This window comes from Tasmannia lanceolata, unplaced genomic scaffold (assembly GCF_043159265.1).
Source record: "Tasmannia lanceolata isolate RefF3 unplaced genomic scaffold, GAP_Taslan_0.1 ptg000029l, whole genome shotgun sequence".
NCBI lineage: Eukaryota > Viridiplantae > Streptophyta > Magnoliopsida > Canellales > Winteraceae > Tasmannia > Tasmannia lanceolata.
Window position 1 is genome coordinate 6,929,821 of NW_027518706.1, and position 63,156 is coordinate 6,992,976.

General features: G+C 37.5%; 1 protein-coding gene and 1 long non-coding RNA gene across 3 annotated transcripts; both read right to left on the minus strand.

The window, feature by feature from the left end:
- Positions 1–21,970: 21,970 nt before the first annotated feature.
- LOC143859194 (receptor kinase-like protein Xa21) lies at positions 21,971–27,225 on the minus strand. Its single transcript, XM_077369886.1, has 2 exons — positions 24,392–27,225; positions 21,971–22,554 (listed from the first exon to the last, which is right to left on the minus strand). Exons 1-2 carry the CDS (start codon positions 26,178–26,180, stop codon positions 22,418–22,420), a joined length of 1,926 nt encoding a protein of 641 aa, XP_077226001.1. The 5' UTR covers positions 26,181–27,225; the 3' UTR covers positions 21,971–22,417.
- Positions 27,226–32,662: 5,437 nt separating this feature from the next.
- On the minus strand, positions 32,663–49,744 carry LOC143859095 (uncharacterized). Of its 2 annotated transcripts, XR_013239148.1 has the most exons (6): positions 49,704–49,744; positions 44,289–44,547; positions 40,358–40,568; positions 34,632–34,837; positions 34,338–34,541; positions 32,663–32,935 (listed from the first exon to the last, which is right to left on the minus strand). It is a non-coding gene; the product is annotated as an uncharacterized LOC143859095 (long non-coding RNA). The 2 variants fall into 2 exon arrangements; XR_013239147.1 differs by lacking the exons at positions 32,663–32,935; positions 34,338–34,541; positions 34,632–34,837; positions 40,358–40,568 and adding an exon at positions 40,595–40,966.
- Positions 49,745–63,156: the final 13,412 nt, after the last annotated feature.

Below are 63,156 nucleotides of genomic sequence, written 5' to 3' on the forward strand. Positions count from 1 at the left end.
GGAATTGTATCCCTTGAAAATTACACTAAGTATACAAAACAATGAAAATTGTACAAATTTTTATGTAATTCCTCTCTCTTTGATTTCTATTGATGGTGAAGAGGTCAGCCGTTAGAGTGAGCGATGTGAAGTTCGTTGGAATCCATGGGACTGCAACCTTATCTCAGCCCATCAAGCTCAAATGCAGCAATATTGTTCCCTGCACTGATATTGTTCTTAGTGATATTATACTAAAAAAAGTTGATCCAAAAATACCAATATCCTCCAACTGCACCAACACCCTTGGACCTCCTTGCCACGGATGCATCCCCTCGATACCCAGTCTCGGAAAATGATTCCAACCTTTTTATTTGTATTATTGACCTTATATAGATAAGTAGAGAACTGAAGTTGTACTTAATCAATCTGTTGTCAATCGAATAACGAGAATAATTTTCTTAGGGTTTCAGGGCCATTTACATGCAACCAAACAACACTTTTATTACTAACAAGTTACTCTCCAAGATAAGGCCTTACAACCAAAGAGCTTCTGTCCTTATTGATTGTCTTGACAAAATTTGGTTTCTCAAACGAATGTACAAGCTTTGAGAGTACTTCGATCTCCTTTTGATTGAAATTTGCATTAATATGTCTGATGTGTTCTTATAATCAAATCAATCACAGATGTGCCCTTTGTGCTTTGTCTTACCTATTGCCTTTGTGCAGGATAATTATCTAGCTGATTATAGCCTTGAGATACTTGAAAAACATTGTGCAACCACAATTTTGTTAAAGGTCATCTTTATACACCCCTCATCTTAATGCTGCAGAATGGATGTTTGGGAATGGGATTACTCGTGTTCTCTGTCAATGTCTTCTGGGTCATCAAACACTGCTGTAGAGCAGAGACAATGTGTGGAGGCCTTATATTCAGGAATAAGTAATGGGGGTAGATTATGTAACTAAGAACTTTGCAAAACATGCTAGAAAAATGAGGGACAATATGTTGAACTGTTGATGTGATTCACAAAATTGACTGATTATAGGACCATCCCCTTACATATTATGGAAAGCATTCCTGATTCTTATCAGAGTATGGATTGATTTTCGTCCTATAACTGAAACTAATAGAGGGTTTGCTTCGTTTGTAGGTCGCAGAGGAGGAATTTTTAAGCCCTGATATCTCTCTTTGTAGAAGACCCAAGATTTTATAGGCCGGGTTATTGTTCTACATCATTCTCCCAATTCCAACACTGATTTGCATATTTTTTGCTACCCTGAGTCCCATTTTTATAAAATTTTGTTCATTGTTAAAATGTGTATTGTTGTAGGATGGACAGAGGTGCTGCGGGCTTAACCGCCACGGGCCTAAGGTGCCGCGGTCCGTTTTTATATGTAGATTCCCTAAATTTCCTTAAAGTTCTGAACCTTATTTTATTGATGACATTGGATTGTGCATCTTAAATGTTCCCATTCTTTGCTTGATTTCGATACTTCTGTTTTTGTTTAATCTGATTTGCTTAACAATTTCCATTGAAGTTGTTAGATGCATATTAACTCCATAAGAACTGTAATTCTGTATGCATATGGTTTGTTTGAATCTTGAATTGAACTGTAAGTCTCTAGATCGTTGAAGCGACTTCACTTAATGGGCAGTCCTTTCGTATAAGAATTCCTTCACGTGATTAATTGTGTTGAGTTGTGTCCGTACACTTATTAAAGTTGAAACTAGATGACTTTCTTTTTTCACTTCTTGAACTCAATTAAGTAGAGACTAGTTATGGGAGGGTGTGGCAAGTCAAACAATTCTGTCCACACTAGATTCAGACCGAAAATTCTTGGGTCCAGACAAAAACCCAAAATTCATTCAACTCTTAATTAGGGTAGTTTGGCTTTCTTAAGCATGTGTCTCTCTAAGAGAAAGCCGATCTTGGTGGCACATTTTTCATGGCTCCAATCAAAATACCCAAAAATTCCTTGATTTCATTCAGCTATTAATGTTGTTCTTTTGTTTGATTTCAATGAATGTTTCAACTGTGCAAGCTAGTTTTATGGGATGTATTGTCATTTTTTATGTTAGCCAAATGGAACAGAACAAACCCATTTAGAGTACAGAAATAGTAACGAATTTATCAGTGTTGAGTTGCCAATTCTAAAATAATTGACCCCGGAAATTGGGTTTTGGTTGTTTTCTCTCTTTGTGTACAGTTCATTTAATAAAAGAATCTTGACATATGTTAGGCTCAAGGAGGTGCGACTTCATCATAGCCTTAGACCCCCTCATCCTCTTCGAGTCATGCCGTTTCATCCTTCCCTGAGGTAAAAACATTATTAACTTTTGCATCTAAACAATGTCACTATTTGACTTTATATTTCATTATGTTAATTAAGAACCTATGCATGTAAGGTTGTCCTGATGACCTTTATAGACGCTGATGTTGAAGTGGGCGGGTCATTCTTCAGTCCCTGGATCCGATGAAAGTAGTTGGTGGGAAACGATTGGGAGAGGGAATATCCGAAGTCTTAGTCCATGTTCTGTTGGTGGACGATCATGCTTTGATGAAGCCATACGGACAAGCCAGGGCTGTCATGGTGTCCATTGGATCATCTTTCGTATGGCCTTCTTGCTTTGTAAGTTAATGACTTGTGTACAGTTTCAAAAAAAAGAAGTCAATGACTTGTTTACATGCAAGTGGCGCAGGGCATTCTCCTAATTGGTTTCTCCTTTTTTTTTTTTCATTTCCAGGTTAAACTCCATCAGAGCACTTAAGCTGTTCTCTTCTCTTCTTTCTTATGGTAAGTATTATAAGAATTTTTAATTTAATACTCTATTTATGCTCTAGTTTATATGATTTTGAAATCATTAAGAGGGTGTTTTTTTTTTTGTTTAAATTGTTGGGAAAGTTGCCTTATTTCCCACCCACGGTGGTTGCTTGAGTGGGAAGGCAAAGGCAAAAAATAGAGATTCCTATTTTTAACTTTTAGGGAAAACTAAAATATAAAAAAGAGAAGTGTTGTTCTCTTGGGTTGCGGCGAAGCAAGACGTCTTTGGTGTGTAGGCTGCCAAAGGAGAGAGAAGAAAAAGAGAGAGAAAAGGAGAAGAGTTTTTTCATCTCGGGGTTTTCTCTCGGGTTCTTTTTCGGGTTTATCTCTCGCGTTATCTGTTCTGTACAGTCTTGGGTGTGAGAAGCAAGGAAAGGGTTGCGGGTTTGTGGGTTTGAGATTAATCCATTGTAATCCTTGTATATTGTTTTCTCATAGTGGAAGATCGTGTTTATCGCCCGTGGAGTAGGCTTGGCTGAACCACGTAAAATCTTGGTGTTCATCTTGTGGCTTGTTTGTTTATTTTACTTTTCCGTTTAATTTGTGTACAATCGGATCGGATTGCCCTGCGGATTTTCTCACCAAGTGGTATCAAAGCTCAGGGGGACCGATCGCCGGAGTCGAGTGGAGCGATTGTGAGTGTTGTGGTTGGATCGCGGTTAGAGCGATCTTTGGGAGTAGAAAGATTGTCCAGGAAAGATTCTCGTTCGAGGTGGAACGCTACACCGTGAAGTGCAGAGTAATCTGAGATGGTGGTAAAATCAAGTTCTACTCAGTTCAACATCTACAGATTTGACGGAAAGGGCAGTTTCACCCTATGACAGATGAGGGTGAAGGACATCCTAGTTCAACAGGGCTTGGTTAAGGCGTTGAAGGGAAAGGATGGCAAGCGTGAGAGGATGACGGTACCTGCGTTGGGAAGGATGGATCGAGATCCCTCTCCAAGGTTGACTAGGTGAGTCAACGGGTTGACAGCTACACATGTGCATTGGCCGTGTTGATCGAATCGGGAGGAGTCAGAACCAAGGTGATTCGAGGGTTTATAGCTGGTACTTCGGAAGGCTAGTGGTAGTTTGTTGCGATAGCGGACCGGTGGCGACATCAACGGAAAATCTTCAGGTGGCTGGGAAATAAGCCCAGGTGGAGATTGTTGCGAAAGTTGCCTTATTTCCCACCCACGGTGGTTGCTTGAGTGGGAAGGCAAAGGCAAAAAATAGAGATTCCTATTTTTAGCTTTTGGGGAAAACTAAACTATAAAAAAGAGAAGTGGTGTTCTCTTGGGTTGCGGCGAAGCAAGACGTCTTTGGCGTGTCGGCTGCCAAAGGAGAGAGAAGAAAAAGAGAGAGAAAGGGAGAAGAGGTTTTTCATCTCGGGGTTTTCTCTCGGGTTCTTTTTCGGGTTTATCTCTCGCATTATCTGTTGTGTACGGTCTTGGGTGTGAGAAGCAAGGAAAGGGTTGTTTGTTTGTGGGTTTGAGATTAATCCATTGTAATCCTTGTATATTGTTTTCTCATAGTGGAAGATCGTGTTTCTCGCCCGTGGAGTAGGCTTGGCCGAACCACGTAAAATCTTGGTGTTCATCTTGTGGCTTGTTTGTTTATTTTACTTTTCCGTTTAATTTGTGTACGATCGGATCGGATTGCCCTGCGGATTTTCTCAAAAGGGTGTGTATGTTGGTGTACATCTTAAATTATTAAGATGTTTCGGTACTTGTAGTATGTGTGTGTGTATGTGGGGGCGGGGGGGTATTCATGTGTGTGTTGGCATTTGTTTTCTTGTTTTGCTTAATGATAAGATGGCAGAAGTGGATAATTGTATGTGTATGTTGGGGTGGAGTTGGAGGTGGGGACTTATAGTCATGGTTTTAAATTTTGACCGAAATCCGAAATTTCGGACCGAAATTTCGGTGGAGACCGACACCGAAATCATATAAACCCGAAATGGTATTTTATTTCGTCTGAAATTTCGGAATTTCGGTCGAAATTTCGTTTTTTTCCTAAATTTCACCCAAAAACCTGTTTTTTATTAATTAATTTAATATTTTACTGAAATTTTGTATTCAATAAAATATCATTTTGCTTGTTTCGCCGGATTTCGGCCGTAATTTCGAAATTTCGATTTCTGTGGGGTCTGAAACCAGTACCGAAAATGAAATTTAAAACCATGATTATAGTAGCATGGATGTGTTGGGGGGTTGTTTTCTTATTTTGGTTTATGATAAGATAAAAGAATATGGACAGCGGAATCTTCGGGCATCTTCTCTGCCAAATCTTTCTATCTTATTTTAATGCCTAATGGTGTATCCTCCATCTCATCTAAGGTACGGAAATTTCAATGTCCACCTAGAGTGTGTTTCTTCGGGTGGGTAGTAAGCCGCGATCGGATTCAAATGGCTAACTTCCTACGAAAGCGTGGTATGTTGCTTATTGACCATTGCCCTCTATGCTTGGAAGATGGGGAATCCGTGGCTAATCTTTTCATGTATTGCTCATTCACGCGTCAGATATGGGCTTTCCTATTTACGAGGTTTGGTATTGCTCGGGTGTTTCCATTATCTATTCCAAGTTTGCTACAACAATGGGGTTTGTGCCATGGAGTAAGAAATGAAAAACTTAATGGAACTTATGCTTGCTTGCGTCATGGTGGGTGATTTGGAAAGAGAGAAATTCTAGAGTTTTTGAAGGGATTGCCAAATCGCCTCATTGGCTTTACATGAAAATTATTGCGCTGTCGATATCTTGGGCACAATGTCTTCCATCCTTTCGCTTTGTATCGGCATTTGATCTATGGGAGGGATGGAGGGTAGTTTGCTTCAGTAGGAAAATTGGCCTCGGATTATTCAGCGTTGGGAGGCTTCTACTTTTGGGAAGTGGAAATTGAATTTTGATAGTTCGAGTATTGGAAATCCGGGTCCGGCTGGGGTTGGCGGTTTGTTCCATAATGACAGCGGAGAGGTTGTGTGGGCCTACTCCACCCTTTGAGGAGATGTGATGCTTCAGAGGCAGAAGTGATGGCGGCATATTATGGTATCATGAGATTAGATAGAGAGTGCTTGGATAATACCACTGTGGAGGGACTCAATGTGATTCGTTGGTTGAAAAGAGTGGCATTGTCTCCTTGGAGATTTTTATCCTTTTTTGATGAAATTGAGGATCTAATCTCGGGTTCGTCTATTGCCTTAGATCACGTGTGGAGTGCTAATGAGGAGGCATATGGGTTGGCTAGAAGTGGGGTTGGTCGTCTGGAGTTGGAGTGGTTTGATTTTCTCCCTCCGTAGTATATTTTGTATTTTATATTTTTTGCTTTATTGTTTTTTTCTTTCTTTTTCCTTCTTTGTATATTTGGGTGTGGTCCATCTCGGTCACCCCATTATTTTATAATATATATTTGCCATTTCAAAAAAAAAAAACATAAAAGTGGTTTAGAATGTGGTTAACTTCAAGAATGGTGTAGTAGATATTAATTTTATGAATGTATATAATTTTGCAAAGAATGGTGCAACAAGGTATTTTTATTTTTGTACTAGAGGATACTCAGTTGTAGACAAGTTATTGGTGAATGTATACCCAATTTTTTGGGTTTTCAAATTCAGCAAGTTTATTAAAAAGCAGCAAGGTTATTAAAAACATATACAACGGCTGTCATCACCGCCTCTATTAAAAATTACTAGTAGTAATACCCACTTCCTAAAGGTCAGCTATCGAGGCCGTCTTGACTGCCTCTATAGGTTTTAGGAATAGAGCTGATGTCATGACCGCCTCTATAACTTCCAAGACTGCCTCTATAGGTTTATAAATCCATACCAACATACTCTCCCGCGCCTATCGACCGCTATAACATGTAGGAGCGGACATCATAGTCTATAGAGGCAGTCATGACTGCCTCTACAACCCTCTTTTGTTGTAGTCTCAACATCGTTGGATCAATATTTTAAGGCGAAATATATGGTGAGTGATATTGACACATGCATGCCTTTATTTTTTTTGCTTCTTATGGATTAGGTATTGTTAACTTACCAACTTCTCCAAAAGCTTAAGCTGTTGGAGAAAGGCGTTATTTATCTTTTATACTTTAACACTCCCCCGCACGTGTGACCCACTTGGCAAACACGTGACACATGTGGTCCCAGTTTGGGCCGACCATCGCATGTGGATTTTTGCTATCCAGGAGGTTTGATCTCGAGACCTTTGGCGGAGAAGGCGTTATTTATCTTTTATACTTTAACAGGTATGATGAGTGATATTGAAACCTATGTTTATAGACCGTGAAGGCAATGCAAGGTCTTCCAAAACCAGAAGTTCGAGATTTTGCCTTCAACTTAGAAGGGTTGACAGTAGAGGAGAGACACGATGCATATGCTAATCTTGTGACTATCGATGTGGAACACTTCAATATGATTAAAGAGCTTAATGATGAAGAGAAGCGGAAATGGATCCAACTTCTAAGCTAACGCCCACCAACCTAACCGGCATGGCTTCTTTTCGGCAAAATCACATAAAAAGTCCTACCAATCAACAGGCATAGTTCTGATATTGATGAATGATTTGTTCTTCATTTGTTTAATTTATAGATCGATTGACTTTTATTTACATGTGATGTGTTTTCTTTACTGAACGTTGGAAGAATTTGGAACTCTGAGCAGGGTCACCGAGCCCAGCCTGCACTTGTTAAGCTTGGCATATTAATTAAATACTCCCTGTATACAAGAATCTGTCTAGATATGTCAACGTATGACTGAATATTCTCTCAATTTCATTGCATTACTTGGATACAAAAAAGGCATAGTTTAGCACATTGCACTACTTTCTTAAGGGTTATTGTTTGTTGTATAAATGTTTCCCAGCTGCATTTAATTTTTGCTATACATACATGTTTCCCAGTTGCACATTGCAGTACTTTCTTAGATCCAAATGGGATCCATGCTTCTGTAGCAAGTGATTTCAAAGTCAGACCTTCTTATTTGCCTAAGTAAGCAGTTGAACCCTTATACATATCTCATGAGGATCTCATTATAGAGCTCCACACCACACATGGGAATTTGGTTCCAAGTCGCCCAGCTTTTGACTGACCCAACTGGTGTTGGATGCCATGAGGCAATCGATCAGCCCCTCTTTCAAGTTAATTGAGTTGTGATTAGCAGTCTTTATAGGACATGTAATCTGTGTTTAGGAATAACTACTTTTGTGTTTTCTCTGCATTTTTAGTTTTAGCTTCTCATGATGAACACTAAACAAGGTGGTTGCTTTATCATTTTGCCATATTGAATACTAAATGGAATCCCTCTTTGAATGCGTGTGACCTTGTAACTCTATGACACCAGAACACTCCTCTTAGATGAATGAAAATCGTCATCAGCCTCTAAACATGATACAACCATGTTCACGGATTGGAAAGGGTTCCTGAGCATAGTTAACTGATATTGGTATAAAAATTCAAATGAAAAATCAGCTTCCTATCTCAATATAGCCATTGAACCTTCTAGTTCAGCTCCCGAAATTTAATTGTCAACGGAATTCAGCCATTTCTATAAGTACTTTTTGGTTAACAAATAGATAAAGATAGTTAAATACCTTTCTGTTAACTTGGATGAATGGGCATGTGAAGACTCTGTATTCCAATTTCTAAGACTTAATCATGCTTGCATATTTGATAGATGTAAAAGTTCAAAGAAAGAAAATTTTTTCACTTACATTTAAAAGAAGGGTTTTCACCATCATTTGTTGTGTTTGTCACTAATCTAATCTCTCTCCACTATCTGCATTTCTTTGACAGGCAGAGGTTGTTCAACCTGCCTTTGCACTGGGAAAGCCTCGACATCAAGGACTCCTATACATGAATGGAGCATGGTAATGGAGATGCACCGAGTCATGGTCTTTTTTGTACATGACAACTACTTTTAGATCAACCAATTTGTTATATACTTTTAGATCAAATTAAAGTCTGCTCACAATTCATGTTAAAAGATTTTGGGTGGGGGGGGGATCAAATTAAAGTCTGCCCACAATTCATGTTAAAATACAAACTGATCCTATCGTTGAAGTTGTGTACTAGATCCCTTGTATTTTCAGTTGGGTGTATTTAGTATTACCCTATCAATTCTTTGGTCAGTAGGAGCTGGGCTTTGTTTCTTCTCTCTTGTAGTATGAGGTGAAAAGCAGCTTGTCTTACCTACATAAAGCATGTTTGATAAATAGACCTTTACATGTTGAATGTGAGCTGCTATTCATTTTTTAACTTTAAAATTCCCATTTGCAAGTCAATGATGAAATGATTAGGATTATCCCTATTAGGCCCTTGATCAACATGTGTCGTACTGGTTTTGTTTAAAGGTCACATCCCAAGCCATTCTATCATGGTTTGGAAAGCAGGCAAAGACAAAATCATACTGCTGATTACTTGAATCGAATTGGCATTCGGGTGGATAGAACTGATGTTCTATGTAACTAAAGATCTCCCATAAAGTGCGACCCACCGATCTATCGTATATGTACCTAGAGAAATAGGAGAATTTTTATGATATAATCTGACATCGAGAGATCTCAGTTATTCATAGAGCGCAATTGAAACTTATGTCAATTGTTAAGACTGGTTGGAGGCTGGGGAAAATCTAGATTTGAGAGGAATGTCGAACAGGGTTTTCTAGGGCAAGGTGTTGAAGATGGCATCTGTTGAGGAGTCTCCCCTGGGGGAGGCTCCTCCTCCTCCTCAAGGCTTGCCAGATCCCCTCCCTATTCCCAGATCAGCAGGCCCTTCTTACCTGGTTTCTTCTCCAGAATCTACTTCAAGACCGGCACCTCCTTCGGGTCGCTCCTATGCCGATGCTGCGTCTAGGAACCTGTTCCTCCCCAAATCCTCGCTGGGTATGATAAAGCCTTCAAGAACTGCCTGTGGCATCCCAGCCCTTTTCCTCAGTGAAGAGGATATCAGGAAGGGCTCTGCTCCCTTCAAACTAGCCTTGGTGGCTAAATGTTCTTATGGTCGGCCTTCTCTATTTATGGTAAAGGAGTCGATCAAACAGAAATTCCATTTATCATCGGAACCAGTAGTAACGATCCTCGATCAAAGGCATTTATTAATCAGGTTCGGATCTGAAAGAGATTTTCTTTCGGTGTGGCTTGCAGACAATATGAAGATCCAAGGCTTCCTTCTCCGTTTTCTGAGATGGACTCCTGATTTTAAGCCAGGATCTGAATCTCCCATTGCCCCTGTGTGGATCACTCTTCCCGGTTTGCCCTTGTACTTCCTCAATGAAGACTTCCTGGCTTCTGTAGGTGGGCTCTTAGGGAGGGTTCTCAAGATAGACGCCCCAACAATCCAGGGTACTCGAACGGAAATTGCGAGAATCTGCATAGAGATAAATATCAGAGAAATGCGTCATGGGAAGGTTTGGCTGGGCACCCCTGGAGGTAGAGGAAGATGGCAAAAAGTTATATATGAAAAAAATCCCCAAATATTGTGATCAATGCTTGAAATTTGGCCACTTGGAAATAGAATGCAGAGCAAGGAAAGAAGGAGAGTCAATAGATCCATTGAAGGATCCAGATAAGGAAGACGGAGACAAGGGAGGCGAAGTCCCTGCCGGGGAGGGAATCTTGAACATTGAAAAGATGGGAACCTCTACAAAGACCTGGGTAATCAAATCGTTCAACCAGGTAAAGGACTATGTGGGCACAAACAATACTCAGAATGATAGTAACTCTAATCAGAACCACCAGGGAAAGGAACCTGATTCTATTACAGAAGAGGATGATGAAATGAACCAAACTGAATTCTTTGCAGATGAAATCTTTGCAGATGAAATCTCAGCTCTAATTGCAAGTCAAGGAATGCAGAGGCAAGATGTATTACCCTATAAAGACTCAGAAGGACCACATCAAGGAAGAGATATATCACTAGAAACAAATGAAGCCACCCGGTTAACCTCAGCTGAAAGATCTCCTTTAGACCATGTCCTAGAGCAGTCATCCCCATCCAGCCCGGAGGTGACTAAAGTAGAAGGGCTCCCAATGCTGGAAACCCCAAGGTACCCTGAAGTCAGTAAGGACTTAGCTCTTAGCAATGAACAAAGTAGAGGTCTCCTATCTCCTTCCGCTGAAAAGGAATCCTATGCCAGTGAGAATTTGGCATCAAAGCAAATAAATCTAACAGAAGCTAGGATAGGGTCCAGCTCTGTCCCAATGCAAAATATAATAAGGATACCAGAAGGTGGTACTGCCTCTGCTGGAGCAGTGCCAAAAGCTTCAAGAGGAGAGTTACTCAAATTGGGGGGTAGGATGGACAATAGAATCCAATGCCTTATGGACACAGCCCGACAAGAAAACATTGGAATTGCCCTTCTTTCGGATAAGGACAAGTTGGACTCATTGCTAACAGAATCAGAATCGGCAAAGGCAGGTGAAGCAGAGAAGAACTCGGCCAAAACAAAAACTGGGACCACTACCCGGTCGGGAAGAAAAGTGAAGAAGCGCATTTTATGATAGCAGGAATCATATGGAACATAAGGGGAGTTAGAAGCAAACGATCCCATAGCAGATTAAATATTTTGAACAAGATGTACAATCCATGATTCATTGTATTATTAGAACCATTCCTAAACGAACAAGCAATCCAGGAGGTGGCTGATCTTTTGAGAATGGATTTTCACATGACAAACCTTGGAGAAAATTCAAAAATTTGGTTAATGTGGAACAGTATGTTGAACATAGAGATTATCTCATCATCCACTCAAGCGTTATCAGTGAACGCTAGGCACATACATTCTGCCAAGGCGGTCGTCATGACTTTTGTGTATGCCAGCTGTTCAATTGTGGAAAGAAGAGTTCTATGGAGATACTTGCATGATTGCTGCCAGAATTTTGGCAATGCATGGATGGTTGGAGGGGACTTCAATGCGGTCTTAAGCTTGGAGGAGAAACTAGGAAAACTCCCTCCCAACTCTGTCTCTACATCCGATTTCCAAGATGCAGTAGAAGGAGCAGGTCTGATTGATGCAGGATACTTAGGGAATAGATTCACTAGATGCAACAACCAGCTTAACGAAGGATGTGTGTGGGCTAGATTGGACAGGGTGCTTGTCAACTCGCAATGGATTACAGAATTCCAGACAACTACTGTTACTCACCTTTCTCGTAATTGTTCGAACCATTGTCCTCTTCTATTAGACCTCAAATCATGTACTGCTCCATCTCTCCAGCCATTCAAATTCCAAAGTATGTGGTGCAGGCATGAGAATTTTCAGGAGGTGGTTAGAGAAGCCTGGAGTGTGTCAGTAGATGGGACAGCACTTGAGGTTTTGGCAATAAAACTAAAGAATACTAAAAGGAGACTAAGAGCATGGAACAAGGATGAATTTGGGAACATCTTCCAGAATGTTAAAGATGCAGAAGATACAGTAACAAGAGCAGAAAGCATCCACCAAGGCGAATCTAACGAAGCCAATCATGATAGACTTGAAGGAGCTAGGGAAAATCTAAATGAGGCTATTCTCCGGGAGGAAATTTTCTTGAGGCAGAAATCCAAAGACAAGTGGCTTAAAGAGGGAGACCAAAACTCAAAATTCTTCCATGCGTCAATCCAATTACAAAGAAAGTATGGAGGGATAAAGACGATATTGAATGATAATACTTGGGAGGAGGATCCAAAAAAAATCAAGGAATTGGCCACAGATTACTTTTTCAATGCTCTTCAAGATGAGGGAGTCTCAGCAGATGAAGAGCTTCTTGAAGCAATTCCTTGTCTGCTAACATCTGAGGATAATGACTACCTCTCTATAATGCCATCAGTTAAAGAAGTTGAGGAAGCTGTATTTGGGTGTCCTGAGGAGAGTGCCCCAGGCCCGGATGGCCTAAATGGGACCTTCTTCATTAGTTGTTGGGAAATAATCAAAGAGGAAGTGGTGGAGGCTGCTAAAGCTTTTTTTGCTGGGGGCAAGCTATCTAGACACTATACTTCAACCTTGATTGCTCTAATCCCTAAAGTTGAAAGCCCAAAAAATTTCTCAGAATATAGACCAATAAGTTTGTGTAATTTTTGTTATAAAATTTTTGCCAAAATCATAGTTACAAGACTCTCTAAAGTCTTGCCTAACCTGATTTCTCCTGAACAGGGCGCGTTTGTAAAGGGTAGATGCATTTCAGACAACATATCTATTGCCCAGGAAATGATGGTGGGGTTGGGAAGGAAAGTGCGAGGTGGGAATGTGATGCTTAAAATCGACATGGCCCAGGCGTATGACAGACTAGACTGGGGCTTTATGCAAAAAGTGCTTGCTCGCTTTGGATTTTCTGATCCATGGAGAAAACTCATTGAGGAGGCAACCCAAAAGTGCTGGTTCTCGGTTGTCATCAATGGGGAACCTAGTGGTTACTTTAAGTCCACGAGAGGGCTTAGACAAGGAGACCCGTTGTCCCCATGCTTATTCATCCTGGCGGAAGAAGTGTTAAGTAGAGGGATCTCGAAGCTCTTTCTTGATGGAAAAGCTAAAAATTTCATGAGAAGTAGAGGCAGCACCCCAATCTCCCACTGCTTATTTGCGGATGATACGGTTATCTTCACCAATGGAGGCAAATCAAGCTTGACACAGATCATGAGGTTCTTAAAGTGATACGAAGTTATGTCAGGGCAGTTAGTTAACGAAAACAAAAGCAGCTTCACTACTTCAGATAAGATGAAATCAAGCAGGCAGAAAGACATTGCAAAATGTACAGGGTATATGCAAAAGAAATCTCCAATAATGTATTTAGGAGCCCCTCTTTTTTCGGGCCGGCCAAAAGCATGCTACTTTGATGGTTTGGTTGATAAAGTCCGGAAGAAGATAGAAGGGTGGAAAGGAAAAATGTTAACTGCAGGGGGCAAGCTAGTTCTAATCAACCATGTTCTAGCTAGCATGCCCATCTACATTCTCTCAGCTATGAGCCCCCCCAAGAAAGTCCTTCAACGCATTGACAGCTTAATGGCAAACTTCTGGTGGGGTAAATCAGATTATGGGGCAAGGAACCACTGGGTCGCATGGAAGCAAATATGCAAGCCCAAAGATGAAGGGGGTTCAGGTACAAAAGCAATGGTTGATTTGTGCGTGGTGTTCCGTATGAAGGCTCTCCATAGGCTCCATCAAAATCAAGGGTTATGGAGCTCTTTCTTGAGATCTACGTACTGTAGGGGTCAGTACCTCAACTATGTGGAGCCAAATGCAACATCGTCAAAACAATGGAGAGACATCCTGGCCACAAAATGCTTGTGGCAGGAAAATGCGATGTGGTCTATTGGGAAAGGAGATGTGTTTTTCTGGACAGATGTTTGGATAGGGAAAAAGCCAATTGTGGAATATACGATTAGAGCAGAAGACATGAATTTGAATTGCAAAATCAGTGATTTGATCAACAGTGAAGGAGGATGGGTCAAGGAACAAATATTGCAATTCTTACCTGACGGATGGCAAGCCATTCTGGACAGCATTCACCTTGCTATCAACCAAGTTGAAGACAAATTAATCTGGTCTAAAATGCCTTCAGGGAAATTCAGCACCAAATCAGCTTGGGAAGTAAGCAGAAGCCGAGGGGAAAACGTAGACTGGTCGCATGGAATATGGGACCACATTCCCACAAAGGTGGGCTGTTTTGCTTGGAAACTCTTCAAAAATGCAATCCCGACAGATAACAGAATTAAAGATTTGCAGATTCAGATAGCTTCAAAGTGCAACTATTGCCCCTCCTCCAAAGAAGAAACTGTAAACCACCTCCTAGGGAATGGTGAGTTAGCAAGCAGTATATGGAGTTTTTTTGCTCGTCTTTGGGCGGTACAACTGCTCCCCCTGCAGCCAGTGAGAAGCCGAATTAAAGATTGGATGGCCATTGGTCGCTTAAGGAAATCTCAAACAGGTTTTCTCCTGGGTATGTCAGCCCTGCTTATCCCTTGGCACATATGGAAGGAACGCTGTTTGAGAAGAATGGAAGGCAAGATCAGCAATATAAACTGGGTTATAGAGAAAGTTGTGAGTGATTTAAGAGCAGTGAGAACTAGCCAAAAATTCTCGAAAGAAATCAGCATGCTGGACCGGCTTGCTTTAGAGGATTTGAAGATTGACGTTCGGAATCAAAAAATTAGCAGGGAAATCTGGATTTGGTGGGAAAGACCTGTGTGTGGTCTTTTTAAGCTTAACATCGACGGGGCGTCAAAGGAAAACCCGGGAGAATCAGGAGGCGGCGGAGTCTTGCGCGACTCTAAAGTAAAAGTTATCTTTGCCTTCGCCTATTTCTATGGGTCATCCACCAACATGGTGGCAGAAGCAAAGGCGCTCTTGGACGGTCTTAGGCTATGCAAAGCTTTCGGAATAGTGAACCTCTTTGTAGAATCGGATAGCAAGGTGTTGATGGATCTCATTTCAAAGAAAGAAAGCTACCCGTGGTCCATCTCCTCTTTCTGGATGGAGATGATGTTACTCATGGATCAACTTTGCCTCTCCCATCAACACCAATTCAGAGAAGGCAATAAAGTTGCGGACGCTCTCTCAAATGAAGCAGTTATTACCAAATCGAACCGATTTTATCAAGGTTGGTCAGAAATGCCAACCACGGCCCGTGGGGCTGCAAGATGTGATGCTTTAGGTCTTCCTAATCTCCGGTCGAGGATGATTTAGGTGGTGGGCGGTTTTTAGGGAATGTTTTTTTTTTTTTTTTTTTGGTTTATGATTTAGAGGCGAGTCGATTAGCCCTCTTTCTGTACTTTTGCAATTTCTATATATTATTTTGAGGTCCTCCCCGGGGCCGCAATCTGTTCCGGGTTAAAAAAAAAAAAAAAAAAAAACATATGTCGTACTATTTACATGTATGTTAATTGTTCAAAGCCAAACCATATATTGCTCTGTAATTTGCAGGTTATGCATAATAGTAGCATTTTGGATAAGACTCTTGTATATTTCCAAAAATTACACTTGCAGCCGTCCTTTTTCTTTTTTTTTTGAGCATCTATGGTTTCCATTGAAATTTGCCTAGTCTTTTGTGCCCAATGGTCGTGCAATACAAAAACTCACACTTGACTTTCTAATATGTACTAAGGCCCTGTTTTAGATTTCGAGAATCGATTGTGACTCCCACTTTCTACCTAGATCAAGCAGTAAAATTATTCACCCACTCCAAGATCTCTTCTCCCTATTTGTCCTGTTAACAGCACAAACCCCATAAGGAAGGTAATATAAAATCAACCTAAGTAGTTAATCAAATCAAAGCACAAACGATTTGGCCATAGCATTTGCGATCACTTTGGTAGTAAAAAATAGGGGTTCAACTCGGATCGATTTTTGGGAATTCGGGTTGAGCTTTTACCTTAAATTGGGTTGGGTTCAGGTTGTTTCCAATTCATTATTTAGCAGAAGCTCAACCCGACCGAACCCAAGTAAATTGGGTTGGGTTCAGGTTGTTTCCAATTCTTTCAGTGGGTTCAGGGTTCATTTTTTTTTATCTCTCCTCCTCTGGGTGGAGATGTTGGTGCGTCGGTGCATGCGTGGACCCCTGTGGAAGAATTTGGATTTTGAGGATTGATTTTTAGTCCAAAATATAATCAGTTTTTTTTACTAAAAACTGATTTTCAAAATCCTAAACGAACAGGGACTTAACTAGTAACTCCAATGCCGAGACACCTTGTGACCTGTTTTCTGACACGTAAGTTCTCGTTCACTACAAATGGTTAGTCATCGAATTCTCTAAGTCTGTTTATGTTTTGGATTTTTAGTCCAAAGCTGAACATTGGACTAACAACATAAACACAATTTGACTCCGGTAATCAGTTTTGGATTGAAAATTTATTCTAAAAATCCAAAACCTAGCGGTTCTAAAGACCTAATAAATGAAGAATTGATGTGGTTTTCCCTCTTTAGAAAGAAAGAGGATGTATTGTGTCATAATTGTCAACTAATGACTCGAAATTTATTACTTCTTTGACCAACTGTAGTAATCTAAATACTTTGTGGATAGGGAGAAATCTTTTTGGTGGCATATTGCCCAACTCCATAGCCAATCTCTCGATCCATCTTTTATTTATTTATTGGTAAGCTGGGGTTAGACGGACCCCTACCAGTATATTGAATACAGAAAGATGATACAATAATAAGAAGGCGACTCCCCAATCCTTTGAACAATAGCTAAGGATGGTTGGCAATTGGAGGAAACCAATTTGTTGGAAACATCCCTAGTGAGATTGGGAACCTTATCAACTTACAAAATTTGGATATATATGAAACCTTCATCACTGGTACTATTCCTGCTTCAATTGGGATTCTCAAGAACTTACAACAACTCGTCTTGGAAAATAATAAATTGTATGTAGAAATCCCATCCACCATTGGCAATCTTACTCAACTGATTACACTCTATTTAGCAGAAAATAAACTAGAAGGAATCATACCTCCAACTCTTGCAAACTGTACAAAACATTTTTCATTGAGCCTTTCTCGAAATAACTTTGGTGGGACTATTCCAAATCAAGTTACTGGCCTTTCTTCACTAGTAGAAATAAGCTTGTCTCAAAATTTTTGAGAAGCTCCCTCCCATCAAAAGTGGGTAACCTGAAACATCTAGACATATTGGATGTTTCTTGGAACAAATTGTCAGGTGAAATCCCAAGCACTCTTGCAAATTGTAAGAGCATGCGAGGAGTTTTAATACAGGGTAACTCCTTCCGAGGAGATGTTTTGTATATTTTTACTACATTAACAGCCATTGAAGGCCTTGATCCTTCATACAATAACTTCTCAGGGATGATTCCAAAATATCTAGAGGGGTTTCAGTTTCTACGGTATCTAAACTTGTCTTTTAATAATTTTGAGGGTGAAGTACCAAAACAAGGGGTCTTTGGAAATGTCAGTGCAATTTCAGTAGTGGGAAACGATAATCTCTTTGGTGGTATCCCAAAATTAAAGTTGCCTACATGCCCTATCCTAGCTAATGATGGACAAGGAAAAGCGCATGTTTCTAGAGGAATTATCCTAGTAATAAGTGCAGTTGTATGTTTGATTTTCTTATTGTGTGTCCTTGCTTTTCTTTACTGGATAAGAAAGTCAAGTAAGAAACCATCTTCCTTATCTTCTATGGAGGGTCGGCATTTAAAGGTTTCTTACGCAGAGCTCCTTAAAGCAACAAATGGGTTCTCTTCAGATAATTTGATAGGCATAGGAAGTTATGGATCAGTGTACAAGGAAATCCTTGGGCGCATTGAAAATGTTGTTGCTGTCAAAGTACTCAACCTTGAGTTAAGGGGAGCTTCACAGAGTTTCACAGCTGAATGCAACGCATTGAGAAACATTCGTCATCGAAATCTTGTGAAGATCTTAACTTCTTGTTCAAGCATGGACTTTGGAGGTAATGACAAAAAAACAGGAAGCCTAAAATTTGAGTTTTATACGGCATTGGTTCAAAAAAAAGTAGTAGAAAAACGGAAACACAAGAAAATAGTCAGTATCATAGTTAGCAAAATGTGATTCAGCAAAAAAACAGGAAGCCAAAAATTCGAGTTTTATACGGCATTGGTTCAAAAACAACGTAGTAGAAAAACGGAAACACAAGAAAATGTGTTTAGAATTTTGTCATTCACAAAGTATGGTGGGGTAAAATTGGAAAGTTGGCCCAAAAATGTGTTTAAAACGTTTAAAACGCGTTTAAAATGTGTTTAAAACATTTGCCTAAAAAAATGGAGTTTTGTTCGTTGTAAAAGTCTTAAACAGCACACCAATAAAATGCCGTTTAAAACGAAGTTTTGCTAACAATGGTGGATGGATTTATCCTTATCCCACGTGTAACTGTCGTAGTTATCCAAGAGACATGTCACTAGTGATTACTTAGATAGAATTTCCCTTTTTAAATACTCACAACATGTAAGACTTGTACGTGAAGATAATATACAACAAAGAACTCTCAATTGAGAGTTTTTATTTGATGCCTGACCGTGAGATTTACACGGGCTAGGTGGCAAACCACCTAGGTGTTTTGACCAGATCAAAAATTGTTACTTTGACGGTCGGGCACAACAATTGAAGAGAGCATTCATTCGTTTCTTATCATTATTGACTGCCGCAAATTAGCTTAAAATAATCGCTGATGGTTTTTACATTTGCCAGTGGTAAGGACCGCCTGTCACATTTTTGTCACATTTTAGCAAGGGAAATGATATCTGCACAACCATGTTTTAATAGTTGCACTTCCTCAGCTTGTCTTTTCTTTTTAATTATCTTGTGGGAACTGTAATAACCTCTTGACAGCTCTTTAAATTAATATTAAAAGACAAGATGCTTTAGTGGAAATATCAAAACATGGTAGTGCTGATATCATTTCTTAGCAAGCAATTGACCATTTTTGTTTCATGTTCAAGCAAATACGGTTGTTAAATTAATGTGAGTTTTGTGCAATTAATGACCGTTCTACTCTTTTCTTTGACCAATATCATAGATTATCAGTTTACATGTGTTCCACCTCGATGATTGAGATAGTTGTAACATGACATAAAATAATATATATTGCTTTGTTGAATCTCAGGTTTATCCAAAATTAGGCAGGCTGATACAGTTCTCTCTGCCTGGGCTTTGTGCAAGTTAGCCCTTCCATCAACAATTGGTAACAATATGAGTTGAAAACTCTTGAGTGCAAGGTAGTGTTAAGCTTAATAAATAACTAAGCTTAGATCTTTCGTATCTAACATTTAAAATTTACGCCTTTTTTTTTTTTTTTGCAATCTAAAAAGGACCTTAAGCTCTCTCTCTCTCTCTCATGCGAATATGATAAAAATATTGAGTTTAAAATAATATAAAAGATAAATAAATAAATAAAATTAAAGCTGACCTTGAGGAGGTCATACACCTTGGCCAAAATGGAAATTCCAATGGGCGGATCTTGAGAAATCACAATGACAATGCCAATGGGTGATCCTCTGTTTATAATTTAGGTTCACTCTAAATCTCTCTCATTAGACATGTCGAATGAAGATACAAACAAAATTTCTTTATTTTTTGTTTTACCAAGTGGGATAAGAATACATAAAAAGATAAGAAATTTTTTTTTAAAAAAAGGAAATGATAAATGGGCCCTTTTTCATTACTTAGGAAGAGACAAATAGAAGGGAGTAATGCTAGCAAAATAGGGCTGCAATTAATCACACGGAAAAAAGAAAAAGTTGGTTTGGCCTCTTCCATTGCAATGCTTCCCTAGGATGCAAACATGCTTTTGAGGATGGCAATGTTAGAAAATTGATGTGCAAATCTGTAATTTAGGATTCGAGAATACCTTATAACAAATTAACCTCACAACTTGAAGACAGAGATCAATAATACTATTTTCTGCAATAATAATCTGTAAAGAAAAAAAAAGAAATCGTTAGATCACTTATCGAGTTGAGGCACGAAGAATCTTCGCTGTCCTTAAGGCAAATCTCGCCCCCACTATGACGAATCAACGGTGCAGATCGGCGTCTCGGCGTATGCCTCCAGGATACAACAACTCTCGCTCCAGGGGTGTGCACTCACGCAGCCCGGATGCCTAAGAACTCGCTTATATTTGCCAAAAGCTTTGAGCAGAAAACCAGAGAGAAAACCAGAGAAGAGAAAGAGCAGAAGAAGAATCCGTCAAAGATATCTTTCTCTTTCTCTAAAACCGATTTTATAGAAAGGTAATCGACACATTAGGGTGAAACGTCGCACTCTTTTAGTGCGTGAGATACGTTTTCCAAACGGTCACTAAACCACGATTAAGGAATCTCAAACGGTAAAAAAGAGTTAAAACAAAAATAAATAAATTCTTGACCGTTAAAAGGAAAAAATAAATAATAGAAAAAGAAAAGCCTTACGTCCACGCGCGCAGCCGGCCGAGCCGCGCCGGGCCGGGCGGCGCACGTGTGTGGTAAGATCAAAAGCCCACCGGACCCAAGTGGGCGATCCGTGCGCGTAGGATCCCCATGACCTCTTGCTCATTCACAAGGCTAAGAGAGTGAAAGTATATATATGGCCACTCTCATCCTCTCACACTTACCATCTAGGACTAAAGTTTTCTCATGACTTTAGTCTTTTTGGAGGGAAGCCCAAAAGAATACATATAATGACTAAAAACACCCCATTGTAAGTTTGAATTACAAAAAGACTTTTTTCACATAAAAAGTCAACAGGCAACTGATACAAATAAATTAAAAAAGCTCATCCTCAAAGAAATGGAAGGCATGGAAGGAAGTAGCTTCTGGCTTAAGGAGTTAATTAAGTTCCTTAGGATTCCTGATATGGATTTGAATATAGAATCACACCTAAAAAATAGTGTCAGCTGGAGATGGTTTTAAACTCCAATTGAAGTGCTTTTGTTTTCGTCAACACACTATCATGAAAATGGAAATGAAAGTGGGAGAGTGAGAGTGAGGCAAAACAAACTATAAATGGCTTTTATCTTTTGTTACCTACTTTTTGTTTTTACTTCTCTTATTGTTTGACAGAGAACCCACCAGCCTTAAATCTCAAATCTGAAACCTCAAATCTCAATGAATCACCCCTCAATGGATTGGATTGGAAAACTTTTTTCTTATTTTCATGTGATTAGAGTAGACTAGAAGGTGGTGCTTTATCAATCACCCTTCCTAAAATAGGGTATTCTTCACCGATCTTTTAGGACAATAGTTCTAGGCTTTATTCGTCCTAAAACTGGTTTTATATTACGCATCGCGGAGTAATATAAATCGCCCTGTATTCCTCAGGATTAATTGGTTTGTGCATGATGAGTTCAATAACGGAAAAAATCAGGGGGTCACCTAAAGGAAGGAAAAATCAAAGAGAATGGAAAACAAAACCTAAAAGATTCAAAGGAGAATAAAAAGTAGAAAATAAAGGAGAGGGTGTTTCTCATCAAAATAGGCCTATCTCACTCCCCACAAACTTGGAGAGAGGGTTTTTCCAAGACTGAATGTGAAGAAACACATTCATCACATACAAATTCAAATGAAAGGAGAAAAAGGGAGAATGAAGAATAAAGCCTTCTTCAACAAACCTATCTTTAATTTCCAACATGGTTCTTCAAAGCTACCTTGATTTAATTCATGGCCTAGTAATCATCTTCCATAAATCTCCCATATGATCAAAAGAATCTTTGTAATTTTATTTGTAATTCATGATGGAATGATCAATGTATTGTAATGGAAACCTTCACACTCATGATTTGATAATAATTTTGTATTAATAGTTGGATAAAATATAGATATGAGAAAAAAGCACTACCTGCAAGTGGCACCACTAACCAAATCACATATAATATAACATTAACTTCCAAACACATAGAAGAAACTACATGTAAGATAGTAATCTTAGTCCAATGGGAAACAAAAGCGGATATAGCAGCGAATTTCATCATTCTCTGTGGATCCCAGCACCAAGATATATGTTTCTAATAGAACACATTTCCTTTACAACGTCTACCATCTCCATTCGTTCTCTCGGAGATTCTACAGAACACACCACTCCAATCCTCACTAAAGATACCAAACACTCCTGCAAACGACGTATCTTATCATTGTAATTCTCAGCAATATTTGTAGCTCTTTCTTCAGCATCTTCTAAAAGTATTAATGGATCTAGAATCTCCATCACTCGATCAGGCAAAGACATCTAGACAAATTTGTGAAGACTTAGGCCATCCTTAAACATGTCATCTGTGGGGCGCTTTCCAGTGAATATCTCCAATAAAAGAATCCCATAGCTATACACATCTCCGGCTGTGGACACATGACCACCTGCCCCATATTCTACAATTCCACATATATTTTACAATTTTTGATTTAATAAAGGATATAAGATACCGGTTAGAAACTAAAAATAAATATGAGGTTTGATTTTGAATTAAAAGGTGGAAATTTTATCAAAGAGATGATAGATAATTGAATGATCTCTCCACATTTAGAAACCTAAGTTGCATGGAAAGAGTCAAGAATTTTTAGAGAAACACATAAGAAACGATTTAGCACTATGAAGAAAATATAGAAGTTATGTCATATGTTGCATTAGTATAGGTACAAATGTCAGAATCTGACATGGATATAGTCTCGAATTCAGTAAAACTCAGAAAGAATGGTTCGTAGATTCTCAAAATATTTTAATCAATTGTCAAATTTTAATTTTTTACATAATAATATTATTTTAACCAATAACATACTTAAATTGTAATAAGTTAAGCAGATATACTGTTTTATTTCTTTTTTAAGAAAATTACTAATAGGAAGGGTAAAATTCAAAATGTGTGATAATTATATAGTTGTGGCAGTAGCATCCAAAAAAAATCAGAAAAGAGATAAAAGAGATCTAGAACTGTCTTAAAGACGTATGTGTCCCACACGGATACTTCACCCATTTAGAAGAATCCATATAACATGGGTTTTGGCCAATCAAGTCATGTAAGTTATGAATAGCATTCCACTATGTATTACTCAAAACCACTAGTCAATTTTGGACCATTGTAATTTCTCAACATGATTCCTTCATCTGAAACCAACAAAGTATCAGTGATTACACATGCAAAAGCACTACAAAAGTGGATCAAATTAAACTTCATACTACTTATAAGGCAAAAAGTAAGTAGAAGTAGAAGGCAAGTGAAATGATGTCATTTTCTAAGTACAAACAAAATAGTTGTAAATGTCAAATCTTTAATTTCACTTTCATGTTGACTTGGGAGCAAGGTTTTAAATTTCGGTTCGGAATGCGTGAAATTTCGTTGGAAATCTATCGGAATCCATTTAGGTAATATCTTATCCCATAGAAAATTTTGTCGAAATTACCGAAATTTCCGCCAAAATTTCGACTAAATTTCGGTAATTTCGGCTGAAATTTCTGGATAAAATTAAATAATAAATAAATAAAGGATTTTTTTGGATATATCCCTTAAATTTCGGCCTGAAATTTTATGGAAAATGGAATTTCGATTGAAATTTTGTTATGTTTCGATTTCAACCAATTTCGATTTCATTCTCGACCGAAAGCTGGATTCCGGTCGAAATTTAAAACCTTTCTTGGGAGAGGCAAGTTAAAAGGCAACTGTTGAAAAATCCATCAAAAAGTAGAATGAATAGTGCACGCCAACCAAACCTGTCTTGAAATGGGAAATGGCATCATTTTACTTTCCTTTTCAAGGGAAACACTATTTCAGTCACAACATTAATCCAAAAGTCTCGTATTTATTATTTGGAATTATTAGAAACCTCCTTGACTTATATTTATCAAACACCTTAAATTTTGGATAATTGGCAAAAGGAATTCAAGATAATTACCAAAAGGCTTCAATTATTCTCATGACCATGTTTTCATTATGAGGAAGACTCACATTGTTCTACACAACTATTTTGCATAAAGAACTCATGGTCATATGTACTAAAAAGGTATTCGGGTGACATGTAAGAGACCACTTGATGTAAAATAACATTCCTATATACTCTATCAATAAATATAAAAATGCTATCAAGTAATTTTTTTTTGTTCAAGTTGCTAATTTAGCTTTTGTTGCACTAAATTATGTACCTAATAAGTGAGAAATATTTTATAAAACTCATTGAGAATAGACTAGATGACAAAAATTGATAAAATTATTACCTGGAGCAATGTACCCAATAGTTCCCTTTAATCCAGTTGTGCTGCTAAGATCTTCAGATGAGCTCTGAATGATTCTTGGATAAAACTTGGCTAACTCAAAATCACCCACATGAGCATTCATGTCTTCATCCAAAAAAATGTTGCTTGGCTTTAGATCACAATGAACAATCGGTGTATGGCAATGATGGTGAAGATAATCCAGCGCAGAAGCTATGTCAATTGCTATGTTTAATCTCTTAATGAAGTTTAAACTTCCTAATTGATGTTGCCCATCTAATTTTGAATGCAACCACTTCTCTAGACTCCCATTTGGCATGAACTCAAGTACGAGAGCTTTGAAATCATTACCTCCAAAATCGATGCTTGAACAAGAAGTTAAAATCTTCACAAGATTTCGATGACGAATCTTTCTCAATGCGTTGCATTCAGCTATGAAACTCTTTGAAGCTCCCATTAAGTGAAGGTTGAGTACTTTGACAGCAACAACATTTTCAATGTGACTGAGGATTCCCTTATACACTGATCCATAACTTCCCGTGCCTATCAAATTGGCTGAAGAGAACCCATCTGTTGCTTTAAGGAGCTCTGCATAAGAAACCCTTAAATGCCGGCCCTCCATAGAAGATAGGGAAGATGGTTTCTTCCTTGACTTTCTTATCCAGTAAAGAGAAGCAGGGACACACAATAAGAAAATCAAACATACAACTGCACTTACTACTAGGATGATTACTCTAGAAACATGGGCTTTTCCTCGTCTGTCATTAGCTAGCACTGGGCATGCAGGCAACTTTAATTCTGGGATACCACCACAAAGATTATCATTTCCCACGACTGAAATTGCACTAGCATTTCCAAAGACCCCTCGTTTTGGTACTTCACCCTCAAAATTATTGAAAGACAAGTTTAGATACTGTAGAAACTTAAACCCCTCTAGATATTTTGGAATCTTCCCTGAGAAGTTATTGTATGAAAGATCAAGGACTTCAATGGATGTTAATGTAGTAAAAACTGACGAAACATCTCCTCGGAAGGTGTTACCATGCATATAAAGTTGTCGCATGCTCTTATAATCTGCAAGAGTGCTTGGGATTTCACCTGACAATTTGTTCTGAGAAACATCCAATATCTCTAGAATTTTCAAGTTACCCACTTCTGATGGGAGTGAGCCCGTCAAAAAATTTTGAGACAAAGAGAGTTCCATTGATAGCGAAGAAAGGCCAATAATTTGTTCTGGTATCGTACCTGTAAGGTTATTTCGAGAAAGGCACAACCTTAAAAGTTTTGTACAGTTTGCAAGAGATAGAGGCATGCTTCCTTGCAGGTTGTTATATATTAAATCGAGGTGGGTCAATTGAGTAATATTTCCAATATTGTATGGGATTTTCCCAGACAAACTGTTATTTCCCAAGTAGAGTTCTTGTAAGTTCTGGAGCCTCCCAATTGAAGTGGGTATAGAACCCGTGATGAAGGTATCATATATACCCAAATTTTGTAAGTTGATGAGATTCCCGATCTGATTAGGGATGTTGCCAGAAATTTGGTTTTCTCCTATTGCCAACCAATAAAGGTGAGTTGAGAGATTGGCTAAGGAATTGGGAAATAGGCCAAAAAAATGATTTCTTTGTATGAACAACATATTTAGGTTACTACAGTTGGTCAAAGAAGCGATAAATTTCAAGTCGTCAGCTCTACCAAGGCCTAGGTAATTATAGCTCAAGTCACATCTGAGTAGATTCTTTGCCCATCCAATATTTTTAGGCACGGGTCCGCTAAACTGGTTATCACCCATTCCAAGCCATTCAAGACTTGAAACATTGGATAATGAAATTGGAATGTGACCGGTAAATTGATTGCCTCTTAAAAGTAGATATTGGAGATTAGGAAGAGAGAATCCTATGTTGGGTGGAAGGGTTCCGTGTAACTGGTTATTTGTCACCCCAAAGGCCACAAGAAACGAGAGATTATTATAAAAAGAGGAAGGAACCGTACCGGATAATAAATTTGAAGAAAGGATGATCAATTTCAAGTTATTAATTCGGGCCAGGTCATCTGGGATGTGTCCCACCAAACTATTTTCATTTAAATCGAGATAGATGAGAGATGAAACGTTCCCTAGTTGAGGTGGAATGCTCCCTGTAAGATTATTATGAACAAGAAACAACCAGGATAGCTTCGGAAGAGTGCTAAGTTGGACGGGGATTTTCCCTACCAACTCATTGTTACCCAAATGGATGACTCGGAGGTTCTTACAGTTGGTTAGATTGGCTGGAATTTCTCCTCCAAAGGAATTATGGCTTGTATTAAGATGTTGCAGTCTAATTAGACAGCCGATATCTTGAGATATTTGGCCATTGAAGTTGTTTTCTTGGAGGTGGATTTCCCTGAGGAAGGTGAGGTTGGATATGGCAGGAGATAGAGAACCCACCAAGTTCTGCCCACTAAGGTTCAATACAGTGACCCTTTGATGCCTCTGACCGCACGTGACTCCATTCCACTGGCAGAAATGGAGAATATGGTTCCATCATGATAAGGCTCCAAGAGGATCACTCATTATACCATCCTCGAAGGAGAGCAGAGCCATTCGATCAGTTTCGTTTCCTAGTAGGGTGGTGAAGGTTGCAGAATTCGAATGTGCTACATTCATGGAAAGGAAGAGATTTACAGAGAAGATAAATGACCAAAGCACACTAAGACTCATACCTGGAAGCTCCATCCTCAATTAAGCTCTTCTTCTGCTGAGCAAATACAAGATTTTTTCTTGTCTCCCAATTTTATTTCATCTCACTAGACCTTTATATAGAAAGAAATGATGGTGCATTTACTGCTAATTTAATTTTATCTGTCTTTCTTCTGCTGAGTAATTTTGATCTTGTGGAATTTGGACTCCTAATTTCCAAGTCTACTATTTGATTTTTTTTCCCTTCGAAGTGGTCCACAAAAGGCTCACCTAACAAAGAAATTTTTGTTATCATAATTCCATTCCAAAATTTCTTTCAAGTGAATTTGGCCTATGTAGAATTTGGCCTCCTAATTTGGCCTATGTAGAATTTGGCCTTGTTGAGCATCGTCTTTGTCCTATGTAGAATTTGGCCTCCTAATTTCCAAGTCTACGATTTGGTTTTTCCCCCCCTTGAGGGGGTCCACGAAAGCCACACCTACAAATACATTTCTTGACTCCTAATTCCTCTCCAAAATATTTCCTGAAGAAAAAATTTGCCTAAGAAAAAATTTCCTCTGAATTTTTTTTTTTTTTTTGCAATCCAAAAAGGACCTAATCTCTCTCTCTCTCTCTCTCTCTCTCTCTCTCTCTCTCTCTCCACATGCGAATATGATAAACATATTGAATTTAAAATAATATAAAAGATAAATAAATAAATAAAATTAAAACTCACCTTGAGGAAGGTCATACACCTTGGCCAAAATGGAAAATCCAATGGGCTGATAGTAAGAAATCACAATGACAATGCCAAGGGATGATCCTCCGTTTATAATTTAGGTTCACTCCAAATCTCTCTCATTAGACATGTAAAATGAAGATACGAACAAAATTTCTTTATTTGTTGTTCGCTCTTATCAAGTGGGATAAGATAAAATGATAAGAAATTAAAGATAATATCAAACAACAACAGCCAATAGGAATGAAGAGATTTTAAAGGTCTCACAACTAACAATCTCTCCCTTGGCCTTAAAATATTTTTAATTCAAATTCCACTCATACCCAAAACAAATAGATAGACCTAATTATTTTGATGGCCTATTCCCCATATCAAAGTATTTATAAAATAAGATTTTCAAAAACAAAATTCTCAGGAATTATTATCAATATCAACTTATTCTGTGAACTCATGCCACACATACTGTAAACTCCTACCACAATTCATATTTGAACTCCGTCCATTAGCATAGTGTAAACATCTTTATGGTGTACCTGTGTGGGTTGAACCTATATTCTCTTCGCATTCTTTGTTCATTGTTGCTTGGATTTGCCAGATTTGTATCAGAGGAGAACAAGTAAAGAAAACACGTAAGAAATTGTTGGAAATAATGCTGTGGAGATGGCGGGAAATAGAATAATAGAGATGGATGCTTCAAGGTGCGATGTCGCTTTCCTTAAGACAATATTCGCCCCCACCAGCAAGTGTGCAAGGGGTACCACGAATTTGCCTCCAAGATACAATGAAGCCCGATGTCTACACCGATATGTTTGTTGACGCTTTGCACTAAGCAGAAACAAGCCCAAGAATCACCTTTAGAATAAACAAGTATTTGACACCCTAGTTACTGTTTTTGCGGAAAACAGTAAACTAGATTTTGTTTCTGGAAGAAAAATCGTAAACAACAATTTGAAAGGCTTTCGAAGAGAGTTTGTGGCTTTTGAATTTATCAAATTTCAAGTCCTGCAAGTGTATTTCGAATTCCCTTTGCAATGGTATGTTTCTGCTCTTTTTATAGAGCTACTGGTGTCTTTTCTGTCCCGCGGGTCCACCCAATGGCTAAAGCCCATAGTGTATTAAAACAAAAGAGAGAAGTGGGAAAAGCTATTTAAACCCTTCTCCAACATTTTTCTAATCCGATGTGGGACTATCTTTCAAAAGCTATTTTTCTCTCTTTTCAAAAAGACACACTTTTGCAAAACAAAAGCACTTTGTCTACAAAATACTTTAAAAATCCACTTTGTTTTGAAAATTACACTAACAATCCCCCACCATTTTCAAAATCAAAGGTATTATCTCATTATACTTGGAACTCTCATGCATCATTAAAGGTATCTTACGATTTGAACCTTCACTTACTGAGAACATATCAAAGTTGACAAGAACGGCATTGTACACGTGTCTTTAAACTAGCGATTCTATATAGCCAACTAGATACGTTTCACACATAAGAAATTCATTTCCTCAGGTGATTCTAATCAGCCAACACGTGAACTGGCATTGTGTTTGTATCTCGGTTTCATGATGCTCTAGAGACTAGCCAAGTCTCATAGAAGGCGGCACCACCTCCACACTCACATAGGTAGGCTTAAGAGTGCCCCTGTAACTACAGCACCCTAACAATTTTGTTATAAGCCTATTAAGAGCCCACTACTCAACCTACTCCGTTACTCATTACAAGTACCAAGCACTTTACCTTGGGATGTTATTTATATAGTGCTTGCAACCACTCCATATGATGTATTTGGGCTCATTGAACTCAAGACTTTATGTCTCTTCAAGCGTTGAGTCGAGTTTCCATCATTGGTAGTCATATATTACTGGCTTTAGACCTATCCCTATTGATGTCTTAAACACCATATCTCTTGCAAAATCTTTTGTTAATGGATCAGCCAAGTTCAGGCTTGATCTCACATAATCTATAGTTACTACTCCATCAGTAACTGTCTGATAACACTCTGCGTAAGTCTAACATGCCTGGACTTTCCATTGTACACATGGTTATATGTCCCTTGATAGTGTGGCCTGACTATCACAATGCACATATATTGATAGCATAGGTTTAGGCTGACTATCACAATGCACATATATTGATAGCATAGGTTTAGGCTGACTATCACAATACACATATATCGATGGCATATGTTTAGGCTAAATAGGAATTTCTAACAGCAAATTTATTAGCCACTCCACCTCTTTACAACAAGAGGCCAATTCAATAAACTCTGCTTCCATAGTGGAAGTAGTTATGCAAGTCTGCTTCTTAGAAGCCCAGGAGAGAGCTCCATCACCAAGAGTGAATATCCATCCACTCGTTGATGAATGATCATCATGCTAAGTTAACCAAATGGCATCTGTATATCATTGTAATGCCAGAGGATACCCACTATAGTTCAACCCATAGTCTATAGTGCCTTTTAGATAGTTCAGTATCCTATTTATAGCATTCCAATGTATATAATTAGGATTACTAGTAAACCTACTTAGTTTTCCTACTGAGAATGCAATATCAGGTCTAGTGCATGTCATAGCATACATTAAACTACCTATGACACTAGCATACTTTAATTGAGAAATAGACCTACTAGTGTTAAGATATAGTTTTACATTTGAATCAAAAGGTGATGAAACTGGAGTGCAATAAAAGTGATGATGATGCATTTACTAACAACTACATTTTATCTAGGGAAATGATTTCAACACAACCATGTTTTGATACAAGACATTCATGTTTCTTGTCTTTTAGTATTTGTGAGCTTGGATGGAATTTCCCCTCCCAAGGAATTATGGCTCATATTAAGATATCGCAATGTAAATATGGAAAGAAATGATTGATGCATTTACTTTTTTTTTTAAAAGATTGATGCATTTACTTCCAATTTCATTTTATCTAACGTTTGTTTTTTTTTTTTCTTGACTTTTTCTTTTACATGAAGTTATTCAAACTAAATTCCCTACATACTATTAAGAACAGTAGAATTTACATATCTCCCTCCCAAAACTCTTTTTTTTTTCTTGACTAGAGTAATTTTGCTCGTGATCGTGTAACTCATGTTATGGAACTTGGACTCCAAATTTCAAAGTCTACGATTTGGTTTTTTTTTTCCCTACAATTATGACACATTACATCCTCTTTCTTTTTGAAAATCATTTGTTCTCTCGATTATTAGGTCTTTAGATTATATTAATTTTGCTCGCGCCAAGCCTTTGGCCCGGTAGGTTTTGGATCTTTAGAATAAATTGAGTCCAAATCTGATTATTGGACTCAAATTGTGTTAATTTTTAGTCCAATGTTCAGTTTTGGACTCAAAATCGAAAACATAAACGGGCTTAGAGAATTCCATGACTAACCATTTGTAGTGAACAACAGCTTGCATACGTGTCAGAAAACGGGTCACAAGGCAAGGAGTCTAGGCATTGGAGTTACTAGTTAAGTCCCTGTTCTTTTGGATTTTGAGAATCAGTTTTTAGTCCAAAAACTGATTATATTTTGAGCTCAAATTCAATTCTCAAAATCCAAAACGAGCAGGACCAAAGTCTTTAACAGGGGTAGTGCAATATTGTACTACTATAGATAGATACCCCTCGTTTTGCCAATGTGTTGGCTTCGGTCGAGAATTTCCAGTGTGACCTGTCAGCATGACTAGTGTGGTGAGCTCATGTGTGTGTGGAGGATGTGCGGGCATGCCAAGCTAAGAAGACTTTTTAAAATTCAATTTAAGGGGTCGAATATGGGATTCAGAACAGGGCAATTTCACTTCTTCATTGGGATCTAATGCCTTTACACAGGTGAAAAGGATTAACTAATTAAACAAGAAGAAACAACGCCAGTGCGAGGATTGGGAATTAAAAATAAAAACTCACCTGAGAAGATGAATCCATGTTCCTTAATTCTTTCGGATGACAGCGCACAGGGACGGTCAATCGTCCAAGCGACTGTGCCAAATGGCCAGTTTCAAACGTCTAATGGATGACCGTGGTTCATCCATTCTGCCTGTTAGAAGTGTATAAAAGCTAGTTTTGATTCCAAACCTCTATAAAAGGAGTCTTTTGGTCCGTAAATGTCTGCACAACACTCTTGGGCTTAATTGTCTAAGTAATTGAGGGAATTAGATAGGATCGTATTTGTATACCCTGGGCTTGGTGGTAAGGGCACTGGATCAATCCTAGAAGGAAGAGCTTTTATCTTTGATTCGGCTTGGCATTTTTATCTTTGATTATCAGTTACTTTGTTGTAAGATATCTGCACGATGATTCATCTTTGATTTTCCAAAGCTTCTTCTAACCAGCCTCTACAAAAATAAGGAAGTCAATATTTTAAATGAAGGTCGGTTTTATACGCTCGAGTCCTTAAAGCTAATTAAATCTTACCAAGTTTCTAGTATAATATCTGGATTAACTACTTAAGTTGATTTCATATTGCCTTCCTTATGGGGTTTGTGCTGTTGACAGTACAAACAGGGATAAGAGATCTTGGAGTTGGTGAATAATTTTAGTGCTTGATCTATGTAGAAAGTGGGAGTCACAATCGGTTCTCAAAATCTAAAACAAAGAGGACCTTAGTATATAGTAGAAAGTCAAGTGTGATACATGATATTTAACTTCTAATCCAGCACAAGGGCTATTTTTGCATTGCACGACAATTGGGCACAAAAAGACTACGCAAATTTCAATGAATAACAGTTAATTGACTTGCAAATGGACATTTTAAAGTTAAAAATTGAATAGCAGTTCACATTCAGCACGTAAAGGTCCATTTGTCAAACAGGCTTGATGTAGGTACTTAGACCAGCTGTTTTTCAACTCATGCTACAAGAGAGAAGAAACAAAGCCCAGCTATTATAACCAGCTGTTTTTCAAATTAGTTTGGGAATGTGATTTTTTCACCCCTCTGTAGGATAATGCTCCCCCCCTTTTAACACGAATTGTGGACAGACTTTAATCTGATCTAAAAGTATATAACAAACTGGTTGATCTAAAAGTAGTTATCATGTACAAAAACGACCATGACTCGGTGCATCTCCATTACCATGCTCCAGTTATTTATAAGAGTCCCTGATGTTGAGTCTTTCCCAGTGGAAACTGGAAAGGAGGGTTGAACAACTTCTGCCTGTCAAAGAAATGGAGATAATGGAGAGAGATTAGATTAGTAACAAACCCAACAAATGATGGGGAAAACCCCTTTATTTTTAATGTTAATGAAAAACATTTTCTTTCTTTGAACTTTTACATCTTCATCAAATATGGAAGCATGATTAAGTCTCAGAAATTAGAATACAGAGTCTTCACATGCCCATTCATCCAATTTAACAGAAAGGAATATAACTATCTTTATCCATATGTTAACCAAAAAGTACATATAGAAATGGATGGATTCTGCTGACAATTAAATCACGGGAGCTGAACTAGCAGGGTCAATGGCTATATTGAGATAGGAAACTGATTTCTCATTTGAATTTTTATACCATTATCAGTTAATTATGCTCAGGAACCCTTTCCAATCCGTGAACAAAATGGTTGTATCAAGTTTAGAGGCTGACGACGATTTTCATTCATCTAAGAGGTGTGTTCTGGTATCATAGAGTTACAAGGCCACATGCATTCAAAGAGGGATTCCATCTAGTATTTAATATGGCAAAATGATATAGCATCCACCTTGTTTAGTGTTGATCATGAGAAGCTAAAACTACAAATACAGAGAAAACACCAAAGTAGTTATTCCTAAACACAGATTACATGTCCTATAAAGACTGCTAATCACAAGTTCACAACTCCACTAACTTGAAAGAGGGTCTGATCAATTGCCTCGTGGCATCCAACACCAGTTGGGTCATTCAAAAGCTGAGGGACTTGGAGCCAAATTCCCATGTGTGGTGTGGAGCTCTATAATGGGATCCTTATGAGGGTTCAACTGCTTACTTAGGCAACCAAGAAGATGGGTTGGACTTTGAAATCACTTGCTACAGAAGCATGGACCCCATTTGGATCTAAGAAAGTACTGCAATGTGCAACTAGGAAACATTTATAGCAAAAAATAAATGCAATTGGGAAACATTTATACAACAAACAATAACCCTTAAGAAAGTAGTGCAATGTGCTAAACTATGCCTTTTTGTATCCAAGTAATGCAATGAAATTGAGAGAATACTCAGTCATACATTGACATATCTAGACAGATTCTTGTATACAGGGAGTATTTTACATTTATTGATGATGACACATTCATATTATAGATATTGCATTTTTAGAGTATGAGGGGAAGGGAGGGGGGTTGGAGCTTCTGTCAAGAGGCAATTAATATGCCAAGCTTAAGAAGTGCAGGCTAGGCTCAGTGAACCTGCTCAGAGTTCCAAATTCTTCCAACGTTCAATGAAGAAAGCACATCACATGTAAAGAAAAGTCAATTGATCTATAAATTAAACAGATGAAGAACAAAACATTCATCAGTTTCAGAACTATGCATGTTGATTGGTTAGGACTTTTTATGTGATTTTGCCAAAAAGAAGCCATACCAGATAGGTAGGCTGGTGGGTTAGAAGTTGGATCCATTTCCGCTTCTCTCTGTCATTAAGCTCTTTAATCATATTGAAGAGTTCCACATCGATATTCACAAGATTAGCAAATGCATCGCATCTCTCCTCTACTGTCAACCCTTCTAAGTTGGAGACAAAATCTCAAACTTCTTGTTTAGGAGGACCTTGCATTGCCTGAATGGCCTATAAACATAGGTTTCAATATCACTCATCATACCTAATCCATAAGAATCAAAAAGAAAATAAAGGCATGCATGTGTCAATATCACTCACCATATATTTTGCCGTATAATATTGATCCAACGATGTTGATATTTCAGTAAAGACAGTGGCATTGCTCAGAGATGAATTCGTGATGCTGATGTTTGGCTTCATTTCCATCGTGTCCCATGTGTACAGATCAACCAACATTACCAAAAGACCAAAACCCTAGATTCAGCTTCTTAGTTCTTCGTCTTCACATCGGGGTACAGGGAGATCTACAAGTTTTAGTTTGAATAGTTTAAGAAATAAATATCATAGCAAAAAAGCAAAAAAATAGGAAAAACAGCAGAAAGCAAAAATAGGTTTGATTTCAAGAAACACAAAAAACCAATATAGGTTTGACTTCAAGAAAAACAAAAAACCGGGAAAAAAAGCAGAATCGAGAAAAACAAAAAAGCAAAGAAAGATCACGGTAGCAAACAAAAGGCAAGAAAAAATGATAATAGGTTAGATGTCAACTAAAATAGTAATCACCCCTAAAAACAAGAAGAAAATAAGCAAAATAGATTGAGAGAGAGAGAGAGGGAGATACAGATAGAGAGAGAAGAGAGAGACGAGAGAGATAAGTACAGAGAGAGAGAGAGAGATACTCGCTGGTGTGATGCCTCACAGAAGAGTGATGGTTGCGAACAAGGTGAGGAGACAAGGAGAGAAGGGAGAGGGGAGAGGGGAGAGGGGAGAGGAGAAAGAGTTGGTCACAATAAGATGGATTTTGGATAGAAATTACCCAAAAGCTATGCCCCAGAGACAAAAACCTTAGCAATGGAAATCACCTGCCACATCACCTGATAGGGATTCCGCACAGGCTTAATAAAATTAAAAAATGAAGAGAAATGCAAAATTAACGCCCTTTGACAAAAAATAGTGCAGGATTCCGAGGCAAGTGCGTCAAACAAACTAACCCTAAATACAAATAAGGATGAAAAGAAAATAAACATCTCTTTAGTAATAAAATCACTAGCTCACTGCAAATCTACAAAAAAGTAAATGAGGATGTTGAGGCCTCTTTAAAACACATTAACTAATCAATTCTAAAATTATATTGATCATTGATATCTAATAGCATTGTTAATAATTTTTTTTTTGAATGGTTAGTATTGTTTAGATTTAGATATAAGATGACGCAATGGTTTCAATTTAGCATTGTTATGGTAATATTATCTATTTACTTTGCATTGTGCCATTCACAAGTTCCCTTGAGCGGTATTTTTATTTTGCGTGCAAGCGCAATTCATGTAGTCCTACTAGTTAAAACTCAACCTGCAATCCCTAATGCACCAATTATGTTGGCACACTCCGACACTGCCCGTCGGGCCCTCATAATTATACAGCATCAAACTCTCCAAAGATGAACAAGACATATATGTAAGAGTTAATGCATATGTAGATATCTTATATGCATGGACAAGAAAATAAAGATGGAAATGCTTGTGTAGAGTTTGATACTGAAAATAAAGATAATAAAGAGGGAAATGCTTATGTAGAGTTTGATACTGAAAATAAAGATGGAAATGCTTATGTAAAGTTCGATACTGAAAATAAAGGTGGAAATTCATATATGTAAAATGCATATGTAGATATCTTATATCCGTCGGGATTTCCCTCATAATTATACAGTATCAAACTCTCCAGAGCTGAACAAGACATATACGTAATGCATATGTAGATATCTTATATGCATGGACATCCATGTGTTTGATCGATGGAAATTTGTCCAGATTCACTGAAACTGGTTTGGATGATGAGACTATATGAGAAGAGATTTTTTTTATCGAGTGTATATAGAGGTAGGATTCACTCTGTACTCTTATGTTGGATTGAAGTTCTTGTTTTGCTTTTGCTCTTTTAATTCTAATTTGTTCTTTTTTCTATTCATTTCCTAGCTTCTTCATTTTCTAATAACAGGTAGATAATGTCAATTCTGACATAAATGCAGTAAAAGAATTTCGAGCATGAATTGACATAAATTCAGTAAAAGAATCTGGAGCAGCGACACAACGTAAATTGTGTAATAAATGGAAGAATTGTGCCAGAGGTATGTTTGAAAGTATATAGACACAAGCCTATGTTGTCTTGTGTGTGTGTGTGTGTGTGTGTGTTCCTGTTTGTGTTCTTTGTTTTGTATCTTGGTCTGGATAGTTTGGGAGTGTTAAAGGATTCGTATGCCTTTTGGATTTGCAGGCCCAAGATTGTACTAGTTGAGTGGTCTCAACATCGTCATTTGTTTCAACAGAGGCTGCAGTGATTAATAGTGGCATTACAAATGCTAAAATTAAGAACACATAATGCTTAATTAGAGGAGAAATTATATGGTGCCCGACCATCAAGTCCTGTGGGCCGGTACGACAAAAGTACCGCCCTTGATATTTGATCCAACAGCAACCTCTTAAAAAGTGCGCTGCTGTTGGATCAAATATCAGGGGCGGTACCGCCCACACGGGACTTGACAGCCTGGCACCATATAAGAACCCTAATTAGAGATGTACACCCAAACAATGCCTCTACCATGAGGTCCATAAGTAAGGTTCCGAAACAAAGATATACCTTGGAGTGTTCCAATCAAAGTCCTTATTCCAGACAAAATGAACACCCACCTAATGTCTATTAGACTATTAGTAAAACTTCTTTCAGATACTTCAATATACAATAACTCACTGGAGGTCAGTTGCAACACTTTAGAAGTACATATGTTTACAGAATGCGAGTCACGATGGTTTCTAGTCAGTAACAGTGGTCACAAGAAACTACAAACAGATTTCATAATTCGACAATCCAATCTAGATAGTTCATTTTAAATGTGAGGTGAAGATGCTTCAAATGTATGCTATCTAACATGCAACATACATTTAAAAAGAGAAACATATGAATCGTGCTGATATTTGATAAGATGGTGTTTTTGCATCAAAGAAATTGAAACGAGATTCATAGGTACCCTAAATATCGCAAACAATTCAAAATATCCCTCGTTTGAACAAACCATAGCCAATTGAAACCTCAAAACCCCAATGGATCTAGAAAGAACTGATTCCCATGAGCAACAAAACCCCAAATGACCTGAGAAAAAGATTTGACAAAGGAAAACTCATCAAAACTCCAGAATCTAGAACAAAGAAGGGGAAAAGATTGGGATTGGGCCAATATCTCAATTGTTGAGACCTTCTTTCTCAACCTTGAGGTCGCAGGTATGATCTCAGCTTACCTACCAAAAAAAGATGGGAAAAAGAAAATGAAAGAGAAAAAAATAAAGATATATGAGCCCCCAAATTTCTGTAGTCTCTGGCATGAGGGCCTCTATCATGGCTCCAATATTGGAAAGAAAATGATAATGAGAGAGAAACAGAGAGATGGGAAAGGAGGAGGGAGCATGAAAGATGGAGAGCGGGGAGGGCAGGATAGAGAATGCGAAAAAAACCTCAACACTCGATAAATGAGGAAAATTTTTATAGGGAAAAAATTGGCCAGGAATTCATATTTTTTCGTTGGGTTATTTTCAAGGCAACTTTTACCCGAAATAACCTTTACTTCAAAAAAAGAGTGCCAGGGGTCTTTAACAAAATCAATTCTCAAAATCCAAAACGAACAGGACCAAGTCTTTAACAGGGGTCTGCAATACCGTACTACTGATTATATTTTGCCTATGTGTTGGCTTCGGTCGAGAATTTCCAGTGTGACCGGTCAGCATGACTCGGGTGGTGAGCTCATTAGTGTGTGGAGGATGCGCAAGAATTGGGCTCTAATGCCTTCAATTTAAGGGGTAGAATATTGGATTTAGGCAAAGAAGAGGGGAATTTCACTTCTTCCTTGGGCTCTAATGCCTTTACACAAGTGAAAGGGACTTTTTCCAGTACGACATGGCGCCAAATTTTGGGATGTCGGATGTCAACACACGTAGAATGTGAACGACACGTCAATACATGTAGAATGTCAACAAGTCACAGGAAATGCTGATCCATGCAGAATGCAAACGATATCGCCGATGCACGCTGAATGAAAATGACTCTCAAGATCGACAGAGCATTCGATTAACTAATTAAACAAGAAAAAACAACGCCACTGCGAGGATTGGAAATTAAAAATAAAAGCTCACCCGAGAAGATGAATCCATGCTCCTTAATTCTTTTGGATGACATCGATCGTCCAAGCGACTGTGCCTAATGGCCAGTTTCAAACGTCTAGTGAATGACGTGGTTCGTCCATTCTTCCTGTTAGAAGTGTATAAAAGCTAGTTTTGATTCCAAACCTCTATAGAAGGAGTCTTTTGGTCCGTAAATCTATGTACAACACTCTTGGGCTTTGGGTTAAAGATGTGGCTTGGTGGTAAGGGCACTGGATCAATCCTAGAAGGAAGAGCTTTTATCTTTGATTCGACTTAGCTTTTTTATCTTTGATTATCAGTTTGTTGTAAGATATCTGCACGATGATTCATCTATGTTTTCCAAAGCAGCTTCTAACCAGCCTCAATCTACAAAAACTAAGGAAGTCGATATTTTAAATGGAAGCATGATTAAGTCTAAGAAATTGGAATACAGAGTCTTCGCATGCCCATTCGTCCAATTTAACAGAAAGGTATATAACTATCTTTATCCATTTGTTAACCAAAAAGTACTTAAGAAATGTCTGGATTCTGCTGACAATTAAATCACGGGACCTGAACTAGCAGGTTCAATGACTATATTTAGATAGGAAACTGATTTCTCATTTGAGTTTTTATACCATTATCAGTTAACTATGCTCAGGAACCCTTTCCAATCCGTGAACAACATGGTTGTATCAAGTTTTGAGGCTGATGACGATTTTCATTCATCTAAGAGGTGTGTTCTGATATCATAGTTACAAGGCCACATGCATTGAAAGAGGGATTCCATCTAGTATTCAATATGGCAAAATGACATAGCATCCACCTTGTTTAGTGTTGATCATGAGAAGCTAAAACTACAAATACAGGGAAAACACCAAAGTAGTTATTCCTAAACACAGATTACATGTCCTATAAAGACTGCTAATCACAAGTTCACAACTCCACTAACTTGAAAGAGGATCTGATCGATTGCCTCGTGGCATCCAACACCAGTTGGGTCATTCAAAAGCTGAGAGACTTGGAGCCAAATTCCCATGTGTGATGTGGAGCTCTATAATGGGATCCTTAGGCAACCAAGAAAATGGGTTGGACTTTGAAATCACTTGGCAAAGAAGCATGGACCCCATTTGGATCTAAGAAAGTACTGCAATGTGCAACTAGGAAACATGTATAGCAAAAAAATAAATGCAATTGGGAAACATTCATAGAACAAACAATAACCCTTAAGAAAGTAGTGCAATGTGCTAAACTATGCCTTTTTGTATCCAAGTACTGCAATGAAATTGAGAGAATACTCAATCATACATTGACATATCTAGACAGATTCTTGTATACAGGGAGTATTTTACGTTTATTGATGATGACACATTCATATTATAGATATTGCATTTTTTAGAGTATGAGGGGAAGGGAGGGGGTTGGCGCTTCGGTCAAGAGGCAATTAATATGCCAAGCTTAACAAGTGCAGGCTAGGCTCAGTGAACCTGCTCAGAGTTCCAAATTCTTCCAACATTCAATGAAGAAAGCACATCACATGTAAAGAAAGTCAATTGATCTATATATTAACAAATGAAGAACAAAACATTCATCAATATCAGAAATATGCATGTTGATTGGTTAGGACTTTTTATGTGATTTTGCCAAAAAGAAGCCACACCAGATAGGTAGGCTGGTGGACGTCGGCTTAGAAGTTGGATCCATTTCCGCTTCTCTCAATCATTAAGCTCTTTAATCATATTGAAGTGTTCCACATCGATATTCACAAGATTAGCAAATGCATTGCATCTCTCCTCTACTATCAACCCTTCTAAGTTGAAGACAAAATCTCAAACTTCTTGTTTAGGAGGACCTTGCATTGCCTACATGGTCTATAAACATAGGTTTCAATATCACTCATCATACCTAATCCATAAGAATCAAAAAGAAAATAAGGGCATGCATGTGTCAATATCACTCATCATATATTTTGCCATAAAATATAGATCCAACAATGTTGATATTTCAGGAAAGACAGTGGCATTGCTCACAGATGAATTTGTGATGCTGATGTTTGGCTTTAAGCTGGTACTCGAAACCCCTTCTGTCCTAAAACTTTGATTCCATGCGTAACATTGGTAAGGAGGTTGAGGGGGATCTCAAGGGCGACGACCTTCTTCATTTCAATCATGTTCCATGCGTACAGATCAACCAACCAACATGACCAAAAGACCAAAACTCTAGATTCTGCTTCCTAGTTCTTCATCTTCACATCGGGGTACACGGATATCTACAAGTTTAGTTTCAATAGTTTAAGAAATAAATATCATAGCAAAAAAGCAAAAAAAAATAGAAAAAACAGCAGAAAGCAAAAATAGGTTTGAATTCAAGAAACACAAAAAACCAGAAAAGAAAAGAACAAGGGAAAAATAGCAACAAAAAACAAAAATAGGCTTGACTTCAAGAAAAATACGAGAATCGAGAAAAACAAAAAAGCAAAGAAAGATCACGGTAGCAAACAAAAGGCAAGAAAAAAATGAAAATAGGTTATATGTCAACCAAAATAGTAATCACCCCCAAAAAACAGGAAGAAAATAAGCAAAATAGATTGAGAGAGAGAGAGAGAGAGGAGAGAGAGAGGAGAGAGATACTTGCTGGTGTGATGCCTCGCAGAAGAGTGATGGTTGCGAAAAAGGTGAGGAGGCAAGGAGAGAGGGGAGAGGGGAGAGGGGAGAGAGCAGTATGGAGATGTTGGTCACAATAAGATGGATTTTGGATAGCAATTACCCAAAACCCATGCCCCAGAGACAAAAACCTTAGCAATGGAAATCACCTGCCACATCACCCGATAGGGATTCCGCAGACTTAATAAAATTAAAAAACGAAGAGAAATGCAAAATTAACATTGTTTGACAAAAAATAGTGCAGGATTCCGAGGCAAGTGCGTCAAACAAACTAACCCTAAATACAAATGAGGATGAACAGAAAATAAACATCTCACTAGAAATAAAAACACAAGCTCACTACAAATCTACAAAAAAAAGTAAATGAGGATGTTGAGGCCTCTTTTAAACACATTAACTAATCAATTCAAAAATTATACTGATCATTGATATGTAATAGCATTGTTAATATTTTTTTTTTGAATGGTTAGTATTGTTTAGATTTAGATACAAGATGACACAATGGTTTCAATTTAGCATTGTTATGGTAATATTATCTATTTACTTTGCATTGTGCTATTCACAAGTTCCCTTGAGCGGTATTTTTATTTTGCATGCAGGCGCAATTCACGGAGTCCTACTAGTTAAAACTCAACCCGCAATCCCTAATGCGCCAATTATGTTGGCACACTCCGACACTGCCCGTCGGGATTTCCCTCATAATTATACAGCATCAAACTCTCCAAAGTTGAACAAGACATATATGTAAGAGTTAATGCATATGTAGATATCTTATATACATGGACAAGAAAATAAAGATGGAAATGCTTGTGTAGAGTTTGATACTGAAAATAAAGATGGAAATGCTTATGTAGAGTTCGACACTGAAAATAAAGATGGAAATGCATATACGTAAGAGTAAATGCATATGTAGATATCTTATATCCGTCGGGATTTCCTTCATAATTATACAGTATCGAACTCTCCAGAGCTGAACAAGACATATACATATGCATATGTAGATATCTAATATGCATGGGCATCCATGTGTTTGATCGATGAAAATTTGTCCAGATTCACTGAAACTGGTTTGGATGATGAGACTATATGAGAAAAGATTTTTTTTATCGTGTGTATATAGAGGTAGGACTCACTCTGTACTCTTATGTTGGATTCAAGTCCTTGTTTTGCTTTTGCTCTTTTAATTCTAATTTCTTCTTTTCTCTATTCATTTCCTAATTTCTTCATTTTCTAATAACAGGTAGATAATGTCAATTCTGACATAAATTCAGTAAAAGAATTTGGAGCATGAATTGACATAAATTCAGTAAAAGAATCTGGAGCAGCGACAAAACGTAAATTGTGTAATAAATGGAAGAAATTGCGCCTGAGGTATGTCAGAAAGTATATAGACACAAGCCTATGTTGTCTTGTGTGTGTGTGTGTGTGTGTGTGTGTGTGTGTGTGTGTGTGTGTGTGTTTGTGTTCCTGTTTGTGTTCTTTGTTTTGTATCTTGGTCTGGATAGTTGGGAGTGTTAGTGTAAAGGATTCGTATGCCTTTTGGATTTGCATGCCCAAGATTGTACTAGTTGGGTGGTCTTAACATTGTCATTTGCTTCAAAAGAGGCTGCAGTGATTAACAGTGGCATTACAAATGCTAAAATCAAGAACACATGATGCCTAATTAGAGGAGAAATTATATGGTGCCCGACCGTCAAGTCCCGTGTGGGAGGCACGACAAAAGTACCGCCTTGATATTTGATCCAACAGCAGCCTCTTAAAAAGTGCACTGCTGTTGGATCAAATATCAAGGGCAGTACTGCCCACACGGGACTTGACAGCCTGGCACCATATAAGAAATCTATTAGAGATGCACACCCAAACAATGCCTCTACCATGAGGTCCAGAAGTAAGGTTCCAAAAAACGATATACCTTGGAGTGTTCCCATCAAAATCCTTATTCCAGACAAAATGAACACCCACCTAATGTCTATTAGACTATTAGTAAAACTTCTTTCAGATACATCAATATACAATAACTCACTGGAGGTCAGTTGCAACACTTTAGAAGTACATATGTTTACAGAATGCGAGGCATGATGGTTTCTAGTCAATAACAATGGTCACAAGAAACTAGAAACAGATTTCATAATTCAACAATCCAATCTAGATTGTTCACTTTAAATGTGAGGTGAAGATGCATCAAATATTCAAATGTATGCTATCTAACATGCAACATACATTAAAAAAGAGATACCTCATCGCCCAAAGAGAGCAATGAAGCAAATTGCAATAAAAGTAGCTAAATATTAAACGTTTTGGTAAAGCAGACCATTTTCAAAATGAAACAGGACAAATTCCCAAAGTCCAAACCATTTTTTTTTTTGAAAGATGACTTATATATCATACAATGAAAGTTACATCGGGGACAAGTAGTCCTACTAGGTTTACATAGCATGAGAATCCAGGAACATACATCTGGACCAAAGAAAACAAAAAAAAAAATTCATCTACACCCACGCCCATCTAAAATAACCACCATCATAACCATCCACAGAAACAGCCCATGATAATTTCTATCCCCCTGACTTAACATATGAATGGCATAGAACAGGTTCTTATGCCCAAAGAGCATACAAAATATACACCCGTTTGCCAACTCCACCAGCAACCAAACAGAATCTTCATCAAAAAGTTAATAAAAACATTCCATAAAAAAACATTTCATGTACCCTTCTACCCTAGGAAAAATCCTCGAGCGGCAAAGGACCAAGGTCCCTCAAGCACACTCAGAAAATCTCATGTACCCTTCTACCCTTCTACCATCACCAAACGATAAACAGCATCCCCTTTCATCCACCAAGAAAACAAGATACAAAAACCTTGACAAACCTTCAGAAAATCAGAGACCTCAAAGATAAAAAACATCGAATAGAAAAAAACCCTTACTTCTTGAGAGCCTTTAGCTCCCTACTCCCCTTGGCCAGCGCCTTCCCCTTCTCCATCGCATCACGCTTCTCAATATCTAGAAGCATCTCCTTCGTCTTCCCCACATCTTCCTCAAAGTCAATTCCCAGGGGCCCATTTTCGACATTTCATCAAAATCATCCAGAAATGCATGCCTTTCCTCCTCCAACATTTCCACCACTCTCGTTCATTGAATCCTATTCGGCCCTTCTCATACAGCTTTTTATCTTCCCACTAAGATCTGCATCCAAAGTCCAAACCATTTACAACATGAAAAAATGAACCAAATACATCAAATAAGTACCTATATAAATTCATTACATTTCCATCTTTATTTATTTCACAACAGCACGAGCAAAAGATCCCTACATAACAAATTTTAAATAGGAAAGCATCAAGACATGAACAAATTTGCCAAAATAAAGTTAATAATTATATTAAAATTGGTATGGAATCCCTAAAATTAGAGAATCATTATAAATCAACTAGAAATGGAGAAGTCTGGACTGTCATTGTCAAATGCCAACTCCGATATGAATCGAGCTGATATTTGGTAAGATCAACATTTTTGCATCAAAGGAATTGAAACGAGATCCATAGGTACCCCAAATGTCACACTTGTAAGAACAAACCATAGCCATTTGAAACCTCAAAATCCTAACAGATATATGACCCCCCAAATCTTTGAAGTCTCTACGATGAGGGCCTCTATCATGGCTCCAATATTGGAAAGAAAGGATAATGAGAGAGAAACGGCGAAATATGAAAGGAGGTCGAGGGAGTATGAAAGGCAGAGAGCAAGAGCGAGCACGAGCAATGGTAAGAGAGGGATAGTCGAGGGAGGGAGAGAGAGAATGCGAAAAAACCTTAACACCCGATAAATAAGGAAATTTTTTACAAGGAAAAAATCAACCATCAATTCATATTTTTTTGTTGGTTTTTTATTCAAGGCAACTTTTACCCAAAATAACCTTTCACTTCAAAAAAGTGTGCCAGACCTTGGCAAAGTTATATTCTAGGGAAAAATTTGTCAAAAATATTTTTCCAAGGTTCATACACTATTTAAAAATACATTAGAAAACCCTTCTTTGTCAATTGTTATATAAGGTGCATGTTTCTCGTACTTGAGATCTCGAAATGAACTACCGGGTTATTATTTGGTAATGATAACATCTCCAACTTTGATAGATTCCATAGACAAGAGGGAAAATCATTGTCATTGGGACCGCTATTGTCCAAATATAAGTGTCGAAGATTGGATTTGGCAAATGTTGTGCTTTAGTGCAACAATCTAACGGATTTGGCAAGAACATAACACTAGAATTTTCGAAAAGAAAAGTTGTCATAAGACCAAAATACTGAAAGAAATCCCTGCGATTGTGAAGTCCAAAATGCAGCATTCAAATGCAAAAGACAGGGAAGATGAGAGAAACCAAAGGGTGGCTTTAAACTTTGGCTACAAGCTCAATCCCACATCTCGACCAGTCTGAAATTCTGTACATGGATCAAGCCACGCCTATCTAAATTCAAGCTTAACGCTGATGCTTCCCGTGTACAAACAACAGGGAAGCATTGGGGGTATCATTAGAGACGCAGACGGTATGGTGGTTTGGTTTCAACTTTCTCTCTGAATATGCCCACTGAAGAGATCTCTGAACTTGAGCTTCGGGCTATAAGCTTTGGAATATCGACAGCCTGCAATATGGGGATAAAGTTCTTATGGATTGGGTCAGATTCCTCTTTCGCGGTGGAAATCATGAAAGGCAAGAGTGAGCCTCCATGGCATAAGGTAAATGCGCTTAAGCAAATGTTGGTCAGTCTAAGTAGTTTCAGTAGATGGAGGATCTCCCGCATTTGGAGGGAAGGAAATTCCACAGCTGATATTCTTTCCAAGCATGATTTCTTCCATAAAAGCGATAGTATTCCCCCATTCCTCTTCCCTTAGAAGCTGTTGCAGACCATGAATGAAGATAGAGATGAAGTCATATATGCTAGGAAGTAACTTGATTGGAAGAGGTTCCTCCTCTGCTGTGCGGTAGGGGTAGCCTCTTATTGTTGTTCTTGTTGGGTGGAGTGGGGCTATAGCCCTTTGTTTCTGGTCCTTTGCCTTGTTTTGCTTGTTTTCGTAGTGTTTCCCTTTGCTTGCTGTCGTCTGTGGCCTCTATTATCTTTGTATTTTCTCTTTTTTAATATATCTGGTAGGGGTCTTGCCTAGCCCCAGCTTACCCATCAAAAAAAAAAAGTGTTGAAGATAGGCCAAGCCTTCAAAGAAAAGAAAATTAACAATTTCACAATCTAAACATCCAAGACAATATTGTGAACTCTCTCTGCCAAGTACGAATTCAACAAATGGAGACTAAGAAGAGATCTTCAAAGGTAGGATATGATTTTTAAAATCCATGTTGCCTCTTTTTTTTGTTAGTTAAGATAAATTTTGAGATCCTAAAGACTACATGCTTGTGTGAAGGACTACTATGGCAAATGCTAAATTTTATGGTAATGATGCCTAACCTTTCTATACAACTGAAGATTTGAGTACCCAAAATGGATAATGTGGTGATCGCAATTAGAGTTCCTCCACTATCTAAAAATACATTAGAAATATATTATTTACGAATAAATATACAACGCAATTTTTACCTGTTGAGATCCCAAAATGGCCTCCTCATTTATTATTCAATAATGATAAATCCTCCAACAAAATTGTCTCCATTGAGGTTGTTGTGTTTGAAGGGTGTTCAACTTGCATAACCCTACAAAGAATAGAAGAATAAGTCTAATAAATTTAAGCTCACCAAAATAGAAGATTTGAGTCTCATAATCTAAACATCCAAGATAATATTGTGAACTCTCTCTCTCTCTCTCTCTCTCTCTCTCTCTCTCTCTCTCTCTCTCTCTCTCTCTCAAATAAAGGTATGGACTGAACAAATGGAGAGTATGGAGATGTCCTTTAAGGAAGGAGGATGGCATATTTTTATCATTTTTGAAAATCCAAGTTGTCTCTTTTTTTACTAGGTAGGATAAAATCTGCTTGCGTGAATCACTACAATCGAAAAGACTCGAATTTAATCAAGATAATAAAATCTGCATGCTTGTGTGAATCACTATAATCGAAAAGGCTCGAATTTAAAGTTGTTTAGTGTTAACAGAAAAACGCAAAAGATTTTATGGTCAACATCGTAGCTTAACCTTTCTACAGAACTAATAGTGTGAATTTGCATTGCTCGTGACAACAAAAGTTAAAATTGTAACATGATCAACCTACTCAAATATAAGCATTAGAGTATGCTAAAACTCCAAACATTAGACACGGGAATCAAAGTGTCACTCTTTGTAGACATGAGCGCAACTGCGCAAATATAAACCAAAATTTTGTAATAAGTAAATCGTTTCTAAATAAATAACCAAATCTCATGTGCCACATGTTTGGTTGCTTCGGTGCCAACAAGTTTTGAAACCAATTGACGAAAAAAAAATGATTTCAGTTGGGTTCAAACTTTGATAGAGCCGATCAACTTAATACTGGGTGATCGAAAACGCCAAGGCCGATTACACATGTGAGCATCTAATTGATCAACTTGAACGTCGACGGATTTAACTCAGGGAAATTTCAGAAATAATATTGGGGACATTTTACAGAACTTTGGAGACATTTCAATTATGGTGCATTAGTACGGTACAAGTGTTTGAATCCGACACGCCTATCCAGTGTCGGTTTATGCAAACCTCAAAAGGAAAGACACGCCTATCCAGTCTCGGTTTATGCAAACCTCAAAAAGAAAGATTCGTGGATTCACCAACATATTTTAATCAATTCTCAATTTTATTTTTTTTACCAAATAATATGATTATAACAAGTAATACATTGAAATTTTAATAGGCTAAGTATATATAATATTTTATACTTAAACAACTTACCATTAGGATGCATAAAACTCAAAACATGCAGCAATTGTAAAGTTGTGGTTAGTATTAAGAAAATATTGACAAACGAGATAAGACTCGCCATTAGGACGCATAAAACTCAAAACATGTAGTAATTGCGAAGTTGTGGTAGTAGTTTTAAGCAAGGTTCTAAATTTCGGTTTCGGTTTCGGTTTCAATTTCGGACCCCACGAAAATGGAAATGTTTCATTTTCGGTTGGAAATTTCAGAGGAAATCCTGTAAAATCAAGGAAACGTATGAAAACATATGCAAATGGTAGAATTTAAAGATTAAACTTCTGAGAAGGCTAGAATTAGCCCAAATACACACTTCATATAAGCATGACAACCATCTATAATGGTTTAAAAACATCAAACACCTAATGACATGCACTGTTGCGCATGTCAAACAATTTAGTACCAGCCAAATTTCACATGTAATTCATATAAATATTTATAAATAATGCAAAACATTTTGCATTCACTTCATATAAATATAATTATATAATACATACTAATACAGTATACAACTATTACACTTACAATTTTGGTTTATGCATTTGGGTCATTTCGGTTTCGGTTTCGGTGGGGATGGAAATGGAAACATTTCGGTCATTTCGTGTCTGTTTCGGTGGAAATTTAAAACCATGGTATTAAGTAAAGTATTGATAAGCGAGAGATAACGAAGTGTAGCAAATGAAGAAATCCATATACTCCATCCAAAAATAAAAGATGTGAAGTACAGCCATGTATAAGTATATAATCAAAAAACAAAGAAAGGAGTTCCGACCCTAGTCTCTTTTTTATTAATATTATGAAGAAAAAGGATGGTAGCAAAAGCTTACCTATCTACTCCCCCTTGTCTCTAAGAGGAGTTGGCCGGCAATTCAGGCCGTCGTAGTCTTGTATATGAGCGGAAGTCAACATTGAAAGAAATGACATGGATCAGTCCGTCATCACTGTATGAACAATAAAAACACTTAGACGGCCTTAGCCTCTAATATCAACAAGCTAGATCAAAACCCATCAAAAAAAAAAAACAAGCTAGATCAAAAATAAAACGAAGGAGGATTAGATATTCTTTACTATTCATAGATCAATAAAAAAACACAGACAGAAGGAGGATTAGATATTCTTTAGAACATAATAAAACGAAATAAAAATAAAGGTAAAAAAAAGAGTATTTCAATAAGCAATGGCCTTAGCCTCTAATCTCAACAAGCTAGATCAAAAATATCAAAGAAGACAAGTCATCTTATCAGAAAAGATGTAAGGCTAGATGTGAAAAATCATAAATCGGTGAAAGATAAAAAACAAAAGCGATGAATAGGTATGATTTAGAACAAAGTAAAGAGAAGTAGAACTAAAAGGGGAAAACGAAATTTTCAAGAAGCAAAACCCTAAGAAAGCAGATAAGAAAAGAAATCTAACGAAAACACGAAGTAAGTGCTTCCAAAACGCAGATCTAATTACCTATACGGAGCGGAGTTAGGGTTTGTAACGCATAGTAGTGTACTAGTGTTAGTCGAAAGGGAGAGATTTATAAGAGGAAAACACAGGACAGGCTAGGATTTGTAGCCTCTTCTATGTGAAAAATACTTTTTTGGCTCAGGCCAGCAGCTCGGCCAAAGTCTTGGGCGGCCTCTTGGCAAGGGAGAAGTTGAATCTGGAGGCCTTCACATCGTTCATCACTGCGGTCATTGCTACAGATTGGTCCAGGTCTTGTACGTCCAGTGCCTAACAATTGAAGCGGGTTATGCACTCTCTTAGGGGCTTGCCCTTTTTTCTACTCTACTGCGATCAGGGTGGCCGAGGTCTTGTAGCGACGTTAGCTGTTGACGAAGTGGGCCAGGAACTACCGGCTGAGCTGATAGAGCCAGCTCAGAGCTTTGATTAGAAGACTCAGGCAACCGTTTTCAGTGTGGCTGCGAAGGTGCGACACATGACCATGTTTGGGTCGCTATGCAGGAGCATCACCACCTTGAAAGTTTTAAGATTGTCAAGGCGTCTGAGGTACCATCTTATTGGTCGATCTGGGGAATCTTGAATCCTTGGGGGAGTTGTGTCCTCAAAATCTCCTCGGTGAATGGCGACTTGGTTTTGAACTGTAGCTCGTCCGCCGTGCTCTTCCCCTTCATCATCTTGCCAATCTTCTAATTCATCTTTTGGATTTGCTTATGAAGATCAACGTTCGTTAGTTAATACTTAATAGTATGCAGTGTGGCTAGGTCAGACGAACTGAACGTGGCTTGACAGAGAATCCGATCAACTCCTCGGATTCCTTCTCGAGGGCGTCAACTCATTATACCTTGGAGTGTTCCTATCAAAATCCTTATTCTAGACAAAATGAACACTCACCTAATGTCTATTAGACTATTAGTAAAACTTCTTTCAGATACTTCAATATACAATAACTCACTGAAGGTCAGTTGCAACAGTTAAACTTATGTTTACAGAATGCGAGGCATGATGGTTTCTAGTCAGTAACAATGGTCACAAGAAACTACAAACAGATTTCATAATTTGACAATCCAATCTAGATGGTTCATTTTAAATGTGAGGTGAAGATGCATCAAATGTATGCTATCTAACATGCAACATACATTGAAAAGGAGAAACATCATGGCCCAAAGGGAGCAATGAAGCAAATTACAATAAAAGTAGCTAAATATTAAACATTTTGGTAAGCCAGACCATTTTAAAAAATGAAACATGACAAATTTCTCAAGTCCAAACCATTTACAACTTGAAAAAATAACCCAGATACATCAAATAAGTACCCATATAAATTCATTACATTTCCATCTTAATTTATTGCACAACAACACAAGCAAAAAATCCCTACATAACAAATTGTAAACAGGAAAGCATCAATACATAAACAAATTTGCTAAAATAAAGTTAATAATTATATTTAAATGGTTTTTTTTTGAATGGTTACACGAAAATAGTATTGAATCCCTAAAATTAGAAAATAATTATGTTGGAAAACTTAGATAATGGATCTGATCTATGGTTTATTCAAACCCAAAAAATCTGCAACTTGAAACGGAAAAACTCTTTCTGTTTGGAAACCAGAAATAAAATAGAACTTATCTGTTTGGTTGAAAACCCTTTGGAAATCAGATTGAAAAGAATAAGGCTGAGTCGTGCCACTGGTCACTCTCCTTAAGAATCGTATCCGCCCCCTACCGGTGCAACCGGGATTTGCGAACCGACGCTCCAAGATAAACAGCCGAAATTGGCCCCAGTCCACGTGCACTCGCTGACTGGTCCACCCATAATCACCAACGAAACTGTGCTCAGAATGAACGGAACGAAGGAGGAAGAAGAACAGAAGAGAAAGCCTTGAGTTATAAATTTCAGAATGTGCAAAAACGTCTGTGTACAAAACAATTTGTCTCGTCCCCTTTTATAGACCTGAAAGTGTCTGTTGGGGAGAGCCACCATTAAAACACACCCTTAAAGGCCAGTAACGTTTTTTCTCCTTAAACGGTTCTTTGCAATTAAGGTGGTGTGTCCATATCAAAACCAAAGGGTAAAAATCAAAACGGTTTTTTGCAATAAAAATAATGGCCAGGCGTTCGCGCGCGCGTGTTTTTTACACATGGGCTTGTGCTCTTCTAAAAGCCCAAGACCCAACAATTTCTAAAGCCCCTTGAAGGCTCAAGCCTTTCTCCAACTCTCCATCTTATATGGATGAGAAAATTTCTCTCAAGCTCCTATGTGGGACTATTTATTTTGCCTTGGTTTAGAGAGCACAACATTCGCACACACATCAAGGTCTTGGGTTCAAGTCCCCATTCATACAGTTGATTCTAGTTTTCAAAGAAAGAGGGGGAGAACTTTAATTTGAATCTTCCCTCCAAATTTTAAACACAAAGCAAAAGCATCTTTGACTTTTCTATTTAAAATATTTGAAATTGTCCAACAAATTATGAATCGACTAGAAATGGAGAACTCTGGACTGTCGCTGACGCTGTCAAATAAACTACGATACGAATCGCGCTGATATTTGATAAGATGGTGTTTTTGCATCAAAGAAATTGGAATGAGATTCGTAGGTACCCTAAATATCACAAAGAATTCAAAAATCCCTCATTTGAACAAACCATAGACAATTGAAACCTCAAAACCCCAACGGATCTAGAAGGAACTGATTCCCATGAGCAACGAAACCCCAAATGACCTGAGAAAAAGATTTTCAAAGGTGGGATATGATTTTTAAAATCCATGTCGTCACCTTTTTTTGTTAGCTAAGATAAATTTTGAGATCCTAAAGACTACATGCTTGTGTGAATGACTACTAGCAAATGCTAAACCTTAAACTAGTCTTGCATTAGCAAAAATAAGCAGAAGATTTTATGGTAATGATGTCTAACCTTTCTATACAACTAAAGATTTGAGTACCCGAAATGGATAATGTGGCGATCGCAATTAGAGTTCCTCCACTATCTAAAAATACATTAAAAACATATTCTTTACAAAAAAAAAAAAAAAAAATATATATATATATATATATATATATATATATACAACGCAATTTTTACCTGTTGAGATCCCAAAATGGCCTCCTCATTTATTATTCAATAGTGATAAATTCTCCCATTTTGATAGATTCAAAATTGTCGCCATTGAGGTTGTTGTGTTTGAAGGTTATTCCACTTGCATAACCCTGCCAAGAATAGAAGAAGAAGCCTCATAAATTTAAGATTAAAAAAATAGAAGATTGAGTCTTGTAATCTAAACATCCAAGATAATATTGTGAACTCTCTCTCTCTCTCTCTCTCTCTCTCTCTCTCTCTCTCTCTCTCTCTCTCTCTCTCTCTCTCTCTCCACCAAATAAAGGTATGGACAGAACCAATGGAGAGTATGAAGATGTCCTTTAAGGAGGGAGTATGGCATATTTTTATCAGTTTTGAAAATACAGGTTGTCTCGTTTTTTTACTAGGTAGGATAAAATTTGAAATCCCAAACACTACATGCTTGTGTGAATCACTACAATCGAAAACGCTCGACTTTAAAGTTGTTTAGTGTAAAGAGAAAAACGCAAAAGATTTTATGGTCACCATTGTAGATTAACCTTTCTACAAAACTAATTGTGTGAATTTGCATTGCTCGTGACAACAGAAGTTAAAATTGTAACATGTTCAACCTACCCGAATATAAGCATTAGAGTATGCTAAAACTTCAAACATTAGACACGGGAATCAAAGTGTCAGTCCTTGTAGACATGAGCACAGCTGCGCAAGTATAAACCAAAATTTTGGAATAAGTAAATCATTTCTAAATAAATAAATAATCAAATCTAGTGTGCGAGTGCGAGTGTGCGACATGTTTGGTTGCTTGGGTGCCAACAAGTCTTAAAACCCATTGACGGAAAAAGAATGTTTTCAGTTGGGTACGGACTTTGATAGGGCCGATCAACTTAATACTGGGTGATCGAAAACGCCAAGGCCGATTACACATGTGAGAATCTAATTGATCAACTTGAACGTCACCGGATTTAACTCAAGGAAATTTCAGAAATAATATCGGGGACATTTCATAAAGAACTTTGGAGACATTTCAATTATGATGCATTAGTACGCGTACAAGTGTCGGAATCCGACACGCCTATCCAATGTCAGTTTAGGCAAATCTCAAAAAGAAAGATACGTGGATTCACCAACATATTTTAATCAATTCTCAATTTTAATTTTTTTACCAAATAATATGATTATAACAAGTAGTATATTGAAATTTTAATAGGATAAGTATATATAATATTTTATTCCTACTTAGAAAAATTACCATTATGATGCATAAAACTCAAAACATATGGTAATTGTAAAGTTGTGGTAGTAGTATTAAGAAAATATTGATAAACGAGATAAGACTTACCATTAAGACGCATAAAACTCAAAGCATGTAGTAATTGAGAAGTTGTGGTAGTAGTATTAACTATTAAGTATTGATAAGCGAGATAAGGAAGTGTAGCAATGAATCTTGAAGTATTGGAATCTAACACATGCTCGACACGTGTAGTTTGCTCATTCAAAAGAACCCGTGTAACATGACATTTATAGATGGAACCCGTGTAACATGACATTCCAGGAGGATCAATGCCAGTCAGAACAAGATGACTATGTGATGATACATAATCCGTTTCAACATTACTTCATCAAATAAAAGTGACAAAAGAAGCATTGCCACCTTTTTCATTCAATATTAAAAGTTGTGATGTTGAGATTTGCCAAGATAAATATCGGTCGCTTGCCCACCGCTCTACAAGTATTTTTGACAACCAAAGAGATCGCTAATTCTATGGACAAATCGTTTGTGTTTTGCTTTGATTATCAGTTACTTTGTTGTAACTTGTAAGATATCTACACGATGATTCATCTATGTTTTACAAAGTTTCTTCTAACCAACCTCATTGTACACAACTAAGGAAGTAGATATTTTGAATGGAAGTTGGTTTTATACGCTCAAGACCTTAACATTCTTTTTTGAATGGTAAACTCAAGACCTTAACATTAATTAAATCAAACCATGTTACTAGTATAATATCTAGATTAGCTACTTACACAATCTGATTTTATATAGCCTTTCCTAAGGGGCTTGTGTTGTTAACAATTAATTTATCTAACTCTAAATTTTCTATTATAATGGAAAATATTATTTGCTTACATAAGAAACCGAACATTATAGTTTTCATGAATACCCCTTATTGGTCTTCCAACCCTTCATAATAACACAGTCAAAGCTAGGTTTAATTCCTCATTTGTAAGCATTAACCACCATCTCCAAGAATGGAAAGGCATACAAGGCAGGCCGACTATTAATGATGAATACAACCATTTCTAGGACTCCCAATCATGTCATGGTTGCATATCCCATTCCCATCTTTGCGTGTAAGAAGCCCCAAAAAAGGTTCATATGGAACAAACCAGAACCAATTACAGGTAGAAACCCCGTCAAGTCGTAAAACTTTTGCAGCCCAAAATTGAATCTGGGCTCTAAATCCGTAACCTTGAGATCAGTCACGTACTGCCAAATACCTCCACATACCCCTTGAGCTCAGTCAGAGAGAGAGAGAGGCTCATGTGTCTAGATGTTGTTCTTCGGGCAATGGAGAATCCATTCATGCCAAGATCAATCGTCGGATTGGCCCCCACCTTATTGCCCAAACCTCAAGTTAAGTGGAGTAAATTCATTAAAAAGGGACAAATTTCCACATAAGGTTTCCATTCATGCCAAGATCGATCCTCGGGTTTGCCCGCTTGTTATTGACCAAACTTTATTGCCCAAACCTCAAGTTAAGTGGGGTAAATGCATTAAAAAGGGAAAAATTTCAGCATAAGGTTTCCAACTATAACCATTTGAGTTTTTAAGAATTGTTGCTCGTTGAAGTGTTTTGTATACATGTTTTGTATCATTGGCATTGGTTTCAATCTTCAGATGTTGGGAGAATTTTCAGGGGGGGACTTTGTTGTAAAGAGAGGATGTCTCTGGTTACGTTCTCCGGCCAAGTAAGACCCCCTCTGGTGGTGTCGTACCCTTGCCAGCGCAGTTTAGAGGTTGTACATATATGTAAAGATATTTGATTATTCTTCCCCAGTTGAGTAAAATGTCTCAAGAATGGTCTGTAGCTTTTTGAGCTCCATGCATTTTTAGTTGTATGTACTTTTGGTTTAGCTGGTTTGAGCTTAGTTTCTCTTTCCATGTTACTGTGGACTTTATAGTTTTGTAAGAGGGGCCCATTTTGACCCCAAATTACCATCAAGAGAAATGAATAGCTAATTGCTGCAACTTGAAGGGTCCTCTGCTTTCTTCCCTGCCCAAAATATTGCATTTTGGCTGTACATCCAGAGGCACCTGAAGTGGAGAGGAGAGTTATTGAATGGGTTCTATGTGTATGAGTTCCCTTTTTTTGACACGTGAAAAGATGAGTTCCCTTTAAAATTTTAACTACACTTTAATCATATCACTTCCCCTTTAAATCATAGAAAGAAAGAATATTCTGAAGAAAAAATTTCAGTCAGAAATGTTTTTCTTGCAATCTATACGAGGGTTAATATTTATTTCTTATCCATAATTCGTTAAACCATTACTTCATCAAATACAAGTTACAAATGAAGAGGTGCCATCTTTTTTCATCCAATGTTAAAAGTTCCGATGTTGAGATTTACCAAGGTAATGCAAATCCTATGGCCAAATGATTCATCTATGTTTTCCAAAAGCTTCTTCTAACCAGTCTCAATCTACAAAAATATGGAACCCCATATTTCATATGGAAGTTTGGTTTTATACACTCAGTCCTTAAAACTAATTAAATCGTACCAAGTTTCTAGTATAATATCTGGAATAACTACTTGGAGAGAGGGTTTCTCCAAGACTGAATGTGAAGAAACACATTCATCACATACAAATTCAAATGAAAGGAGAAAAAAGGAGAATGAAGAATAAAGCCTTCTTCAACAAACTTATCTATAATTTCCAACATGGTTCTTCAAAACTACCTTGATTTAATTAATGGCCTGGTAATCATCTTCCATAAATCTCCCATATGATCAAAAGATCCTTTATGATGTTATTTGTAATTCATGATGGAATGATCAATGTATTGTAATGGAAACCTTCACTCTCATGATTTGATAATAATTTTGTATTAATAGTTGGATAAAATATAGACATGAGAAAAAAGCACAACCTGCAAGGCACTAACCAAATCACATATAATATAACATTAACTTACAAACACATAGAAGAAACCACATGTAAGCTAGTAATCTTTGTCCAATGGGAAACAAAAGCGGATGTAGCAGTGAATTTCATCATTCTCTGTGGATCTCAGCACCAAGATATATGTTTCTAATAGAACACATTTCCTTTACAACGTCTCCCATCTTCAATCGTTCTCTCGGAGATTCTGCAGAACACACCACTCCAATCCTCACTAAAGATACCAAACACTCCTGCAAACGACGTATCTTATCGTTGTAATTCTCAGCAATGTTTGTAGCTCTTTCTTCAGCATCTTCTAAAAGACTTAATGGATCCAGAATCTCCATCACTCGATCAGAAAAAGAGAACTGGACAAATTTGTGAAGACTTAGGCCATCCTTAAACATGTCATCTGTGGGGCGCTTTCCAGTGAATATCTCCAATAAAAGATCCCATAGCTATACACATCTCCGGTTGTGGACACATGACCACCTGCCCCATATTCTGCAATTCCACACATCTTTTACACTTTTTGATGTAATAAAGGATATAAGATATCAGTTAGAAACTAAAAGTAAATATGAGGTTTGATTTTGAAAAAAAAAGGTGGAAATTTTATCAAAGAGATGATATATAATTGAATGATTTCTTCACATTTAGAAACCTAAGTTGAATGGAAAGAGTCTAGAATTTTTAGAGAAACAAATAAGAACGATTTAGCACGATGAAAGAAAATATAGAAGTTATGTCCTATGTTGCATTAGTATTGGTTCGAGTGACAGAATATGACTTGAATATTTAGTGTCGAATTCAGTAAACCTCAAAAAGAATGATTTGTAGATTTGCCAATATTTTAATCAATTGTCAAATTTTAATTTTTTACATAATAATATTATTTTAACCAATAACATATTTAAATTTTAATAAGTTAAGCAGATATAATGTTTTATTTCTTTTTTAAGAAAATTACTAATAGGATGGGTAAAATTCAAAATGTGTGATAATAATAAAGTTGTGGCAGGAGCATCCAAAAAAATAGAAAAGAGAGAAAAGAGATCTAGAACTATCTTAAAGTCTCCTGTAATTTGAGACGTACGTGTCCCACACGGGTACTTCACCCATTTAGAAGAATCCATATAACATGGGTTTTGGCCAATCAAGTCATGTAAGTTATGAATAGCATTCCATTATGTATTACTCAAAACCGCTAGCCAATTTTGGTCCATGATAATTTCTCAACATGAACAAAGTATCAGTGATTACACATGCAAAAGCACTGCAAAAGTAGATCAAATTAAACTTCATACTACTTGTAAGGTAAAAAAAGAGTAGAAGTCAAGTGAAATGATGTCATTTTCTAAGTACAAACAAAATAGTTGTAAATGTCAAATCTTTAATTTCATTTTCATGTTGACTTGGGAGCAAGGTTTTAAATTTCGGTTTCAGAATGCGTTTCGGTCCTCACCGAAACCGAAATTTCGTAATTTTGATCGAAATTTATCGAAATCCATTTAGGTAATATTTTATCCTGTAGAAAATTTCGGCTGAAATTCCGGGATAATATTAAATAATAAATTAAAAAGGATTTTTCGGAGATATCCCTTAAATTTTGGCCCGAAATTTCGAGAAAATCGATCAAAATTTTGTAACGTTTCGATTTCAACCAATTTTGATTTCAACCAATTTCGATTTCGTTCTCGACTGAAACCTGATTTCGGTCGAAATTTAAAACCTTGCTTTGTAGAGGCAACTTAAAAGGCAATTGTTGAAAAATCCATTAAACACTAGGAAGTAGAATGAATAGTGCACGCCAACCAAACATGTCTCGAAAAGGGAAATGGCATCATTTTACCTTCCTTTCCAAGGGAAACACTATTTCAGTCACAACATTAATCCAAAGTCTCATATTTATTATTAGGAATTATTAGAAACCTCCTTGACTTATATTTATCAAACACCTTAAATTTAGGATAATTGGCAAAAGGAATTTAGGATAATTACCAAAAGGTTTCAATTATTCTGATGACCATGTTTTCATTATGAGGAAGACTCACATTGTTTTACTCTTTTTAATGGGCTACTTAGAGTTTTGTTTGGAATTGTAACAACCTTTGATAGCTGGTTAAACAATAATCATTCCTTGGATTTGCCCACATGCTACTCTTGCCTTGCCCTAGCCTCCGCATTCCTGGTTCTACATTTGCCATACCTCTTTTCTCTTCCGATCAGGATTGCCAAAAATTCATTCCTTGGATCACACACACACACACACACACACCGTATTCTTACGATCCTAGAAGGAGTGTGGTAATGTACCACTTATTACCCTAGGATCACCAAAGAGGGATTATGGGCCCTAAGTCCCGGACATGACTTTGTATAGAACCATTTACCTAGACTAGGAAAGTTTTGCTTGTCATGTGCTCAAGCTCTTTTGGACCTAATTCATCTTTCTTCCAAACCATTTTTCTTTGAAAAAAATCACCAAAAGTTTAAATGTTTGACTAGGGATTAATAGAAACTACTATTTATTAGAAAGAATGCAAGGGTTCTGAGTGTGGGAGCCATCCTCCACTGAGATCTAGAGGGAAGTGTGTGCATCTTCAGCAAATGGTGTGGAGTGAACTTGTGATGCGCCAATTGGGACCTTTGGCGGCTGTCATTAATCTAGAAATCCTTGTGAGGTTGATGCCAGAAAATGGCTACTTGATCCCCAGCCTTCGTCTGGACCAGTGGAATGAAAACAACTACCTAACCCTAATGGTTTTTTTTAAAAAAAATTGACATTGCATTAATAGTCAAAAGTATTGGGTGGGGACAAGATGTCCCACACATGATACATAAAAGTGGTCCGCAAACCCATTACAAAGCCTATTAGACAGGTGAGATAACCAGTGACACGACTAACATGGACTCCCTAAGGACTCCTTCCTTTGCTAGAATAATTGCCGCCTCATTAGCCGACCTCCTACGATGCTCAATCCTTGGCTCCAATAATCTTATTAAGTCCAAAATCTCCACAATTAATGCAGTAAGCACAAAATTTACAGATGCAGTAACCACAAACTCTACAGATGAAAGACGAGACAGGGTGTTATTTGTGGATGAGTGGGTGCTAAATATTCGACTTTGTCACACTCCTCAGAGTGTTATACCTTCGTGAAAGGGTGGTTGCCGATCGTCCAGCTCTAGACAATCTTTGCAAAATGGTTCACCCAGTCTTCGAAATGGCAAAAGGGTTGCACACACGGTGCCAGGCAGTGGCAATGATGCCCAGCGGCAGTGGGATCCAATCGAACATGGGCTCGTTCGAATGGCCAACTCCAGGGAGTTTTGGTCCTTTTTGAAAAGTTGGATAATTTTGAAAAAGGCACTTTTCATGGTACTTTTGCTTCTTTCATTGGAATGTATTTTCTCTCATGGGTCTTCGGGGTTGTGAACTCTTTCTCTGCCAAGTATGAATTCAACAAATGGAGACTAAGAAGAGATCTTCAAAGGTAGGATATGATTTTTAGAATCCATGTTGTCTCTTTTTTTTTGTTAGCTAAGATAAATTTTGAGATCCTAAAGACTACATGCTTGTGTGAAGGACTACTATGGCAAATGCTAAACTTTAAACTAGTCTAGCATTAGCAAAAATAAGCAGAAGATTTTATGGTCATGTGCCTAACCTTTCTATACAACTGAAGATTTGAGTACCCAAAATGGATAATGTGGTGATCGCAATTGGAGTTCCTCCACTATCTAAACATACATTAGAAATATGTTCTTTACGGATAAATATACAACGCAATTTTTACATTTTGAGATACCAAAATGGCCTCCTCATTTATTATTCAATAACGATAAATCCTTTATTATTCAATAACGATAAATCCTCCAAAACATGTGGCAATTGTAAAGTTGTGGTTAGTATTAAGAAAATATTGACATACGAGATAAGACTCGCCATTAGGACGCATAAAACTCAAAACATGTAGTAATTGTGAAGTTGTGGTAGTAGTTTTAAGCAAGGTTCTAAATTTCGGTTTCGGTTTCAATTTTGGACCCCACGAAAATGGAAATGTTTCATTTTCGGTTGGAAATTTCCGAGGAAATCCTGTAAAATCAAGGAAACGTATGAAAACATACGCAAATGGTAGAGTCTAAAGATTAAACTTCTGGGAAGGCTAGAATAAGCCCAAATACACACTTCATATAGGCATGACAACCATCCATAATGGTTTAAAAACATCAAACACCTAATGACATGCACTGTTGCGCATGTCAAACAATTTAGTACCAGCCAAATTTCACATGTAATTCATATAAATATTTATAAATAATGCAAAACATTTTGCATTCACTTCATATAAATATAATTATATAATACATACTAATATAGTATACAACTATTACACTTACAATTTTGGTTTATGCATTTTGGTCGTTTCGGTTTCGGTTTCGGTGGGGATGGAAATGGAAACATTTCGGTCATTTCGTGTCTGTTTCGGTGGAAATTTAAAACCATGGTATTAAGTAAAGTATTGATAAGCGAGAGATAATGAAGAAATCCATATACTCCATCAAAAAATAAAAGATAAAGTGAAGTACAGATATACCTTCTTTTTTTTTTTTCCTATATCACCTGTTCCATGTGTGCATATATAATTGTAAAACAACAAATGGGTATAAAACAGCCATGTATAAGTATAAAATCAAAAACAAAAGTGATGAATAGGTATGATTTAGAACGAAGTAAAGAGAAGTAGAACTAAAAGGGGAAAACGAAATTTTCAAGAAGCAAAACCCTAAGAAAGCAGATAAGAAAAGAAATCTAACGAAAACACGAAGTAAGTGCTTCCAAAACGCAGATCTAATTACCTATACGGAGCGGAGTTAGGGTTTGTAACGCATAGTAGTGTTAGTCGAAAGGGAGAGATTTATAAGAGGAAAACAGAGGACAGGCTAGGATTTGTAGCCTCTTTTATGGCTATGTTCACTTCTTTTCCCCCCGGAAAGAAAAGGAAAGGATTTCGTTTCCTTTCCTTTCCAAGTGACATGGCAGAAGGAAAAGGAATACCGGGAAACTGTCAAGGAAAAGACTTCGTTTTCCTTGGAAAGCCTCTTTCTGATATATTTAATCGGAAACCAAATCTCAAGTAACAGGGAAAAAGTCAATTTCCATATCATTTTCAGCTTTTAAATAAAAAATTCCACATCTGATAATATTTTTACCTAGAAAAGAAGTGAACACAAAAATTTTGTCTTGTCAAAGTCTTGTCAGTGAAAAAAAAGGCTGTTTTCGGAAAACAGCACCAAGAAAAAGAAGTGAACATAGGGTATGTGAAAATTCTTTCTTTGATTTTTTTTAGCGGTTTTTGCAAAGAGAGATTCGGGTCCACAAAAAGCAACCAATCGGTGTCTTTTTAAGCCACTTGTGCTTAGGGAGCTCCCTAAGCACGTGCTTAGAAATACTTCTCTTTTGGCAAATGAAGTCTTCCACTTTGCTTTATTTGCAAAAAGAGTTATGATTTGACAATTTGCAAATAAAGTTATCGAGAAAATTTTGCAAATCAGCTCATACCATCAAATTTGTGACCAAAAAATAATTTTTTGGACTCATTTTTAAAAGGACCAAAATGACCTCGTATGTGAAAAGACAAAATTATCTCACGAAAAGGCCAAAAGCCCATTGTGTTGCCGCCATTGGAGCTCACCCGCTCAACTACATGTCATGTTTGCACTCACCCTTTTATAAGAAGTTTAACTATGTAAAAAGTACGCAGTACCTACTAGGACACTCTGACGGACTGTCTGATTTGAAGAATACTCCGAATCTGATTCAACCGATAAGAGATTTGAATGGATCATGACTAAGACATAGGTGGATTCAATCCGAAGTGGATCCGTTGACACCCCTAAGAGATGGAAAGAGAAGGAGGGGGAGTGAGAGATGTTACGCTTGTCCGACATACTAGCTTGGGTTCCACCTAGTCCCATACATAGGCAGATTCCCACTCGGGATGATAACATCCGACCATGCTTCCGCATCTATCGTCCCAGGAGCTAGGGGTGGTTATTTGGTTATAACCGAACCGAAATAACCGATATTTGATAACCGAAATAATTTCGGTTATCAAATTTCGGTAATCGAAACCGAACCGAAATTTTTTAAAACCGAACCAATTAAAATTTCGGTTATTCGGTTATAACCGAATAACCGAATAGTGGGAGA

Bases quoted from the DNA above. Each gene is read 5' to 3' on its own strand.
- LOC143859194 (XM_077369886.1), bottom strand. From the start codon at position 26,180: ATGGGTGATAACCAGTTTAGCGGACCCGTGCCTAAAAATATTGGATGG. The intron at 22,555-24,391 runs GTAATAATTTTA...GTGGAATTGTAG, and splicing joins TATTGGGTACATTGCTCCAG to AATATGGGGCAGGTGGTCAT.